Genomic DNA, 54505 nt, shown 5'->3' on the forward strand with positions numbered 1-54505 from the left:
CTTTGCAGATTGAAGTTTACACATGAGCTACAACTTAAAATCGTCCAAATTGCACAATTTGGTGCACTTTCAAATAATGTGGTGGAGTGATGCAGGGTAGAGATCTGCGTGCCTGCATTTCTTGCCATGGAGATGATTTCCGAAGTTTTCTATTACCACCTTCAATCTATATGTCTGAGTAGGTATAAAGATCTGTTGTAAGAGGGAAAAGCATCTGCCTATGTTGTAGAGTCCTTATGATAAGGGACATTGCATCAGTTGATAACTTCTCATTTCTACCCTCCCAGGGTTTTTTGGCAAGCTCGGAAATTTAGAGCATGCTTGGATGTGTAGAAAGTTTTTTCTGGGAAATATTTTCATGGAAAGTTCTTTTATGGGGTTTTTCTTAATTTTTCTATTGTTTGGTTCACATCCTTCAGTTTTCTAGAATTTTACATTCTATTGTTTGGTTGATGTTGGTAAGCATTTTCATGGAGAATCTTTTAAAGAAAGGAACAATTACCAAAGGGGGACAAAAATTAGGCAGAATTATCAACTAGACCCAGGCTTTTCAGAAATTACCAATGGGGGACAAAATCTGTGTTGTCATTAAAAGCTGGACGAAAATGCCCTTTTCTTAAGCAACACGTTTTGCTTTTCCACTTTTCCCTCTTCTCTCTTCTTTCCCTCTTTTTTTTTACTTTTCCATTTTCAACTTGTTTTTTCTGCCCTACCAGACATCTTCTTCGTTATTTTAGCCACCATTGGAGGAGGGAAAGCTCGAAAACCTGAAACGTGAGTTCATTCCCATCTCTTTCTATATCTAGGTTTTGTTTTTCATTTGTTTTAGGGTTTTGTATTTCTCCTTCTCCCTTTCAATGGAGGATGAGGAAGATGAATCGTACGGTAGAAAGAAAAAAACGTGAAAATGAACGAGTGAAAAAAAAACAGGAAGTAAAAACGTGTTCATAAGGGACTTGATAAGCCCATTCGGAATTTGGTAACCCCATTTTGATACTGGATAACCCCAACTCCAGAGATGTGAAAACCCCCTTCCAAAACTCCAGTACCCTTGGGCAATTTTAAGGGACTTGATAAGCCCATTCATAAATTGGTAACCCCATTTTGATACTAGATAACCCCAATCCCAAATACTTGAACACCCCTTTCCAAAACTCTAGTGCCCTCTGCCAATTTTTAGGGACTTGATATGCCCATTCGAAAATTGGTAACCCCATTTTGATACTTGATAACCCCAATCCTAGAGATTTGAAAACCCCATTCCAAAACTCCAGTACCCACTGCCAATTTTCAAGGACTTGATAAACCCATTCAGAAATTGGTAACCTCATTTTTTATACTAGATAACCCCAATCCCAGAGACTTGAAAACTCCCTTCCAAAACTCTAGTAACCTTGGCCAATTTTCAAGGACTTGATCACCCCATTCGGAAATTAGTAACCCCATTTTTTATACTAGATAACCCCATTCCTAGAGACTTGAAAACCCTCTTCCAAAACTCTAGAACTCTCGGCCAATTTTCAAGCACTTGATAAGCCCATTTTGATACTAGATAACCCCAATCCCAAATACTTGAAAACCCCATTCCAAAACTCTAGTACCCTCGGTCAATTTTCAGGGACTTGATAAGCCCATTCTGAAATTGGTAACCCCATTTTGATACCTGATAACCCCAATCGTAGAGACTTGAAAACCCCCTTCCAAAGTCAAAACGTGTTGTATATGCCAAAGGGTATTTTCGTCCAGCTTTTACTGACAAGACCTCTTTTGTCCCCCGTTGATAATTTTTGAAAATCATGGGTCCTGTTGATAATTTTGCCTAATGTTTGTCCCCCATTGGTAATTGGTCCTTAAAGAAATGATACAGCCAAGGATACTCTTGCAAGAACTCAATGGCAATGTCGCTCCATTACATACATCTCGCTCACCGCAATCAGGGCAACTCTCCCTCACAAAATTGACTATCTCATAGAAAATGGTCAAAATACCCTTATCTCATGAAAAAAGGAAGAAAATACTCTATTCAACGAAAAATAATCTAAAAATACTCATATCCCATGAAAATGACCAAGCTACCCCTATCTCATATATAATGACTAAAATACTTCTAATACCTATGAGGTGGGGGTATGTTATTTCATTTCCATGATGTATTCTTATCTCATAGAAAATGAACAAAATACCCCTAATCCCTATTGAGGTAGGAAATTAACGGATGAGGGTATTTTGGTCATTTTATTACTAGATAGGGTTGTCTTGGTCATTTTCTATGTAGGGGTATTTTAGTCAATTTCCATGGGATAAAGGTATTTTGGTAATTTTATAAGATAGAGGAATCTAGTTATTTTCTACTAGATAAGGGTCTTTTGGCAATTTCTTATGAAAAGGGTGTTTTGGTCTTTTTTGATGAGATATGGGTATTTTGGCCATTTTATACAAGACAGAGTTGCTCTATGATTTTTTCCTCATTTTAGGATTTTTTTTGTAAAATTTTTAAATCATTATTTTTCAATTTATCTGTGATTTATCGTGGATAGAAAATCATATTACAGATATATACATAAACTTTGTGTAAATAAGTTTTGGTCATTTTACACGAGATACGGGTATTTTGGTCATTTTTCCATGATATGAAGGTATTTTTGTCATTTTTCATCATTTTTCAATAGATAGGGGTATGTTAGTTATTTTCTATGAAAAAGGGGTGTTTTAGTCATTTTCTATGAGTTATGGGTATTTTGCTCATTTTCTATGAAATTGAATGTTCTAGGTTTTTTCTTTTTTAGGATTTTTTTCTTTTTTATCTTTTCTTATTTTTCTTATTTTTTTTCATTTTTTGTGGATACACAAATAAGGATTTTCTACAAGGTAGGGGTGTTTTCTTTTCTTGAGAAATAACTTATATGACTGGGTTTTTTGTTTTCTCTAGTTTTTGGAGTAAATTTTAACCTGAGAATAAAAAATCATTGGCAAATATGGTGCATTTTTATCATGTAATTTTAATGTTTAGGAGAAACTATTGTACTAAGTTAATGAAAAATCTTGCTTGAGTTACATCGGTCTCTACTTGAAAATGAAGTTTACATAAGATAATGGGGCCTGTCTAGTCCTCAGAGAGCATGCATTCGTTGCAATATGCAAATAATGATGCAAACATCAAATAACAAATATCAGATAACATGGATGAGAAACAACAACAGGGAGGGTGATAGCCCATTGAAGGGATGCCTATTCAAACGCATCTGGTACACAAATGGTTCTTTAGTGAACAACCACCTATCATCTAGTGATATTCCTATATTTTTTAGCAGGTCCGGGTTGGTTTACCCATTTGGACTTGATGGTGTTCAACCATAGCGGGCATTGTGAAAACAACCAATCACTCCAAAAGCTTAAGCGGTTGGAGAAGGCGTTTTTTAATCTTTCATACTTTACCCCCCCTCACGAGTGGTCCTTCTTTCTTTGGGTTGGCCTGCACATGGCACGTGTGGCCCCACTTTTGGGTTTGACCATTGCATGTGGATTATTTTGCTATCAAGGAGGTTTGAACCCAGGCATTTGCTTTGATACCATGTGTAAACAACCAATCACTCCAAAAGCTCAAGCTGTTGGAGAAGGCGTTATTTATTCTTTTGTACTTTAACAGGGAATTCCCTTGTTTTGCAGAGGTTTTGAAAAAGGAAATCAGGAAAGACAGGAGTAATGGTAATGAGTGAGGGAAAATAGAGTGAAAGGTACAAATATACATGTAGAAAGGAAATAACTACATCTAAATAGAGGCTGAGAGCCCTGGGATCATGATATGGCTGCATGACCCCATAGCTGTATCAAGTGAGTAAAGAAAGAAAGAACAAAAAAGACTATTCATGATTGAGAGGTCAAGAAATAATAAATAAACTATCCACAAGAGATCTTGGAGAGTCCTTAGTAAAGAGCAGTTTGATTGTATTCAGAATCTCCTAGATGCCATATTATATAGGTTTGCATGAATTCGGTGCCCGCATATCGGCATATGGCCATGTGAACTACATTAAATAATGGTAAAGAGATTACACATGAATACAACTCATTTGTATATCTATGTTAACAAAAGAAAACTCATTCTCTTTTGGTAAACAATAATATTTTTGCTAACAATATGAACCCAATGTTATTAATGACGAGCAGAGCAATCACTACCCGATCACCGCCCGATCTCTAACTCTATTAACACATCTTGGGCTTCCAAACTATCTTTTCCAGCACCTTGGTTGATACTGTTGAGTCCTGATGGTTCACCAAGCAAATATTCACTTTCTTCCTGATTCTGTTCAACCCAGGGGTGTACCTCCAACCTTCTCAACCCATCGAGCTCTGCAGCCACCTCTTTCATCATCGGCCTTTCTTCTCCTCTCATTCTCAAGCACCTCTTTGCAAGATTAGCAACTGCATAGATTTGCTCTGTCCCTCCCTCATCCACAATTCGTTTCTCCAAGATTTGAAAGAGACGGTTTTCTTTCATTGACGAAATGAAATACATAGACAGATTTCTCTCATTCTCAGAACGCTCGAAGGAAACTGGCTTCACTCCTGTTAAGAGCTCCGCAAGAACCACTCCAAAGCTATAGACGTCACTCTTCTCAGTCAATTGACTTGTCTGAAAGTATTCTGGATCCAAGTACCCCAAGGTCCCTTGCACTAACGTGGTTATTTGAGTATAATCCAAAGGAACCAATTTTGAAGCTCCAAAATCAGACACTTTTGCTATATAATTGTCATCTAATAGTATGTTGGTAGATTTGACATCTCTGTGAATGATTGGAAAGGAAGTTGCAGAGTGCAGATAAGCAAGAGCTCCTGCAGCTTCAGCAGCGATTCTCAAACGATTTTCCCAGGAAATGGAAGACGCATGACCCTCATCATGGACATGGTGGAAGAGGGTTCCATTGGAGACGAATTCATAAACCAATAAGGGAACTTGGGTCTCTAAGCAACACCCCAACAGCTTCACTACATTCCTATGGTTGATCTGTAAGAGAATGGAAATCTCATTTATAAACTGATCAATTTGGATTCCATCCGCTACTCTTGATTTCTTTATGGCAACTATTCTATGGTCTGATAAAATTCCTTCGTAAACTGTACCATAACCCCCCCGACCAATGATTCGACTATCATTGTAATTGTCAGTTGCCCTTCTGAGCTCCTCTTCAGTAAAGATCTTGGTTGTCTCGGTAGCTCTTTTATGGAAAGAAATTTGTTGTTGTAATAACAATCCTCCGTTTTGTTGGAAGAATTTCTCTTTTAGTTTGATGAGCTTTTTTTTCCTTAATCCCCAATATATCCAGGAACTGCAAACAAGCAGAAACAGGAAGCCTACACATACACCTGTATCAACACACATGACATGAGTAACTTGTTGAAAAAGATTGAAAAATAAAGAGGTGATAGGACCACCACGCAGTTGATTCCGAGATGAGACCCACATGACGTGATATGGGGCACTCCCACGAGTTGAAATGTTCCCATTAGTTTTCCACCAAAGTGAAATGGTGGCTCTCACAAGGGCTCCAAAGGGTGACCTGATCTCTAATTATATAAACACTTAGTATGGGTGCAGAAATAACCCACCTTATCTAAATAACATAAGAGATGCAAGGCGCCCTAGCTTGCATAAAGAGCAGGAATAGGGCTCTTAATTGGATCCACATCAAGTAAATTCGGTTGCACTTAATGACATGGATCCAACCAAGAGCCCTTTTCTGGCTCTTTATGCAAGGGCACCCTTGCATCTATCATTCCTCATAACATAATACATTATTCATGCAAAATTAAATTTATTATGACTGAAAGTTTATGAGGTAATTAAGAAAGAGCCTGTGCTTAAAAATGTAAGGTAAGAGCTATATATATATATATACACTGATAAGCTATTTAATAGCTAGGGAAAAATTTACACGTATCCATATTTGATTGCTACAAAGAATTTTACATTTGTAAAGAATTTGATAGTTAAAGAAAACTTTATATTTATAAGGTTTTAGATGACCATGGAGCCACCTAAGTTATACCATTATACTTAATATAGATCAAATGTGTTATCATCTATCATGACTTGTTTATGAAAAAAATAAAGTGATGTGAGTATAATTTACTTCAACAATGGGGAGTTGGTAGCATGTCACAATCTACGAAGGTGTCAGGGGGTTCCACGTGAAAGCAAAATAGTCCCACATCGGAAAAGTGTAACGAAGTGGATGGGCTTATAAGGGAATGGCTTCCCCCCCCTTAACAGCTAGCTATGGAGGGCGAGTTCTGCCCGGATCCCAATAGTGGTATCAAAGTCGGGCACGTGGTAACCCCGGTTTGCCTCCGAGGATGGAAATATCCCTCGGGGAAGATCTCGGTAACCCCGGTATGCCTCCGAGGACGGAAAAACCCCTCAGGGAAGATCTCGTAGTTCCCACGTTCCTGCCGCATGGAGGGGCGAGATTGTCCACAGTGCTTCCACGTGGAGGGGGAGATTGTTGGAGGGTTCCACGTAGGGGTGCGTATTCGGTTAAAACCGAACCAAAAAAACTGAAAAGTTGAAACCATTACCCAAAATTGGATCCGAAACTGAAACCAGATAGGTGAGGAACCGAACCGAACCGAAAACCAAAATCGGTTTTTCGGTTTTAACCGAAAACCGTAATCACTAAAAATCATTAGATTGGGTCATTGGGTTTTTCTTTTTACTGAAAATCAAAGTGGGTCTGATGGAGGGTGAATGGAGAAGAAGATGGTTTGGTGGAGATTAAAATTAGAAGTGGAGATGGAGGCTAGGGAATATGGCGGCTGTGGAGGATTTTGCCGGATTCCGGCAAGGGTTCCCGGAGAAGGTCACAAAAGTGGCTGAAAAATGGAGATTGTGGTCGGAAAATGTGCAGAGAAGGTGGGGTTGCGTCGGATTTGCAAGGGGTGGTGGTGGTGGCACACGGGTGGAGACGAAGGTGGCTCGGATCCCTTCTCTGCACTAATACGAAGATGGCTCCAAGCCACAGTGAAATTTTACCCAAAACCATGGAGGCGAAGGTGGCTCAGATCCCTTCTCTGCACCATAGTGAAATTTCACCCAAAATAATTTTGTTAAAAATTTGTAATGGAGCCATGGAGGAGTGTAATGGAGGTAAAGACTACAAGTCACGTGGGTTGTCATAAGTTTGTAGGAGGATGTGAAAACCAGCCCATGATTTCAATAAACCAACCCATGGTTTTCAAGAAATGGTATTAGTGCTCAAAAAGTCAAAAGCTGTCAAAAGGCAAAAGCATTTTTAAATTCACTAAAAACAAATGTGCAAAGACCAAAGAGGACAAATAAAAGAGCAAATGGAATCTTAGCAAAAGCCACTATTCGGTTAATCGGGTAGAACCGAATTTTTTTAGCAAAAACCGAAGCCGAAACCGAAAACCGAAATTGGTACAAATTATAAACCGAAACCGAACCGAATCATAAAAAACCGAACCGAAATAACATATCAAATTCGGTTCGGTCGGTTATTTCGGTTTTAACCGAATAGTGAACACCCCTAGTTCCACGTGAAAGCAAAATAGTCCCACATCGGAAAAGTGTAACGATGTGGATGGGCTTATAAGGGAATGGGTTCCCTCCCCTTAACAGCTAGCTTTTGAGGGCGAGTTCTACCCGGATCCCAACAAAAGGGGACTGCTTTGGTAATGAGCTGCATTTGAGCCAAAGAAGAAAATTCAAAATAAAAAGTAGGGGAAGCTACCAAAACAAATTGGGTGGAAATTTATATTTTTATAAAAAAAATTACTAAAATTGCCAACTTTCCGGCAATCTATCCTTACTTTTAATTTTATGGATACATTTTATCTGAAGATCAAGTAGAGCGATTAAGTCTAAAAGGAAATGAAGAAGGGATTACCTAGAACAACTTGGATGGTTGGAAACTGTTTAGCTTTGCATCTATATCCGTCGCCATGTGTGCCCTCTGGGCAGATGCATTTATAACTTCCTTCCGTATTTTCGCAAATCCCTTCGTTGCAGGGATTAGGATTATCGGTGCACTCATCAACATCTACAGAGCCATCACAAGCAACAACATCTTTTGTTAGAGAGAGAGAGAGAGAGAGAGAGAGAGAGAGAGAGAGAGAGAGAGAGTAATAGTCGTGGTAGGGTTGTAACTCGGGTCGCATGGGTTGGGTTTTTCATAAGCCTAGCTTATCCTATCAGAGAAATTATCTCGGGTCAGGTCGGATTTTTAATGTTTAGCTTACTATAGTGATTAATTTCCAAGATTGTAGAAAACGACAAATCTTCACACCAAAAAACTCTAAAATTAAATTGTCAAGTGCAGAAATTTAAGAAGGAAACTACCTTTTGCACATCACAAACCAGATCACCTAAGTGGAAACAATTATATCAATATACTTGAAAATAATTTGGCATGTTATTTAAGAGATATTTGAGAAAATCATAGTAAACTTATAAGAGTCGGGTCGCATTTTGGATTTCAGTTTTTTTTTCTTTAAACCCTACCCAAGATTGGGTTGAATTCTTCAACATGAAACCCGACCCATGTATTTTTTGTTGGGGTCAATGCGGGTTGGGTTTTACCCGACCCAAGTCGCTGCCTTGAGAGAGAGAGAGAGAGAGAGAGAGAGAGAGAGAGAGAGAGAGAGAGAGCACCTTTGCATCCGTTTTTGAGATAAGGGTTGCCATCATAGCCATGGTTGCAATAACAACGATATCCAGGACCGTTGGTTGAATTAGCACAATTGCTATTCTGTCTACACGCATAAGTGGTTGAGTTTCTTTGAGCTTCATCGCATGTTATGTTCGATATCGCCCAGTCTAATGCTATTGGTAAAATTGGGACATTATTTTCAGATAAATCTTGACGGTAGATGAGGGATGGGTCGAAGGTAGAGTAATCTTCATCGACTAGAAAGGCATAGCTGCATGGACTGGCTTGGCTGTGGTTGACCACGCTTCGGAGAGTAACACTTAAGTCTTTGATACCCCTTGGGATGGAGGTCTGGCAACATCTAATTCCAGAGCAAGACCCATCGATCAATCTTTCCCTGTTAGTACAATTCGATGTACATCTGCTAATCAACTCTGAGTGTCCAATGGAGGCGTTGGTGTCACAACCTATGGCTGTGAATTTGTTACCTGTATTCGAAAACGTGTATGGGGAACCAGTAAAATTGATGGAGAGATTGGTTCCAGTGACCACGCTGGGGGAAGACGAGTAACAGTCCGATGCCATCCAGCCAGCAATGTGTAATCTCCCTTTTAAAGATATATCTAAAACCTCAATATTGTTGTCAATGAGTAGTTTGTGAGGGTCAACAGAGTGATTGCAGGTTAATTTGAACCCATTGATGGAACAAGCGGGATCTCCAGTGCCGAATGGGTAGGGAATGGTAACGTCACCGCATTTCTCTAGGCAGTCTTGTTTTGTTGTAGAAGATGCTAATGCTGTTGTTAGCCATAAGAGCTGAACCAACACAAGAAATACCATCTCTCCTTGTTTTCTTCTGTCTTCTTCCCTCCTACCTTTAGATTATATAATAAAGAATCCCGAAATATATAATATTTTATGAGTGAGGTTCTACGCTTCGAGAAAGAAAGAAAAGGTCAAACAAGGATTCAAGAGTTATAGTGCACACCAATGTCGGCACATTTGTCTCCATCTAGGCGTAGATTTTTTGTTTAACTAAAAGTAAGTCATGCATAAAGAGCGAAAAGTAGCCATGACTGACTAACAATAACCATGACCCTTCTCTTCATATTATTGGTTTGCAGATTTTGGGAGAGTATCCTCTTTATTAATGAACAAAACTTCCCACCTAACCATTGGAAAAACAGAGAGGAAACTGCCAATTCAAAATGAAAGAGACAACATAGAAGAAAGTTATATATGCAATAAATTTCAGACCCGTACGTGAGTTTTCTTCCTTCCTCGTGAGGGTTGGTTTCTAAAATCTATACCTAAGACCTTTACATAGGGTTATATTTGTAAAAGGCGATGATTTGTTCGCCCCCATGTAGGATTATGCGCCCCTCTTTTCAGATGATTTTGACGTCAAAAAGCATTATATTCTGCCCACATTTCAAGGTCAACGGAGGCGCATAATCCCACATTAGGGGCGAAAAAATTAAATCATCTCCCATTTGTAAAACACAAGAATATAACATCATGTGAAATGAGTTTCATGCTTCGTTATTTTCTTTTTCTTTTATTTTTTGGTGTGTTTATCTTCACCATATTTTCCTAACAAATTAGTTGTGCCAATGGGCTGCCAAAAAAAAAAACACAACTTGACCGAGGGTGGGCCCATGCCTGATTAGAACTGATTTTCTAAAAGATCTCTAAGCTTTAGTTACAATGAACTTTAAAAAAAAAATCAACACAATCAGGGCTGGCTTGAGTAGGTGGTCGGTCATCTATGAGACGATGGTGGGACAAGGTGATGGGCATTCTCGAGCCCTATTAAGATTGCATACTCTAATAACAAGGTGACAATTGGGCCAGGAGGGCGGCCCGGCCCAGCATGTGGGCTGTGCACGGCCCGTGTGCTATAGTGATGGGTCGTGTGAGGCATGGCCCAATAATATAATCTAACCTGGTCTGGTCTGCGGCCCATGATGGACTGGCAAGTAGCGCTGCAACTCGAGCCGGGTTTTACCCGACCCGCATCGACCCGACCCGAAAATAGCTTGGGTTGGGTTCAGGTTTCATGGGTTTCGGGTCGAGCCGGGTTGAGCATTCAAAAGCCCGCATGAATCTCGGGTCGAGCCAGGTTTGAAGGGGCCCGACCCGACCCGACCCGAGTTACATAAGTTATAGTATGTACATTTTTTTCTATTGTTAGTTAAAAGTTAAAAGTGAAAACTCACGCACCCACTGTTATTGTATGTGAGTGTAATTTCTGCTTCTATGAGTTGAGTTGATTCAAGTGTTTAATTTAGCATTGTTTGATTGTAATTACAACATTGTTTGATTACAGCATTGTTTGATTCAAGTGTAATGTGAGTGTAATTACATCATTGTTTGATTCAAGTGTAATTTTTGCTTCTATGAGTTGAGTTGCCTTGCCAAACAAGAATTTTCCTTAAAAAATTGCGTCAATATGAAAAAACCCGACCCGACCCGAACCGACCCGAGATTTATCATGGGTAGGGCCGGGTTTGGGAATCGTGGGTTTTCCGAAAAAAAACCCGACCCGACCCGACCCAAGATATTTCTCGGGTAGGGTTGGGTTCTCCAAAACCCGACCCGCCCGACCCGAGTTGCAGCCCTAATGGCAAGGCACGACACACGATTTTTATTTTTAAATATTTTTACTGAAAATACCCTCAACAACTAGAAAACGACTAGTTTAGGGTATTTTCGTGAGCTAAATGCTTTTTACCCAATTACCCCTTCCAACATCTAGAAAACGATTAGTTTGGGGGTATTTTTGTAAAGTGAATGTTTTCTTTGGAACTTTTCTGTTACCTGATAAGTGCGTGTGCATATGCTTTATCTCAACAGGATATTTTATTTTATTTTTTACTTTTTTATTTTATAGGTTGTGGATATAATTTACTCAAAGCTTTTTTTTCTATTAATGGTGAGTGGGTTTCTTTATAACCATGGAAAAATAAACGTGGATTTTTTTTTCCGGTTCTCTAATATTGAAATTCCATTCCAAAGATTTGTGTTTCTTCTTGTATTTCTTTGATTTTTACCTCTGAAATAGATTTCCTTTTCACAACTCTACTGTCTTGAAGAAGGTGATTGCAGATGGATATTGGTTATTTTAGAAAAGGGGAATAATCCTTTATTGTGAGCTTGCTCTATTAGGGCTCTTTGGGTGCATAATCTTATCTTTCTATGCTGCTTTCGTGGTTCAGTGATGACTTTTCCACCGATTCCTTAATCTTGATTTGCTTACTGAAATGTCTCAATTATGCTGTTTCTTTCTGTATATTTACTTGTTCTTTTTTCCTTAGTTTGTTAATGAATCATCCAATTATTTGTAGATAAACAACAAATTGATGGTACAAAGAGGTCTGCATAGCCACATGTGAAACCTTTTTTTTTTTTAAGAGCAATGATCAAATCCCCCATTATATGTGAATCATTTTTAACTCTTCTCTAACTTTTGCAATTTTTGCCCTGAAACTGATCTATAGCTAATAATTGGGGGCCTCCTAGGGATATTCTTATTTGTAAACAAACAAGAAACTTATGGTCAATTGAGGTCTACGATAGCCACATGTGAAACTTTTTTTTTGTTGCCGATGATCAAATCCCCATTCTATCTGCATCATTTTAAACTCTCTAACCTTTTCAATTTTTGCTTTGAAACAGGTCTGTGGCTACTAAATGGGGGCCTCATAGGGATTTTCACTTGGCAAAGAAATGTCTAAATCTAATGTTCCATAAGAAAAATCTGGCACCTCATAGCATTTTCCGTTCTTAGATTCTTCCACTTTAACTTTACCCCTTATAACACTTACCAAATTGAGCAATGGCTTGTTTACTTCTACAGATTCCAAGGAGTTAATAAATGAAGCGTCTGGCCGTCAGAAAATCCCAATTAAGCAGATCTATGCTGCCATGAACAATCTAAATGCTTTGAACTTCGTTGGCCACGGTATAGCAGGTGAATATCTATTTCTAACTGCTGCAGTATTACCCTCTATTTCATTCTCAGAGATCAGAATTTCATCAAATTAAAACAAAAAACACACATCTTTCTTCTAAATATTTGGCACAAATCACAGAGGACAAAATACTAAGCATGGGAACCCTGAGAAAAACTAATATGATGAACTGCAAAAAATATGTTGTTTTACTTTTACAAAATCTGGCAATAAAATGCTTTAAAGATAAAATACAATAGAAGTATATGTGAATGTGTAGTCATATATTTAACACAGTGCTGCTGAAGAAGCAATGTAAATGGTCAATTGAATGTTTCTAAACATTTTTTATCAATCACCATGTGTACAAATATGTGTCGTGATCTTAGAAGCACGAAGCGGGTGTGGGGGCGGAGGCTGAGGCTAGAGCGGGGGCGGGGAAGCGTGGGGTCTAGAAGAGTCTAAGTTTGGGAGCGTCATGGGAGCTTGTATGTAATATTTTCTTTATATATCTTTCAAAATTCAAGTACATCAAAACATAATAGTTTCTAACCATTTTCATATGTATCTTTCAAAATTTAAGTAATCTAAAAGCTAATTTCTAACCGTCTTCACCGTCTTCATTTGTGTGCACTCGTTCCTCGTGCCTTCTGAAGATGCACAAGCCTTTGTGCTTGGTCTAATGAAGTACTTTGAAGAGTTTGAGGAGTTTGATGAAAGGAAGTTGGTGATGGTGGGACTTATAGAGTAATAGAAGCAAAGCCCGGCACGTGGGCTTTGCATGGCCCGTGTGCTATAGTGAGGTCATGTGAGGCACGGCCCAATAATATAATCTAAGCTGGTCTGGCAAGGCACGACACACTATTTTTATTTTATTTTTTATATTTTTACTGAAAATACCCTCAACAACTAGAAAACGACAAGTTTTAGTGGTATTTTCGGGCGTTAAATACTTTTTACCCAATTACTCCTTCCAACATCTAGAAAATGATTAGTTTTGGGGTATTTTGGTAAGTTAAATAATTTTCATGTATATCCTCCCAACAACTAAATCACTAGGTATATTGGTAAGTTAAATAAGTTTCATGTATACGCTAGTTTTGGGGTATTTCGGTAGGACCCAGTTAGATTTCATTTACGGCATCATTCCCCTTTCCCAAAGTATGGTCTGCATTTCGGATACGGGATTGGAAGCTGCTAGGCACTTATATCGGTCTCTACTTGAAAATGAAGATTTTACGTAAAATAATGGGGCTTTCCTAGGCTTTAGAGAACACGGATTCATTGGGTGACTACTCGTTGAAGGCATGCCTATGCGGATGGGTCCGAGGTACGTACGTGGTTCTATCGTGGATAGCCACCTATCATTTAGTGGTATTCTTCTGATTTTTTTAGCATGTTTGGGTTGGTTTACACTTATGGACTTCATGGGGTTCAACCGCAGCAGGGTTTTCCTTGTTTTTCGGAGGTTTCGAAAAAGGAAATGATGAAAGAAAGGAGAAGTGGTAGTAAGAGAGGGCGAAATACAGTGTGAAAGGTGCAAATATACATGTAGAAAGGAAACAACTATATGTAAGCAGAGGCCAAGAGCCCCGGGATCATGACATGGTTGCATGACCCATAGCTGTATCAAGTGAGAAAGACACGAAGAACAAAAAAGACTATTCATGATTGAGAGGTCAAGAAAAAATAACTAGATTACTCACCAGAATCTTGGAGTCATAAGAAAAGATCAGATTGGGGAATCTCGGACCGCCGGGAGCAAGAGGCCTCTCAGGAATGTGTTATAAACAATTTGGGCATTGGGTCCCATTGAGGCCACATACTCCATTGAGGCGGAGATTAGAGTGGTGCATCAAGGAATAAGGTTGTTGATCATAATCCATTGGATAAGGTGATAGTAGAAGGAGACTCCTTGAATTGGATAAGGTTGCTTGAATAGTTATCATATTGGGTGGAGGGTTCGTCATTCTCTTTCCATCATGTAAGGTGATCGACTAATAGCGAGGCCGATAGGCTAGCTAGGGAGGGGCATCGAGGGTGGAGTTGGAAGTATATGATTTCCTTACTCCTTAATGTGTTGTTGTCTTTTGTTGCCTTTTCCTTTCTTGTTGTTTGTTCTTGATTATCTTGATCGTGGGGGTTGTCCCATTCTTCCTATCTTTAATTTAATCCATTTCCATGAGAGAGAGAGAGAGAGAGAGAGAGAGAGAGAGAGAGAGAGAGAGAGAGAGAGAGAGAGAGAGAGAGAGGGGGGGGAGTAGTTTGATGGTATTTGAATCTCTTAGATGAAATATTATATAGGTTTGCATGTGAATTCGGTGCCCTCGTCGGGGCATGCGAACTACATTAAATAATGGCAAAGAGATTACACATAAATACAACTCTTTTTTATATCTATACTTATAATAGAAAACATTCTATTTTGGTCAACAATAATCTTTTTGCTAACAATAAGAACTTAATAATCTTAATAACGAGCATCGCAATCACCGTCCGATCTCTAACTCTAATAAGACGTCTTTGGCTTCCAAACTATCTTTCCCAACACCTTGGTTGCTGTTGTAGAGTCCGGATGGTTCACCAAGCAAATATTCACTCTCGTTCTGATTCAGTTCAACCCAAGGGTGTACCTCCAACCTTCTCAACCCATCGAGCTCCACAACCACCTCTTTCATCGTCGGCCTTTCTTCTCCTCTCATTCTCAAGCACCTCTTTGCAAGATCAGCAACTGCATAGATTTGCTCTGTCCCTCCCTCATCCACAACTCGTTTCTCCAAGATTTCAAAAAGACGGTTTTCTTTCATTGACGAAATGAAATACATAGAAAGATTTCTCTCTTTCTCGGATCTATCGGAAGAAACTGGTTGCTCCCCTGTTAAGAGCTCCAAAAGAACCACTCCAAAGCTATAGACATCACTCTTCTCTGTTAATTGACTTGTCTGAAAGTATTCCGGATCCAAGTATCCTAGGGTCCCTTGCACTAACGTTGTTATTTCAGTATAATCCAAAGGAACCAATTTTGAAGCTCCAAAATCAGACACTTTTGCTGTATAATTTTCATCTAATAGTATGTTGGTAGATTTGACATCTCTGTGAATGATTGGTAAGGAAGTTGCTGAATGCAGATAAGCAAGTGCTCCTGCAGCTTCAGAAGCGATTCTCAAACGGTTTTCCCATGAAATGGAAGACGCACCACCCTTGCCATGGGCATGGTGGAAGAGGGTTTCATTGGAGATAAATTCGTAAACTAGTAAGGGAACTTCAGTCTCCAAGCAACAACCCAACAACTTCACTATATTCCTATGGTTGATTTGTAAAAGAATAGAAATCTCATTTATAAATTGCTCGATTTGGATTCCATCGGCTACTCTGGACTTCTTAATGGCAACTATTCGATGATCTGCTAAAATTCCTTTGTAAACTGTACCATAACCCCCTCGACCAATGATTCGATTTTGGTCATAATTGTCAGTTGCCCTTCTAAGTACCTCTTCAGTAAAGATCTTGGCTGTATTGGTAACACTTTCATGGGAGGAAATTTGTTCTTGTAATAGCAAGCCTCCATTTTGTTGGAAGAATTTCTCTTTTAGTTTGATGAGCTTTCTTTTTCTTAGTCCCCAGTATATCCAAGAACTGCTAATAAGTAGAAACAGAAGGCCTACACATACACCTGAATCAACACACATGACATGGGCAAGATGTTAAAATTATCAAGGATTGGGAAAGAAAGACGTAATGGGACCCCATGTAAATAATTCTTGGGAGAGATGAGACCCCCTTTATGTGTGATACAAGGCATCCTCACGAGTTGAAATGGTCCCATCTAGTTTCCACAAGTGGGACTCCATTTACAGACCTCCAAAGGTAGACTCGAGAGGGACCTCGTCTTTGATAGCTATATAAACATTGAGGATGGAGAAACAATCCACATTATCTAAATAATGTAATACAAAGTATTTCATGTGTGTGGGCGCTGCCGCCTATGCATTAGAGAGAGAGAGAGAGAGAGAGAGAGAGAGAGAGAGAGAGAGAGAGAGAGGATTTAGTAAATGTGGATTTAGTAAATGTCTTAGGGGATCGATTGTTTTCCATAGGAGGACTTTCCATAGGGTTGAAATTTCGCAATCTAAAATATGGGTTCATTTGGAGAAAATAGGACAGAAGAAAAGTCCTCCACAACCTATTGTTTCCCTTTTAAATTTACTTGTAGTGTAAATCATTTTGCATTTAGAAGTTGGTATTTTCACCCTTCCCAATAAGCTCCTTTTGAGCCAAGGAAGAAAACTCTAATAAAAAGTAGGCAAAGGTACCAAAAAAATCGCGTAGAAATTTATATTTTTAATTATCATTTCGTGGCTGGCTCTCACATGCAAGAGCCAGCCACGAAATGCCTTTCTTCTTTTTTATAGAATGATTACTCTCTCTCTCTCTCTCTCTCTCATGAGATCAACCCCAGTGGGAAAAGCCCTTCACCATCGTTCTAATATATGAACGTCGGTGTATATATAAAATTAGGGACGTTTTTTCAGAACGCCGGTGATAGAATGTCGGTAATAAGCATTTTTGTTTTAGTGGCCCTTTGAGTTTTATTGCAAAATTTTGTTTGAAGAGGTAAGAGGGAATTACCTAGAACAACTTGGAGGGTTGGAAATTGGCAACCAGATCCGTCTTCCCCATAATCACCAAGTGTGCCCTTTGGGCATCTGCAAGAATAGCTTCCTTCCGTATTATGGCATTTCCCATTTTTGCAGGGCTTTGGATAACCGACGCACTCATCAATATCTACAAAGCCATCACAAGCAACAGCATCTCTCGTTAGGACTTAAATAAACATATTCCAATAGAGGAGATTCCATTTTCTTATACAAAAGGAGTTGCAAAATGATGCTAACGAGTTATACTTTTTTGTCATCTTTATAATATTGGTGAGCTGACATGAGAAAATTCCCGGTCAACCAACTCAACCAGTTTCTCTACCATGTTTTGGTTTGAGTGTTTGCATAGAGAATGAGAAAGAATACCTTGGCATGCATCAGGAAGGTAAGGGTTCCCTTCGAACCCCTTTGGGCAATAGCAACGATACCCACCACTGTCTGAATCGTTACAGGTATTTTTCGAGCCGCATGGATAAGTAGAAGTGTTTCTCCGAGCTACTTCGCACTTTTCATTCCCTATCACCCAGTCTAGTACCCTTGGGAACTTTCTCTTATTTTCATCAGAGAAATTTTGAACGGAGATGAGTGGAATGGAGAAATTGAAGTAATCCTTTTGGACTAAAAAGGCGTAGCTACATGGACTGAAATCCTTGGTGAGATTATGGTAGCTAAAGCTTCGAAGGGAGAATTTCAAGTACTTGAGATCCTGTGGGATAGAGGTCTGGCAACAGCCAATGCCGGAGCACGTGTCGTTTCTTAAGAGCTCTTTGTTAGCGCAAAATGAGAGACATCCAGTAGTGAAGTCTTTACCACTGGGGCCTCTGATCAAGGCCTCGGTGTCGCAGCCAATGGCAGTGTATGTTTTGTGTACTGGAAAACGTGTATGGGGTTCCTGTAAAATTAGTGGACGCACGGGACCGATTGCCCCCGGGGTCCGTCTCGGAGTAACAGTTCCATCCCATCCAACCATCAATGCGTATTTGCCCCTGTAACAAAATCTCTAGAACCTCAAGGTTGGTATTAGAAACAAAACGCTTTGGAGGGTTGAATGTGTGATTGCAGGTTATGTCGAAGCCTTGAATGAAACAGTTGGGATCTCCAATGCCAAAAGGATAGGGAATGGTTATGTTGCCGCATTTATCTTGGCACCCAGGTTTAGCTATTGAAGATGCTAATGCTGTTGTTAGCCATAACAGCTGAAGCAACACATAAAGTGCCATCTCTCCTTTGTTTTTGTATATCTCTTCTTACCTACTTATTACATAAAAAGAGAGAAGCCCGGATGATATATATAATATTTGATCAGAAAGGTTGTAAGCGATATCATCTGTTTCTACGCTCCGAGAAAGAAATTAAGGAAATGTGAAGCAAGGATTGAAGCTAGTGTCATACGCGTTGGATAAAAAATGACACATTTGCATGTTAATACCTTCGTGCAATGGGGACACATGAATTTAATGCTCAAATCATTTTCCTTGTAATAATGTTTGGCTTGATTGTGAGCTATTTTCATTAGCGGGACAAAGTAGGAGAAACTTTCCATGACCCAAAATATCAAGTGATCTTAACCTTTTGATTTGTTCCATTTAAATAGTTAATTAGAAAATAAGAAGGCAAATGGTCCATATTCATTTATGTGGCCCTCTAAAAGCAAAGCTCGTCTATACTAATTATCATTCAAAGTTTTGGGGTGCCATGTCAGCTCGAGGGGTGTTTGGTTGCCAACTAGCAACGGAATTACTAGGAGATTACTTAAGTAGTTAGTCCAACTGGAATTCGTTTTAAACTCTACCAAACCACTAGCAAAACACCTAAAAATGTGGCTTTTTTTATTGTGGTAAAATCCAGGGCTTCACCAAATCAACTAGTAGAAAATGCACCATCTTCTACCTTTTAACTATTCTGATATATGTTTACATTACAACCAGGCAACATTATAGGAAGTCCTACTCAAAGACTACTTAAAGACAACCTTCCGTACTACTATTTCACCAAAAGACCACTAGACTACTACTGTAACACTTGACTACTATTGTACCAAGGTAGTTAAGAATGCCAAACAGACCCGTAGTCTGTCTTGATATTTTGGTTTGTGAATACTAATCTGGTTTACCGGGTGGTCTTAACAACTTGAAGGGCAATTATCGTCCCATCTCCAATTCCAATAAGTTTTGGGGTCGCAGACTATCTTCCCCAACTCCAAGGCTGCTATTGTAGCTTCTTGATGGCTCAGCTACCAAACATTGGGTCTCTTCATGGTTTTGTTCAACCCAGGAGTGCACTGCCAACCTTCTTAACCCATCGAGCTCCGCAGCTACATCCTTCATTAACGGCCTTTCTTCTCCTTTCACTTTCAAGCACCTTCTTGCAAGTCCAGCAACTGCATAGAGTTGCTCTATCCCTCCCTCATCCACAATTCGATCGTCCAGGATTTGCAAGAGGCGGTTTTCTTTCATCGATGAAATGAAATACATTGATAGGTTTCTCTCATCCTCGGACCTCTCGAGAGAAACTGCTTTCTTCCCTGTTAAGAGCTCCACAAGAACTACTCCAAAGCTATACACATCACTCTTCTCTGTTAGTTGACTTGTTTGAAGGTATTCTGGATCCAAGTACCCCATGGTCCCTTGCACTAAAGTGGTTATTTGAGTATAATCCAAAGGAACCAGTTTTGAAGCACCAAAATCAGAAACTTTTGCCGTGTAATTTTCATCTAATAGTATGTTGGTAGATTTGATATCTCTGTGAATGATTGGCAAGGAAGTTGCTGAGTGCAGATAAGCAAGTGCTCCTGCGGCTTCAGCGGCGATTCTCAAACGATTTTCCCATGAAATGGAAGGCATATGACCCTCACCATGAAAATGGTGGAAAAGGGTTCCATTGGAGATAAATTCATAAACCAATAAGGGAACTTCAGTTTCCAAGCAACAACCCAACAACTTCACTACATTCCTATGGTTGATTTGTAAGAGAATAGAAATCTCATTTATAAACTGCTCGATTTGCATTCCATCTGCTACTTTGGACTTCTTAATAGCAACTATTCTGCGATCTGATAGAATTCCTTTGTAAACAGTACCAGAACCCCCTCGACCAACGATTCTACTATGGTCATAATTGTCAGTTGCCCTTTTGAGCTCCTCTTCAGTAAAAATCTTGGTTGTCTCGATAGCACTTTCATGGAAAGGAATTTGTTGTTGTAATAACAAACCTCCGTTTTGTTGGAAGAATTTCTCTTTTAATTTGATGAGCTTTCTGTTCCTTAGTCCCCAGTATATACAAGAACCGCTAACAAGTAGAAATACTAAGCTTATACATACACCTGCATTAACACACATGACACGAGTGAGATATTGAAATCGTAAAGGATCGAGAAATAAAGAGGTGATGGGACCTCCATGCAATCAATTTATGGGAGAGATAAGAGCCCCCATGACAGCATCCCATGAGTTGAAATGGCCTCATCTGTTTTCCACAAAGGTGATGTGGTGAAACTTCGTTTCGATACCTTCATGCAATCGATTTTTGGTAAACACAAGAGAATATCAGATCTCATATGATCGGATTGTGTGGTGGCATATCTGTAAGTGCTTATTTAAGCACCTTTTACTCGTTAATGAAAATTGTCCGAGATTAATCAAATCCAAAATCCCAATTATTAAAGCAAATTACAATCACACATGAGTTCGTCATTTTATTTTCTCATATAACAATGAAATCATAATACATAGTTGATAAGGCATTTAATCTACTAAAGTCCGTATAATGATGTGTATGGTATCATAGAATTTTTGGAGATTTTTTAAAAGAATTTTTAGCCATTTTGCAATAAATTTAACTGAGTGAAATGAAAACTCAGCGAGGATAAAAGAAACTCAATGAAGTAATTAATAACTCAATTATTTGATGAATTTTTTTGCAAGAAAAATTGGGTACAAATTTCTAGAAATTAACCTAACCTACAACTGTCATTAACAAAAGGAAAATTGAAAAAAATAAATACCATAAAAAAAAGGGTATTTTGAGAATTTATAAATAAAAAAAATGGCTATTTGGAGAAAGACAAGATGATAAGGATGTTGTACGGTCTTTGAAAATTTTTACTATTTTTAAAGAAATTATAGGCATAAAATTTCTCCTTGCCTTCAATTATACTGATTGATTTTTTTTTTTGAAGAGTTAGAACAATTATAACCTCTAAAAAGAAGATTAAGAACAGATTACCTATAAGAACTTGGGTGGCTGGAAAATGAGTAGAGTCGGGAATGCAACTTTCCCCGTCATTCGTGTAATTGCCATGAGTGCCGTTTCGGCAACTGCAACGATAACCTCCTTCAGTATTATGGCAATCCCCATTGATGCAGGGATTTGGATTAAGCGCGCATTCATTAATATCTACAGAGCTCTCACAAGCAAGAACATCTTTCGTAAGTACTTAAATAAATACTCCTATGAGGAGTGATGGATGAAAGGGCCCTCTTTATGCGAGGGCCGGAGAAGGGCCCGTGATTAGATCCACGTCCATTTTTAAGTCGGTTGAGAAACTGAATTCGGTTGCACTTGATGACGTGGATATATCCAAGGGCCGTTCTTTAGCCCTTGCATAAAGGGGCCCTTGCATCTATCATTCCTCCTATGTGGGAAACAACGATAATTTGCCAAAGAATAGTAACTGATTTTCCAAGGTGAAGGTCATGTTTGGCAACCGTGAAAATTTTGTGTGGAATATTTGTTATAGTATAAATGATTAAATAACACCAACTCTAATGGCTTAAGCTTTCGGAGTAATTGCTTGTTTCACATGCTAAGCTATAGCTTAAGAGGTCCTGTTTTTTTTGTTTTTTTTTATCCCAATGACTCATTGATTTTAAAAATCCACATGTAGGCCAAAACCCAAAAAATGGGGGCCCCACGCGAGGGGGAGTGTTGGTATAAATGATTGAATCATGTCAACTCTAACCGCTCCTTGCGGCCATATGTCCTCCTTCCACTCTTCGCCTTTAAAGATATTGCGTATAAAGAGAGCTTAAGCTTTTGGAGTAGTTTCTCAATATTAGCTTACAAGTGTTGAGAGAGGGGTATAGGGAGAGGGAGAGGGAGAGGGAGAGGGGGAGGGGGAGGGGGAGAATTGATAGGACTTGAGTTAGGAGATGGTTCGAAGTGGCTGAAAAATAAGGAAAACAGAAACTCCGTTTTGAGTTTGAGTTTTTCTTTTCCCTGTTTTCTACCCACTTCTCATCCTCACCTCACGCATACTCATAGTGAGGAAAATTCCATTTTAAACGGCCTTTTTTTTTAATAACACGTGTTTTGCAGGTTTTCCATTTAAGACTTCAGTTAAAACATTTTATGACAAAAAACTCCGTATTTATAGGGAATTTTTTAATAGGCGTTTTAAACACTCTATAAACCAATTAGAGGAGATTCCATTTTCTTATACAAAAGGAGTTGCAAAATGATGCTAACGAGTTATACTTTTTTGTCATCTTTATAATATTGGTGAGCTGACATGAGAAAATTCCCGGTCAACCAACTCAACCAGTTTCTCTACCATGTTTTGGTTTGAGTGTTTGCATAGAGAATGAGAAAGAATACCTTGGCATGCATCAGGAAGGTAAGGGTTCCCTTCGAACCCCTTTGGGCAATAGCAACGATACCCACCACTGTCTGAATCGTTACAGGTATTTTTCGAGCCGCATGGATAAGTAGAAGTGTTTCTCCGAGCTACTTCGCACTTTTCATTCCCTATCACCCAGTCTAGTACCCTTGGGAACTTTCTCATAGTTTCATCAGAGAAATTTTGAACGGAGATGAGTGGAATGGAGAAATTGAAGTAAGCCTTTTCGACTAAAAAGGCGTAGCTACATGGACTGAAATCCTTGGTGAGATTATGGTTGCTAAAGCTTCGAAGGGAGAATTCCAAGTACTTGAGATCCTGTGGGATAGAGGTCTGGCAACAGCCAATGCCGGAGCACGTGTCGTTTCTTAAGAGCTCTTTGTTAGCGCAAAATGAGAGACATCCAGTAGTGAAGTCTTTACCACTGGGGCCTCTGATCAAGGCCTCGGTGTCGCAGCCAATGGCAGTGAATATGTTTTGTGTACTGGAAAACGTGTATGGGGTTCCTGTAAAATTAGTGGACCCACCGGACTGATTTTTCCCGGAGGCCGTCTCGGAGTAACAGTCCCATCCCATCCAACCAGTAACGCGTATTTGCCCTTCTTGTAACAAAATCTCAAGAAACTCAATTTTGCGACGGTATAGGAATGGCTTCGGAGGGTTAAAGGTGGTGTTGCAGGTTACGTTGAACCAGTCGTTGATGAAACAGTTGGGATCTCCAATGCCAAAAGGATAGGGAATAGTGACGTTGCCACATGTATCTTGGCACCCAGGTTTAGCTATTGAAGATGCTAATGCTGTTGTTAGCCATAACAGCTGAAGCAACACATGAAGTGCCATCTCTCCTTGTTTATTTTAATCTCTTCTTACCTACTTATTGCATAATAAGAGAGAAGCCCGGATGATATATATAATATTTGATGAGAAAGGTTGTAAGCGATATCATCTGTTTCTACGCTCCGAGAAAGAAATTAAGGAAATGTGAAGCAAGGATTGAAGCTAGTGTCATACGCGTTGGATAAAAAATGACACATTTGCATGTTAATACCTTCGTGCAATGGGGACACATGAATTTAATGGCAAGGCCCCACCACAATCGCATCGTGAACACCAATGTTACCACATTTTTCTCCATCTATGCGAGTGGCGCTAGCATTCCCCAAACATTAGGAAGTCTCTGGGATAGATTTTTTTTTTTTTGGTCAATAGTCAGTCGTGCATCAATAGCGATCGAAAAGCAGCCATGACTGACTCGACCAAGACCTCGTGTTATTGGTTTGAAGAAAGTTATGCTGTGAATTTCAGACCCGTGAGGCATCTTCCTTCCTTGCGAGGGTTGGTTTCTAAAATCTATAACCATGACCCGTGTTCAACTTTTTTTTTTTTTTTTCTTTTTTTTTTTTTTTGGTGTGTTTATCTTCACCATATGGTCCATATCTGTCTAATGAATTAGTGCCGCCAATGGGGTGCCAACCAAATACACAACCTGGCCTCGGGTCGGGTGGGCCCATGCCTAATCTAATCTAATCTAATCTAACTACTATATATAAAGGCAAAATGATGGGTTAATTTCTTCCACCCTTTGCCTTAATTTCCCATTGTATCCCGCCTTGAATTTCATTAAACTTCCACATATATTCTTTTTCTGCTGCTTCTTTTTTGTCATTTCTGCTTCTTTTATGCCCCTGCAGATGCGTCAAAAAAAGACGCCAGCTGTCACCTTTTTTTAATATATTTTATCTACTACAATTTCTTTTCTTTTACCATTAACCCCTTTGCTGATATCTAACATCTATCTCTATTTGAAATTATTTGAGGGTAAAATCGTCAATCTACATACAAAAAGTACCGACGAAAGGTAACTGTCTATGACAATTACGGCAAAAAAACTACCAAGAAGAGGTATAGACATATGACAATGACGAAAAAACTACTTTATATTACTCATGTAGGACACTTGCAAAAAATTGGCGGATTCCGGGCACCTCAAGAGGAACAACAATTATGGAAACCTCTATCGATTGGAGGGCTAGGATCAGCCTATGGAAATGATGTTACGGGTACAACCGATTGATGTTGTGTTCCATCACATTGATGGTTTGGATCAACCTATAACCCTCTATCGATCGAAGGGTTAGGATCAACCAATGAAAATTATATTTGGGGCACAACCTATTTAGACAGTGGTCCATCTAATGGACGGGTTGGATCATCCTATGGAACGGGCCATACCTTACATTTTAATAAAGTGAGGAGTGCGATCATCAAAATACGGCGAAGGCAGTATCAAAATATGTGATTCCGTGCCATTATCAAAATATGGTAGTATAGACACCCCATTTTGACCAGACCCTAAAACCCTTCAAATCAAATAAAGTCCCGAAACCGAACAAGGTTCCGAAACCTGTCCTTGAAATTTCAAAAAAAAAAAAAAAATCATGTCCCGAGCGCCAAAAGAACCTGAAAACCCAAAAAATGCTAATTTTGCAAATCATTGTTGAAGCCTTCATGGAACCCGAGTGACCCCGGACCCCGTTGATATCCTCTGCTCGGTCGCCCTAGTTCCCTCCATTTGTGGGAAAATAGAAATATTACAAAATACCCCGGTGGGTGCCAATATCATTTCCCTAGAGATCAAATGAAAGAGAAGGTCATATGCACCTTCCCTTTTCTTACTTAGACCCCCCTATAGTATAGTAAATACACCAAAGAGGATTGTCCAAGAAGAAAAGGGGGTAATCATGCCATTTCCTTCCTTTAATTTTCATTCTTTTTCTCTCTCTGGACCACTCCATCTTGCTTGGACTACTCTTGAAGGTACAAATAAAAGGTCAAGATACATTAGGGGTGGTTGTCCAAGAAGGAAATGGGGAGCCGAATATATCATTTAACCTTGGGTATGTTTTACCTGGCCGCCCCCTCCTTGTGCAAAGAATCAGTTACATATACACTCGAATGGGCTGTCCAAGGGAGGTTTGGAGGGAGGCCGAATATAGCATTTCCCTTACATAAGAAGGGATCGGCTAGGGTTTCTGGGAGAGAGGGTTTTCTTCATTTGGTGGTCCCACCAAAGAGAGAGATGGAGGGCTAAGATCAACTTAGAAGAAAGACCTAAGTATAAAGCTTTCACTGAATTAGGGTTTGAGGGGGATTTCATTTTGACTCTCCCGAGTTATGACCGCATCAACCGTGTCAACCGCATTCTTTGCCATATCCACACTGAGTCGACAAGGATTTTTCTTGACCTTGTTCCGCGTCACATCCGTGTTTTTAAACGCCGATTCTAATTGAAAACTGCTGACAATAATCAAAACCAAGAAACTTGAAAATGAAAATAGGATATGGAGATCCTTCATTAAAGCCCAAAGGAAATGTCTTTTAAGACTAGCATGTTTTCGTTAAGGAGATGACCACGTATGGCATGGACCCACTGTCATATGTACGGCAATGAGGTCCATGGATGGCCTTGGCCATCATAAATCAGGCATATTACCCTTATCCCAAATTCCCAACCTCATGTTGAAAATAATTCAAACGTGTTATCAATTCCTAGCTTTTCTTTAAATGCACTTTGGTGACTCAAGGAGAATTCAATTTAGAGCATTGCAGATCACCAACATGTTTACAAAAGCACTTCCAAAAGAGAAGTTTTTCTATGTTACATGACGTCCTTGACATGTTTACAAAAGCACTTCCGAAGGAGAAGTTTTGGAAGTTACATGGGCCGGAGTGCTGAAAATAATTCAAATGTGTTAACCTTTATTAATTCCTAGTTTTTCTCTAATTTTATTTTAGGAGATTAGGTTAGCTTTTATCTTGGAAAGTTATTATATTCTTATGGAACTTTATTATGTTCCTATTTAGGGATTTCTCCTATCTCTCTTTATCGTTTAACATTCTCTAATTAAGGCAGGATGGTAGTGTAAAACCTACCATTTTGCTCTTATTATTATTGCTTTCTAAATAAAGAGAATTTATTTCCTTCCTTCTTTTTCTTAAAAACCTTCATTTCTTTTGTATTTTTTCTTAATTAGTTGTCGAATCATAAGGAGGGGAACCCTACATCCTCATTCGATGATTCTATATGTTGTTCAAGCATGATGAAAAAAATACGTTCCTAAAGAAGACTTAAGCTATTTTTTTAGCAATGTCCCAATTTTGCGAATGACCCATCAATTCAACGGTCCCAATTGCCAAGCACATATGCCATCTGTGTCTTGGATCATGCTTTGCTTTGGAATTTTAGAAAGCTTTATACAAGAGAGTGTACGTGCAGGGTTATTTTTGGAACAAGCTTATTTTTTGGAATAAGCAAGCAATAGCCGTTTCTAACTAAAGAAGGATGTTACCATTTCAATCAATGACATTCCATCTATGGGTCCCTTCTTTTGTTTATTAACACCCAAGAGCTTGTGCTGGGTATATTAATTTTTTCCAAAGAGTTGGGCTGAAAAGTGGGGAGAGAAAGCTCTTGCATTGCTTTGAAAAGGCTCGTCTCTTTCTCTACTTCAGCCTTTCCATTAAATATGTCATGGGCCTGGCTTTTCGTCCTTTTCGTTACTATTCTCATGGGCTTCCAAGCTGCAGGTCTCTCTCTCTCTCTCTCTCTCTCTCTCTCTCTCTCTCTCTCTCTCTCAAACAGAACTAAACATATATTTGTCATAAACCATTCATCTTTACTCTTCAAGCGGGGATGTAGGTTGAGTCAGAGATTTGTTTTTGGTTTGTTTGAATTTTTTTTTATTTGGCTTAAGAGAGTAGTAGAAACGATAGAGTTTTCTTCTGTACCCTAACAAGACATGTCTATTTAGGGGTAAATGATATGACTATGGCTAATTTTGAGGGATATTATAATAAATTGAAGGTCCCACTATTAAAAGTTGCATAGGGTTGGTTCAAGTTATCACTTTAGTGTGTCAAAAAATAAGGAAATACTAGAAATATTTATCTTTTTGAAAAAATTCCTCCAATCCAAAAAAGCCAAAAAAATATTTAATTAACCGTTAAATAAGAGGTTGAGAGTTTGATTGTTGGCTAGTCAACTTGTTTTACTATCGAGTTGAGTCCACTCACTGAGTTTTGGTATTATGGTTATGGCATTACAGCTGGGAAGAAAGAAAGTTTGGCCGAGACTTGTCATCCGAGCAACATTCAGATACGTCAAGACCGAATGGGGTTAGGGCCAGGTCATGTCCCCATTTTCTTCGTTCAAATTATCAATCATGCACCTAAATCACTCACTATTTATGGTGTTCATATCAACTGCGGGGCATTTGCTTCAGTGAAAATGATTAATCCAAAAATTTTCAGGCGACTCGGTCCGGGCAATTGTTTGTTGAAGAACGGGGATCCATTAAAACCTAATGAGGTTATTTCATTCTATTATGCAAATAGTAAACCTTATAACCTTGTTACTTCCCATGTTCGTTGTAAGCCAGGGAAGCTCACTTGATATCTCTTGCATGAGATTATTTTGTTTGGTATCGAAATTATGGTTTCCTGGTTCAATTTATGTAGAATTTTATCCGGCAATAAAGGACTTTTCAGCTATTATATATAATTTTTATAGAATAAAAGTTCCTCATTAATATATATATATATATAGCGCGTTCTTGTACCTAATGGAAATCTATCCAGATCCTACTAGCTGTTTGGATGTTAGGAATTTTTTTTGGAATTTTTTCTATGAGAAATGCCTTTACCAAATTAACATTGGAACACTCATTTTCCATGCAAGTTTTTTTTTGCAAAAATCAAACTTTTTCAAGAAAAGCTGTAAACTTACTAGACCCTTGAATTTATTTTCTATGGAATATTTTTTCATAGAAAATATTGTTATGTTAGGAATAGATTTTCCTATTTAGATGTTTGCCTTATTCATGTTATTGCTATCTTATATTAGCTTTCCTTATTTCCTGTTTTCTATTCTGCTGATTTCTATTTTCATATTTTGTTTTCCCTAATTTCTATATAATGTAGATGTCGTATGGCTTTTGAGGAAGGAATAATCAAATTAAGTGCAATTTGCATCTTGGAGGTCGAGTTTCCTCGGATTAACTCATTGGAGGCTTGAGTTTCCTCGAATTAACTCCTTATTTTCCCTTTCCCCGTCATCTTCTTCCCTAATTTCTCTTCTGATAGAACGGTGTTCTATCAACTTGGTATCAGAGCACTTCCTGGTGGATGCCTCTGACGCGCCTTCAAAAGAACAAGCTCGGTATCAGAGATTTGAAGGCTTATTCCATGGCTGCCGAGAACAAGAATGGTTCTTCATCAGACGAACAAGCCTTGGAAGCGAAGTTGAAAGCTGAAATCATAAAAGAACTCAATGCGGTTTATCAGGCACGATTCAACAACATTGAGACACAGTTACAAAAGATCACAGATCTTCTTCTCCAAATCCGTCCATCACCTGAGCCAACCATTACCCATGACAATTCGGGTGCAGGGCTTAGATCTGTCAACACACTGGATCGACGGGACGAGGATCGTGTTCGTCAGGAATGTGGCTCCGGCGTTGAACGAGAGCAATATTGTCCCCGTATGAAGATAGACTTCCCACGATGGGATGGTAGTGATCCAGAGCGATGAGTAACACGAGCGGAACGTTTTTTCTGATTCTATCAAACTCCCATCGACCAACGGGTTACCATCGCCTCCATTAATTTAGAAGGTGATGCCATCCAATGGTTCAAGTGGTTTGAGGGGATCTATCACGGATCGCCAAACTGGAGAAAGTTTGTAGATGGATTGTCAGTACGTTTTGGCCCCTCCCAGTATGAGAACGATCACGTCGAGTTAGCTGAGATACGACAAAGTACGACAGTCTTAGAGTATCAAAGCCGTTTCGAACGACTCGCCAATCTTGCACAAGATTGGTTAGAACCTCAATTAGTGGGAACATTTATTGAAGGACTTCGTCGGAAAATTCGGCGGGAAGTCAAGATGTATCGTTCTCGCACGATGACGGCAGCTATCTCTTATGCGCGATTGCAGGAGGAAAGACTACATGAAGATAGTCGACGTTCATATGATGGCTTTACTGGCCGACCCCCTGATCTTCTTCGAGAATGTCCCATAAAATTCACGGGTCGTAACATGCATGTGAAGCGATTGACGGAAGAAGAACTCAAGGACCGAATGACTAAGGGGCTATGTTGGCACTGTGATGAGAAAATGGCATAAGGGTCATCGTTGAGAACAAAAACGGTTGTTGATGATTGAGCTAGCTAGTTATTCCGACGACGATGATGAGGACGATCAACCTTGAGGACAAGGTTGAAATTAAGGGCGGGGGAATGTTAGGAATAGATTTTCCTATTTAGATGTTTTCCTCATTTATGTTATTGCTATCTTAAATTAGCTTTCCTTATTTCCTGTTTTCTATTCTGTTGATTTTTATTTCCATATTTTGCTTTCCCAAATTTTATATAATGTAGATGCCGTATGGCTTTTGAGGAAGGAATAATCAAATTAAGTGCAGTTTGCATCTTGGAGGTCGAGTTTCCTCGAATTAACTCATTTGAGGCCTGAGTTTCCTCAAATTAACTCATTATTTTCTCTTTCCCCGTCATCTTCTTCCCTAATTTCTCTTATGATAGAACGGTGTTCTATCAGAAACAATCCCTTTTGGATTAGAAGAATTTTTTAGGGAAAGTTTTGAAAGGAAAAATATTATCAAAATTTTCTAATTTATTTACATACTAAAAAAGATAGCTTGAACCGACCCTATTAATTTTTTTTACTTAGGGGGGAAAAGGAAGTTGTAAAAGACGTTTTCCAATGTTTTATCTCACACCCAAACAGAAAAATGTTCAACAACGGATTAATGACAATCTTTGGAAGCGATTATGTATCACTCCAATGAATCTCATTAATTTGTCGAAAAAGAAGGAGAAATTTGAGAGACAGGCTTCCTTATTTTTGGAAGAATCCCGGAATATAGTGACTGCCGAACATGCCAAGGGTTATTTTTGCAATAAGCAAGAACTGTGAGTTTCTAAATGAAGGATTTAGTTACTATTTCTATCAATAGCCTTCCTTATATGGGTCTCTTCCCTTATTTATTAAGACACACGAACTTGTGCTTGTTAATTTGTTTTTCGAAAGATTTGGGCTGAAAACTGTAGGAAGAAAGGCTCGGCTCCTTTTCTATCTCACCCTTAATCCATCACATATGTCTTCGGCCAGGCTTTTTGTCCTTTTCGCTGTTGTTCTCATGGGTTTCGAAGTTGTAAAAGACGTTTTCCAATGTTTTAATGACAATCTTTGGAAGCGATTATGTGTCACTCCAATGAATCTCATTAATTTGTTGAAAAAGAAGGAGAAATTTGAGAGACAGGCTTCCTTATTTTTGGAAGAATCCCGGAATATAGTGACTGCCGAACATGCCAAGGGTTATTTTTGCAATAAGCAAGAAATGTGGATTTCTAAATGAAGGATTTAGTTACTATTTCTATCAATAGCCTTCCTTATATTGGTCTCTTCCCTTATTTATTAAGACACACGAACTTGTGCTTGTTATTTTGTTTTTCGAAAGAGTTGGGCTGAAAACTGTAGGAAGAAAGGCTCGGCTCCTTTTCTATCTCACCCTTAATCCATCACATATGTCTTCGGCCAGGCTTTTTGTCCTTTTCGCTGTTGTTCTCATGGGTTTCGAAGCTGTTGATCAATCCAAATATTTTCAGGCGACTCCAACCGGGCGATTGTTTGTTGAAGAACGGGGAACCATTGAAACCTAACGAGGTTATTTCCTTCTATTATACAAATAGTAGACCTTATAAACTTGTTACTTCCCACGTTGGTTGTAAATAAGCATTCTTGTATATGATGAAAATCTATCCGGCAATAAAAGAACCTACTGGCTGTTTGGCTGTAAGGATTTTTTTTTTTCTGGAATTTTTTAATTTTTATGAAAAATAAATTTTCCAATGTTTGGTAAACGCATTTTCCATGGGAGTATTTTCCAAAATAAAAAAAAATTAAATAGAAAAGTTGTAAACCATCTTAGACCTTGGAATTTTATTTTCCATGGAATATTATTTTCATAGAAAATATTGTTTTCTATAATTTTCTATCCCCATATCCAAACAAACCCTTGGTTTGTAAGAATTTTTTGGAGAAGTTTTGAAAGGAAAAATATTTCCAAAATGCGGTACTTTAGTTGCACACGATACATAGCTTAAACCAACCCTGTTCACTTTTTTACTTAGAGAGACATTCAATATATGATGATCCATCGGAAATGTTTTTCTTGCAATCTGCAAAAAAGACCTTAGATTATTTGAAATGGAATATTTAATCTTATTTATAAATGGGATCATAAGGTCTCCTTGGAATCCATTGACCACAACATTTCTAAAACTGTCATAGCCACAAGAAAACACCACATAATATGCATCATTAAAAAAGGAGAGTGATAAATTGACCCCCAAATATCTTAAATCGACCCCCCATGTCGATTTATCACTGCCCTTAAAAAAAGGGATTTCCTAGGGCATTTTACGGAAAGCCATTTCACAGTAAGAACAAACCCTAGATGAATTAAATGAATAAGACAATATGCTAAAATGTGAGCATGTGTGTATGTTCTCTGATGCAAATGTCAGCGGCGAAATGGCTTCCCGGGACCTAGCAAACCCCCTTTAGAAAATGTGCTTGTGTAACTAAGTTTTTATGAGGCCCAATACTTCAAATTGATAAGTTTTGGAGATTTGATTAATCTCAGTTGTCCTTCATTAACAATGATAGGTGCTTATATAAAGCACTTACAGAATCATGGTAAGATAAAGATAAGAAGAAGATAATCCTAATCTAAACCAGTTTCCTTCTCTATTCTAAGTTCTAACTACCTTTCTTCGCATCTAATACTTGTGATCCAATGTTCAGATCTGATAGATTTGATCTACTCTAACATGCCCCCTCAAACGTATGTGGATTCGAAATCAACATGTCGGATGATTGAAGCTAATTGCCAAATATTATGCTGCTTGAAAGATGAGCCTCAGTACGCTTAATATATGAAACTCTAGCCTCAATGGGCGAGTTTTCATAGACCAATTTTAGATATGAATCTTCAAGGATTGATCAGTATTAAATACTTATCTTTAAGGAAATGGATCACAATGAATCAAGTCTCAATGGGCAAATCATCACGGTTTTAGTTATCGATCCTCGTGGAATATAGAATTAGATGTCATGGGTCATCTTTTGATGTCAATCCTTATGGAATTTGAAGCTACTCTCCCAAGCATGCACCTCAAGGAATCGAGATTCCTCAACTGAGTAGAACTCCTTTTCAGGTATGCTCCTCAAAGAGGTACTGCAATTGAAATAGACAAAAATAAAAATAAATAAAAAGAAATTATGATTTGGAAGGAAGATAGATGTAGAAAGCAGATGAAAAGTTGGTAGGAGAGCAACAATTGGAGAATGGTGGCAACGACAAATATCAATGACATTAGGAACGACGCGTGATGAAACTAGTGAGAACCAAAGTTTGATGTTGTTTTCTTTTACGAGTGTAATTATCAAATTCTGAGGGTGGGATTTTGCTTTTGGACAAAAGATGGGGGTGTATGGATCAAAGGAGTGGAATGCCAAATGCATGAATATAAAATTAAAAAAATGAGAATAGATGGGAGGTGCCACTATCAATATTAGGGACATGATATTTCTTTCAAGAGTTTAGGTAGAGGTAACATTGTACTATTGGTTCTAAATAGTGGATATTTTGTGTTGCCTTGTCTGTGAAGTAACCCATTGTGGTGAACCAAGTATATTCTTGTCTTCTTGGGATTGCTTGTGATTTGCTCCTTTTGTTGGTGGTTGTGGTTTGTTGGCAAATATTTTCTCCACCTTGTTGTGCAAGATCTTGGGTATTTCTGTGTGTTCGCCGGTGGCAGATTGGCGGGTGTTATTGGCGGTGGGTTTTTTGCCACAAAAATTGGATCATAGCTCAGGGTGTGGTAACCCCGGTTTGCCTCCGAGGGTGGAAATGCCCCTCGGGGAAGATCTCGGAAACCCTGATGTAGTATCTTGTGGTTCCAACGTTGCCACCGTGTGGAAGGGCGAGATTCTCCGTGTTACTTCCGCATGAAGGGGGAGATTGCCGGGGTTACCACGCCCTGAGCTCTGATATCATTTGTAGGGAATTTAATCGGGTAGACCTCACCCCCTAAAAGCTGGTCTACCCCCTAAAAGCTAGATGTTAGAGGGATGATGCTCATTTCCCTATAACCCATCCCCATCCATTTCACTTATCGATGTGGGAGTATTTGCTTTTACGTGAAAAATGGATTTACAAATCCAAATTAAAGAGAATTTGTGACTCAAGGAGAAATCAAGCTAGAGCATTTCAACATTTTGGATCAAATCGCCCACATGTTTAAAAAAGCAATTCAAAAGGAGGAGTTTTTCAAGTTACATGGCGTCCTCGACATATTTACAAAGCACTTTGAATTAAAGGGAAGTACTGAAAATAATTCAAAAGTATTAAATTTTTATCACTTCCTAGTTTTCTCCTAGGTAGGAATTTTCCTTGGTTGTAAAAAAAGTTTTGCTCCTGTCCTTTATAAATAAATTTCCTTCTTCCTCTATTTTGTTAAAAACATTTATTTCTTTTGCAATTTTCCTTGGTTGTTGAATCATAAAGGAGGAAAACCCAACACATCATTGGATGATTCTATACATTTTTAAGCATGGTGAAAAATACGTCCTAAAGATGTCTTTAAGCCATTGATTTAGCAATGTCACAATCTTGAGAGAGAGATTTGACATGGACCCATTGGGTGGCCTTGTGATGACCAATCAATTCAACGGTGCCAATTGCCGAGCACATATGCCATCTATGTATTGGAAGTGATTTTTGTTCATTACAGATGAGATCATCGACTTGCCATTTTATCTCAGTCCCAAACAGGAAAAAGATACTTAAAGTTATAGAGAGAAGAAGAGGAAGAAATAGAATTACGAAGTCCCTAATATGTTAGCCTTCGCTTTGATTTGGAATTTTATAGAGAGAGGGAGTATCCATGCAGGGTTATTTTTGGAATAAGCAAGAATAGGAGTCTCTAAATGAAGAATTGAAGTATTTAGTTACTATTTCTAATTTCTATCAATTGCCTTCCTTCTATAGGCCCCTTTATTTATTAAGACACAAAAGCTTGTAGGTTTTAGTTACTGATGGGGTGCAAAAATCCCAGCCTCTCACAGGCCGCCACCTGTCCTGGAGTAGGTGAACTCCAGCCTCTCACAGGCCGCCACCTGTCCTGGAGTAGGTGAACTCCAGCCTCTCACAGGCCGCCACCTGTCCAGGAGTAGGTGAACTCTAGCCTCTCACAGGCCGCCACCTGTCCAGGACACCTGTCCTGGACACCTCACCAGGTTATCCCCTATAAATAGGGGATCAAAGCTCAGACCAATGGGTAATGCGAAAAACCCTCTCCACCCAAACTCTTAGACTTCTCCCCTTCACCCCTGCTCATACTGACTTGAGTGTCGAAGGGCCTGTCCGGAGTAAAACCCGGGTTGGTCTTCTGACCTCACTTGCCTTGTGCAGAACTCAGCCCTCATAGCAGGACTCGCTTCTAGCCACTTCATTACTCGTTCACTCCAGTCCCCCAGGACTCAGCTCCTTTGGTTATCCAGCTCAGCTCTCGCGTCACTGTTGTACCTGTTACCGATTTTCGGTCTAACAGATTGGCGCCATCCGTGGGACCTCAGAACTAAAAGCCGTTCTCAAACATCTCATGAAAAATGGCAGGGCGCAAGAATCCGCGGGTGCCAGCTACACGGACTGACCAAGCCGTGCTGCCTCGCAGGACCCGAAGTGAACGAATCGCCTCGCTGGTAGTGGTGGCCTCTGCAACAGCTGAGCAGAGCCCTGCTAGCTCAGAGCACCTGAACCCCCTCCCCACTCCGGAGCAAGTTCAAGCTCTATTTCAACAGATGACAGCTCTCGTCGGGCAGTACCAGCAACTGCTTCAGACACCTTCACAACCTCCCCCAGAGGCTCCGCGATCTGTCCAAGGAAGGCCAGACGTCCACAGGGGAGAGTCGTCGCGCCATGGTGAAGATCGAACTCACCACTCCACCAGACAAGTCCATCACCCCACAGCGGGGTATGCCCGAGCAGAACCTTACCGCCGTCAGAGGTCACGGTCCCGCTCCGCACCAAGGCCCCGAGCTCATGAAGACCGTGCTCCACCAGTAAAGTCCCGGTCTCGTCGAAGGAGTCCTGAGAGCCAGTCCGGCTCTGCGGTAAGCTGATCAATGGGAAGAATCAGGCCCGCGGAGCACAGAGCGGATCCGCTCCTACAGAGAATGGAGGAGATGGATCACCGGATAGAAGAGCTGGCGAAGGATCAGACCCGGCCCGCCTCCAGGGCGTTCTCAAGCAGAACGCCGTTCACTGATGATGTCCTGGGTGCTCCAGCACCCAGAGGGTTTAAAATGCCCGTTGTCCCGCAGTACGACGGGACCACTGACCCCGTCGACCATTTGGAGACATTCAGAACAATGATGCTCCTCCACGGCGCCTCCGACGACTTCATTTGTAGAGCGTTTCCAACGACGCTAACTGGCGCGGCGAGAGACTAGTACTCCAGGATCAAACCAAACTCCATCAGTAATTTTGATGATTTTGGAGAGGATCTGGTACACCACTTCATGAGCAGTCGCAGGCCGAAGAAAACGACAGCATCTCTGATGGCTTTGCGACAGGACGACAATGAGCCCCTGAAAGTGTTCGTCCGCCGCTTCAACAGGGAGGCACTTCAGGTGCCCAATTTAGATCCCTCAGCAGCTATGAATGCGTTCCTTGCGGGCGCCAGGTCTAACGACTTCCGTCGGGCTGTAGCGCGACAAAATCCGCACTCACTGGCGGATCTCATGGCCGGTGCAGAGGAGTACATAACGGTGGAGGAAACACTGGCCGCCCTCAATTCAAATCGGAGGATAACCTCTGAAGAGAAGAATCTCCCTAAGCAACGCAGGGAGGATAAACCTCCCCGGAGAGAGAAGTCTCCGCTTCCGCAAAAAAGAGGAGAGAACTTCACACCCCTCAACACTTCCAGAAAACATATATTGGCTGCCATCAGCGAAGAGGAATTCGTGAAGTGGCCTGCGAGAATGATCTCCAAAGGAAACAGAAGAGATCCCTCAAAATATTGTCGCTTCCACAAGGACCACGGCCACGACACGGATGAGTGTTGGCAGCTCAAAGAGGAAATTGAGCAGCTGATTGGCCGCGGTTATTTGAAAAAGTATATTCGAACCGACGGCCGCAAGCAAGAACGAAGAGAGAAGAGCCCCCGAGGCCGCAGTCCTCGAAGATCACAGCCGCCCCCTGCTCGTAACAAAACTCCTCAGCCGCCCAGTACGCAGCAGGAGGCATCTCGATCTCAGCCAAGGGGGGTCATCGGTACAATAATGGGTGGACCAGCCGCCGGGGGCACATCCTCTGCTGCCCGCAAAGCATATGCGCGACGGGTTAACGTCGTGCACACAACCAGCAAAAAGACGAGAACGGAGAATGAGATCTCCTTCTCGGATGCAGATCTGGACAACCTTATCCTACCCCAAGACGATGCACTGGTTTTAACCATGCTCGTTGCCAACTGGGAGGTAAAGAAAATTCTCGTGGACAATGGGAGCTCAGCGGACATTTTATACTACCATACCTTCGAGAAAATGATGATAGGCGACGACCGTCTGAAGCCGGCGAACTCGGATCTATTTGGCTTCTCCGGAGAGGTCGTAAAGGTGGTGAGGCAGATTGAGCTCCCCGTTCTTGTCGGAGACCCACCTTGTCAAGCCTTCGCCATGGTCAATTTCCTGGTAGTAAAGGCCACCTCGGTCTATAATGCTATCCTGGGACGGCTTGGCCAGAACCTGATCCGTGCAGTGGCCTCGGCTTACCATCAGAAAATGAAGTTCATAACGCCCAATGGCGTGGGCGAAGTCCGAGGAGATCAGCCTCAATCCAGGGAGTGCTACGCAACGGCACTCAAAGGCAAAAATGCAGTGGAATCACTGCCAATTGAACTACTTGATGTAAGGGACGAACTCAGGGGGAACCAACCCGCTGAAGATCTCATCTCCATCCCGCTATGCCCAGAAGACAATGAGAAGGTGGCTCTGATCGGTTCCTCTCTCAGCAGTAGTATTCAGCATCAGCTTGCTGAGTTTCTCCAAGAGAATGCAGATATTTTTGCATGGGTTCCTGCTGATATGCCAGGCATTGACCCAGAGATCAGCACCCACCGACTCGGCGTCGATTCGACCTGTAGACCGGTCAAGCAGAAGAGGAGACATTTTGCTTTTGAAAGACGACAGGCAATAAAAGAAGAAGTGGAGAGGCTTTTAAAAGCTGACTTCATTCGCGAGATTCGGTATCCGGACTGGTTGGCAAATGTAGTCCTAGTCAAGAAGGCAAATGGAAAATGGAGAACCTGTGTCGACTTCACCGACCTGAATAAAGCTTGTCCTAAGGACAGCTATCCACTCCCGAAGATCGACCAGCTCATTGACGCCACGGCGGGTCACGAATTGTTGAGCTTCATGGACGCCTTCTCCGGATACAACCAGATCAGGATGTATGAATCGGATATACCAAAGACCTCCTTCGTCACAGATCAAGGGACTTACTGCTACCGCGTTATGCCCTTTGGCCTCAAAAACGCCGAAGCTACTTACCAAAGGCTAGTGAACCGACTCTTTCAGCACCAGATCGGCCGCAACATGGAAGTTTATGTGGACGATATGTTGGTCAAGAGTCGCAGTGCGCAGGATCATGTATCTGATCTCAGGGAAACGTTTCAGGTCCTGAAAAAGCATAGCATGAAACTTAATCCCACCAAGTGCACCTTTGGTGTCAGTTCAGGGAAGTTCTTAGGATTCATGGTAAGCCAGCGAGGGATAGAAGCAAACCCGGAGAAGATCAAAGCTGTGATGGAGCTCACTGTTCCAAAAACTATTAGAGAAGTCCAGCGGCTCACGGGAATGATAGCCGCACTGGGACGCTTTATCTCGAAATCAGCAGAAAGGTGCTTGCCCTTCTTTAGCGCGGTCAAAGGACTCAAGGCCGCGCCCTGGACGGAGGAATGCCAAACTGCATTCGAAGGATTGAAGAAGTACCTGTCCTCCCCACCACTACTAACAAAGCCGGAGCCGGGCGAGGAGCTATTTCTGTATCTCTCCATTAGCTCTACGGCTCTGGCAGCTGTTCTCGTCCGTGAGGAACATCGCCAGCAAAAACCTATCTATTATGTCAACAAGGTTCTTCACAATGCAGAAGCGAGGTACCAGCGGGTTGAGAAATTGCCTTACGCGCTGGTAATGGCGGCCAGAAAGTTAAGGCCTTACTTTCAAGCCCATACCATAAAAGTCTTGACTGATCAGCCACTCCGGCAGGTACTCCATCGACCAGATATCTCCGGGCGACTTGTGAAATGGGCCATGGAGCTAAGCGAGTTCGATATTCGATACGTGCCTAGGCCAGCCATCAAAGCTCAAGTACTGGCAGACTTCGTGGCTGAGTGCACCATCCCCCAACAGCTCGTTGATCCTGAAGCAGTACAGCTCCCAGTTGCAGAGAGAGCAGCTCCTGAAGAATGTATAGCAGAGGAAATTCAGACAGAAATTAGGCCACCGTCAGCCGAGCAGGACGCCATAACCAGCACACCGACTTGGGAAGTATATGTCGACGGATCTTCAAATAAAAATGGCTGTGGAGCCGGCCTCATCCTCACTGGGCCTGACGAGTTCACTGCGGATTACGCCCTGAGATTCGGATTCCGTGCATCCAACAATGAGGCAGAATATGAAGCCCTCCTTGCCGGAATGAGCCTAGCAATTCAGACCGGCGCCGAGAAATTAAAAGCATACTGCGACTCACAGCTGGTAGCAAACCAGATCCAAGGGGTCTACGAAGCTCGAGACGAGCGTATGATTAAGTACCTCGCCAAGGTTCGCCAACTTTCCAGCCGGTTTGCAAGTTTCGAGGTCATCAGAGTACCAAGAACAGAAAATGCCAAAGCCGATGTGCTGTCAAAACTGGCTGCCTCTGGATATATTACTCTCGGAAGCATACACATGGAGTTCCTACAAAGGTCCAGCATCGACAGTAAAGCCATGGAAGTCATGCAGGTGGAAGATGAGCCGTGCTGGATGGATGAGATCATGGGTTATCTGCGCGATGCTAGACTCCCGGAGGATAAGAAGGAAGCTCGTAAGGTGATACAGAGAGCTGCCCGATTCTCCCTCAGTGACGACAATCTATACAAAAGGTCATATACTCTCCCATATCTGAAGTGTCTGAGGCCGAACGATGCCGCGTATGCACTACAGGAGACTCATGAAGGAATTTGCGGAGAACATCTGGGGGGCAAAGCTCTGGCGATAAAGGTGCTGCTCAGAGGACTGTATTGGCCTACTATCAGGCAGGATGCACTGGATCTGGTTAAAAGGTGTGAGAGGTGTCAGAAGTTCTCTCCCACCATCCACCAGCCCGCCGTAGCAATGACTCCAATTATTAGTCCACTCCCCTTCGCAGTATGGGGGATGGACATCCTGGGCCCTTTCCCACCGGCCTCTAGAAAGCGCATGTTCGTGGTAGTGGCGATCGACTATTTCACTAAGTAGGTGGAGGCAGAACCTCTAGCACAGATCACAGAGCAAAATGTGCAGAACTTCTTCTGGAAATCAGTAGTTTGCCGATTTGGGATTCCCCGTGCCTTGATAACAGATAACGGCAAACAGTTTGACTGCCGGAACTTTAAGAAGTTCTGCTCCGATCTGAAAATTGAGCAGAGGTTCACTTCGGTGGCTCACCCCCAGACCAATGGGCAGACGGAAGTGACTAACAGAATCCTGCTTCAGGGGATAAAGAAGAGACTGGATGAAAAAGCTGGTCGATGGGCAGATGAGCTCTATCACGTTCTATGGGCATACCGCACTACTCCTCGTACGACAACTGGTGAATCGCCGTTCAACCTCTCCTTTGGTACTGAGGCTGTGATACCAGTCGATATAGGCGCTCCGTCTCCCAGAATCACCAGCTTCAACGAGCAGCTTAACAGCGACGGGCTCCGCGCCAATCTCGACTTGCTAGAAGAGATCCGGGAAGAATCTCGAATCCGGGTCGCTGCTTACAAGCAGAGGGTATCCAATTATCACAACTCCAAAATTCGTCCCAGAGAATTCAGGACAGGGGATTTGGTCCTGAGAAAGGCAACGGTCTCCCAACCGACGAAAGTCGGAAAACTCTCCCCAACTTGGGAAGGGCCGTATCGGGTGAAAGAAGTTATCCGCCCAGGAAGCTACAAGCTAGAGACGCTGGAGGAGTACTTATTACCCCACGCATGGAACTCCGGAAATCTCAGGAGATATTATCAATAGTCGAAATGTCCGGTGTAAAAAGGTGACTTTGTAAATTTGTAAATTTGTTATTATGAATAAATAATGTTTTTTTTGCAGACTCAGTTTCACCCTTACTCATTGGAAACCCAGTTCACAAAACTTGGGTACTCACTGGAAACCCAGTTCACAAAACTTGGGTACTCACTGGAAACCCAGTTCTTAAACTTGGGTACTCACTGGAAACCCAGTTCTTAAACTTGGGTACTCACTGGAAACCCAGTTCACAAAACTTGGGTACTCACTAGAAACCCAGTTCTTAAACTTGGGTACTCACTGGAAACCCAGTTGAGCAACAGCCTTGGTCCCAGGTTATCAAAAACTAAAGGGCAAGCCGAACAAGTCACTCAGTTAACAGTTAAAGCTTACTAGAGACAAAGAAAACAGAATAGGACAAAAATGATTTCATTAATCAGAGTGTCGGGCAAATTCTATTGTGAGGGCCCATCAAATGAATGCTTTAGATCACCTAAACAATGTGGGACCCCACTGCATTTTAAGCTAGTGTGTAGATAACTTATCTCCACTTGTGTGTAGAAATCGTTTTCTCAAAAAAAAAAATGATAAATGCATTTTCAATGGGAGTTTTTCCCCCAAAAAAATCTTTTTTTTTTTATAGAAAACGTGTAAACCTACTTATGCCCTGTTTGGTTTGTGAGAATTTTTTGGAGAAGTTTTGAAAGGAAAAATATTGCCAAAATGTCCTACTTTATTTGCACACGAAAAGAGATATATAGCTTGCACCAACTTTGTTCAATTTTTACCTAGAGAGACCTTCAATTTACTATGCTCCATCGGATATGTTTTTCTTGCAATCTGAAAACAGGTCCTTGTTCCGTTTGGATACCACAAAAATTAATCCTTATTTGAACTGGAATTATTTAATCTTATTTGTAAAAGGGATCATAAGAAGGGTTGCAACTTGGGCCGGGCTCAACTCGAACCTGACGGGTTCAATCTGATTTTGGCTCGGGTTAGGGTTGGGAAAAGACAAGCCGATTTAATTTAGGGTTGGGTTAGGGTTGAGGCCTTGGCAATCCAACCCGAACCCGAGCTCCGTCCTCTAATTTTTTTCATAATTTTCTTAGGATTATGTTTTTTCCTTATATTTTTTTTGTTTGGCCCTAGATGAACGTGAACCCAACCCGACTCAACCCAAACCCAACCAGACCCTATTTGGAGGCGACCTTGGAAGCCATTGACCAACATTTCTAAAACTGTAATAGCTACAAGAAAACACCACATATTACGCATCATTAAAAAAGGGATTTGCTAGGCCATTTTGGGCAAAGCCAGTTCGCGGCTGACTTTTGCAGGTGAGCACAGCCATGTCAGATGAATTAAATGATTAAGAGCATATTTCGCTGTTCTCTCATGCAAATTTCAGCAGGGAAATGGCTTTCCGGGACCTAGCAAATGTTGACTTATTTACCCATTTTGATGGTCTCACTGGCCACTAGACTTATTTACCAATTTTGAATTTATGTCTTTTGTCTTTTAGTTTGTCCACTTTAAGCTTTTGTAGCATTTTCAAAGAAAAACTTTAATTTCCCTCCATTCTCTTTTTGTGCTTTGTGGAGACATTTAGTCCCACATTCGAAAGTGGAGGAATGGTTCATGGGTATATATTAGTTTTCACTTCATTTGCTTTGTGAATGAGAAGAGGAAAAGGGGACCTAAGCACATGAGTGGCCGAGTGGACCCGATGGGCTGTTGGCTATACCACACATGCGTACCGCCCGGCATGGCCCGGCCAACCTCACATATGGCTCGAAGTTTTTCCTCTAAATTTTATTTTTTATTTTGTTACTGCCCATGTAAATTCTCCCTTAACTTCGAGGTTATTGGTGCATAACTTCGCCGCTCTTGGTGAATAACTACGCCATTCTTAGTGAACAACTTTGTCGTCCTTGGTGAATAACTTCACCTTTATTATTAGTGAATAATTTCGAAGTTATCGGCGATATTAACTTGCATCGTTTTGGTTTTAAAACCGCCCAATAAGTGCAGCTTTATCCTTTCTTCCTGTTGGGCAACATTCAAAATTGTTTCCTTAATGTGTCCTTTAACTAAGGGATTAAGGACGCGACTTTTGTAAGTCTTTTTATGGTGTTGTTCCGTGTTGAGAGATGCACACGAACATAAACATATTTCTCTCTATTGTCTCTATTCTTCTACCTTCTAGTTCTTATTATTTTGCAAAGTTTTGGATCGTTTTCTTCTCTCATCAAGGCTGCATAAAGCGTGATCGCTAGGCATCCAGGCAGCGTGACTGCATATCCCCTAGAGCGGAGTTGTTGAATCCATAAGAGATATTTTGGAAAACCCAATTTGCACCACGACTCTTCATATGTGGGGGCGATACTGGTCTCGAGGACAGCGAATTAAGATTCATGCCTCAATTCACTGATAAGTTTATTCTTCATTGTTTTGCTGTTATTTTGTAGATCTATTACTACAATGTTATCAAAATCAGATTCTTCAAAGGTACAATCTAAAATCCCCTAGTATTCCGTAACAACAATCTTGAGACAAGTATACTGATTTTTATAAAGAGACATTTTGGATTATCCAATCATGTCTTCGACTCATGCCGGAAGACCTGAAAAGTTTGATGGATCAGATTTTATGAGATGGCAATAGAAACTCAGGTTTTTACTTACAACTCTAAACTTGAATATGTGCTATCTGTATTTATTAATAATGTAGAGGAAAATGAACATGCTAGATCTCATGTTTCTAATAAATGGAAAAAGGATGAACACATATGCAGTGGAACACATTGTAAATGCTTTAAATAATAAATTGTATGATAAATCTGCAAAAGAACTTTGGGAACCCTAGGGAAGAAATACCTAGTATAGGCTGCAGAATCTAAGAAACATGTCATAAGTAAATATTTCAGATTTATGATCGTGGATGAGAGATCCGTAACGGATTAATTGAACGAAATTCAATTGATCATGGTTGTCGTTATATGAGAACTCATGGAATTTTATAGTGGTGATGAATTTCTCTTGCATTATATGTTTTGCGAAATGACTATGACTATCAAAGTTGTTTGCTTATGTTAAATTGCATACTTGATCCATCTGTTATAGGACGCTTGTCCACACAATGAGTATTAGCTCATTCCTTAAATGTCATTTTTTCAGATTACGGGGAATAGATATAGATACGCGGAATGGGAAATGGGATGATGAGTGAGGATTTACTTGGTTTGGACATTATTAGATTTATTTATCTTATTTCCAGCATTGATAGAGACAAAAAAATTTGTTAACGAATTTATTTATTGAGGACATGATACTTGCAAGGGGGCCCTTGCATAAGGAGGCGGAGAAGGAGAAGGGCTCTTGATTGGATCCACATCATTTTTGGTAACCTTTCAAAAAACAGATGAGAAAGTAAATTGGGTTGCACTTTAATGACGTGGATCCAATCAAGAGCCCTTTTCTGTCTCTTTACGCAAGGGCGCCCTTGTATCTATCATTCCTCTTATTTATCATTGGTTGAACCTGAAGAGAGTTCTTAATTTGGAATTTAGTGAAGGACTTACTCTTAATTAAAGGGATCCTGGATTTTAGTTGCTCCAAAAAGATTTTGAGTGGTTAAAGATAAATGAATATAAATTCCTCGACTTGCCCTTTTTTATCCATGATCTAAAGCTCCATCCTCCATGTAAGAGAGACATGGCTCTCGTCTTACCACCCCCTTATTCTTTCAAAGGAATGGCTTCAAGGGTTTTTAACTCAAGGCCTCGAACTCGCTATTTAAATCCCAAACCCCCGTATCCTGTTTGTAAAGCCTCATGGCAAGAGGTCTGCTTTCTATCTGCTTCTTCTTCCCTATTTGAAAGGGTTTTGTTCTCTCTCTCTCTCTCTCTCTCTCTCTCTCTCTCTCTCTCTCTCGATTTTGATTTCAATCTCGGACTCTTGTTGTAGCTTGCTGGGGTTCTAATATTCTCTGCGATTCCTTTCACTGCCGTGAAAGCCATTGCCAACAGTTCCATTGGAGAGGCCCTACAGAAGAGGTTACAGAGCACCAAGAAGGTTGCCATGGAGGATTCATCCAAGTTCAAGGCGTTGGCAGAAAGTGCTAGAGAAGAGAGGCAAGTTGAGGGTTTTTCAGTGTTGATTGTTTGATTTGAATTTTTTTTTCTTTTATATTTCTTGGGTCTTCTTTGTTTCTTGAATGGGGATTGGTTTAGGGGTTCTGGGTTTTGGAAAATGTGGGAATTTACATTGCCTTTTGTTTACACACCCCATAATTCAAATTTTGAAATCAATTATTGCCTTTATGATCAGGCACCCATTTAGGCGTTTGGCATAATTCATTAGATTAAAAATATATTAGGATTTGTATACAGGAAACACAAGAACTCAAGAAGAGAAGAGGGTGTCTCCCTCAACTTTTATTTAAAATTAGATTAAAAACTCAATAATCATAACAAAGCCAGCCAGCGCCCCCAACCCCCCCCCCCCAAAAAAAAAAAAAAATCCTAATTCGTGCATTCATTTATAATAGCAGCATTTAGATGCAAAAAGAACCATAATCCAACAATAACTTGTCTTGGAAAAGAAATATATTCAAAATAAAAAATGCTAGAGATAACTTTCATAGCTATTATTTCGAACATCCTTCAATTGATTTCCAGATCAGTCAATTTACTACTAAACACCACAATTGATGGATTGGAGTTTCAATCGGTGGATTGCGTCTTCAACATGGTAAAACATGCGTTTCTTCTTAAACCATTGATGGGTTTATTCTTAGCATGATTCAGAACCTCTATGTAATCATGTCCCACCTGATCTGCATCATTCTCTCTAGGTTGAGAGGAGAACTCGTCCTCAAGTTCAACTCTTATTCTTTCGTTGAATCTCCATGATAAGGAGCTAGGTGCTTGACGTTCAACACATCAAGAGTAAGATTATGGCTTGGAAGGTTCAATCGGTTGGCATTGATGTTGATCTTTTCAAGTACTTCATAAGGATCAATCTTCCACGGACTGAGTTCACTACATTAAGCACTCAGGGAACAATCTTTATTGAGGATGACCCAAGCAAAATCTCCCACATCAAACACTACTTTCTGGCGATGTTTGTCCACATGATTTTTCACGTGAGAATCAATCTTATGAGGTTTAGCATCAACATTTTTGTATTACAATATACACGCTTCATGTTTGGTACCAGAGCAAGATCAAGGCAGATTTAGAATTAAATTCGAATGCCACCTCAGATGGATTGAATTTCCATAATCTGTTTGTAGACCTAATGAATGCAAATTTGGCTTCGAATAAAGCATTATTCTTGAATTCTTAGGATTGCTCCCAAGAAGGCTACAAAGAAAATGACCAAGGCTTCAATTCACAACATCCTTTTTCCCATCGATATGTGGATGACAAGTGCTACCAAATGAGAGTCTGGTGCAAAAAAGTTTTCAAAGACTTAGCCAAAAGTTGAAGTAATGGAACTTGACACATCGTTTAGGTGAACAATCTCATGGAAGTATAAAGAAGTGATATGTGATGCATCTATTGTCTTCTGAGAAGCTATAAGATGCCTCATCGTTGAAAATCGATCAACTACTAAAAATGCCGAATCCATACCTCTTTGTGTTCTTGTATGACTCAAGACAAAATCTATACTCTTATCTGTCCATCGAGCTTCTGGCATAAATAACGACGTATAAAGTCTGGGATTATTTGTGATTCTCTTCGAGGTTGAGCACGCATGGCATCATTCAACAAATCAAAACACTTCCTTGTGAATAGATGGCCCAAATGATTCTGTGGCTATAAGTTGTATAGTCTTATCTCTCCCAAAGTGTCCTTCCCCATGCAGCTCTTGGATGATTTTGACCTGTAGAGTATTTTAACACAATTGATTTTCTTTAAATAGGAAACCATCTTGAACGCTCAATTTGTGCTTCAATATGAAAGTGAACTCTTGTAAATAATCAGCCTACTTTGCATGTCTTGAGCTATGCTTTATAGGCTATTACTAATATTCAAGGATTCATGATTGAAATAATAGACAAAGTCTCTTTCAATCAAATAGTGGCTCCAATGTCGTAGAGTTTGCACCACGGCGTTAAACTCGTCATTTGTGGAATAGTGTAATTTGGCACAACTAAACTTCTCACTTTAATAAGCAATGAGCGACCTTTTTGATAGAGTAATGCACCCAAACCAACATTAGAAGCATCAATGAGCGACCTTTGAATCATTTGGATCATGAACGTGCCACTACTTCAAAGGTCGTGAATTAGGGATCTTTTAGTGTTCTCCAGTTTTGACAAGATATAAGGTTATGTTAAACTAAAGTATAAAAGATAAATAACGCCTCTCTCCAACAGCTTAAGCTTCTGGAGAAGTTGGTAAGTTAACATGGTATCAGAGCCAAAGGTCTCGAGTTCAAACTTCCCGGGTAGCAAAAATCCACATGCGATGGTCGGCCCAAAGTGGGACCACATGTGTCACGTGTTTGCCAAGTGGGCCACACGTGCGGGGGAGTGTTAAAGTATAAAAGATAAATAACGCCTCTCTCCAACAGCTTAAGCTTCTGGAGAGGTTGGTAACTTAACTGGTTAGTCCCCTTCTGTTTAGGGCATGTTTGTCAACTGGTTTTTTGAGCTGTGTCTCGGCATTCTCAATTATCAGATGCATGATGAGCCTTGAAATCAGTAGGGTTGATTCATCATGATAATCCAAATACCAGACATTCTTTTTGTCTTTGCTTTTAGATGTGTCTCTACACAATCCTTCCTATGGTTTGCCGTGCTTTTGGTCCTACTTTGTTATAATACTTTTATTTATTCATTTCTTTGCCCAAATAAATAAATTACAAGCAAAGTTAAAGCATGAACACTTCCCCTCTCCTGCTTCCCTGCAACCGCACACCCACAATAAAAAAACTACATCTCCAAGGAGAGGAGCAGCCAAGACAGTAAAGAATTAAAAGTTTTGTATTCAACCCCATATTTGCTAATATTGGTGCTATTGTTTGCTTCCCTACACATGAGGCTTTCATGTGATTGGCTTTCAATTACCCTATTTCATAATTTTTTATCAAAATAAGAAAAAAGATTGGTGTATTGCCAAGTCAACTTCATTCCTGATAGTTATAACCAACGAACTATTTGAGAAAGCACCATAACTGTTCTGAATGTTAAACTCTGCTTTCTGCCACACCTACATGTACGAAACTGAAAGAGCAGAATGTGCATCTCTAAAGTCTTAAAAATTAAATGAATATTTGGATATTATCTGAGTAACTTATTTTTTTTGTTACATTTAATGACATAACACTTAACCATTGTTCAGTTTTTGGTATCGAAAGGAGCGCCCTCTCTGGCTTGGTCCTATCCCTTACGAGTATCCTGCGTACCTCACTGGAGAATTTCCTGGTGATTACGGCTTTGATCTCGCAGGCCTGAGCAAGGATCCTGTTGCCTTCCAGAAATATTTCAAGTACGTAAACTATGCTATTAGGGAAGTGATATTTACGCCCCTTTAGATCACTAGGGACACCCAACGCCAGTCTACAGGGGCAATCAAACCCACTGATTTTTCTGACATCAAGTACATTAGCCCCCCTTTCATCATTGATACACTGACCGTGGGTGTCCCTGGTGATCAAAAGGGGCGTAAATATCACTTCCCTATTTTTTGTTCATCTTTAATTACCCACTAACACGTTGAACATATTACATCCTTCTCATCACCATCGAAAAGGCAGTTGGCACTGAACCTTATAACTGATATGGAGATAGGAACCAATTTGACCATCTCTACTGATCAGATCAACCTGAAATAATTATGCTTGTATGAAATTCATTGACAAAACAATTTCAAGATGCCCATAGACTTGCCAAACCCAACATTGAAGTTTTCAATATTCCAAGACGAAAATTCTAAGTTCTGTTACCTCCCTGCAGCTTTGAAATACTTCATGCTCGTTGGGCTATGCTTGCATCACTTGGTGTTCTTATTCCAGAATTGTTAGACCACTTTGGCATTGTGCACTTTGTCGAACCTGTGTGGTGGCGAGTTGGCTATGCAAAGCTTAAGGCAAATATCTATGCGGCATGATAATTTATGAACCTGGGAAAATTTTCAATTAAACTTTAATATATTACTCAATAGTGGTTTCATTTACATCTATTTGTGTGATCTAATGATGCTTTAAGGACAGTGCATTCCAACTTGAAATCCTTCACTCATTATTTTCTTCCAAAAGTAAAATCACTTGGCATATTTCATCTGTTGGGGGGAGGCTATGGAAAGTAGTGGGTGGGTGGGAGACAAGTGTGAGTTCTAACTTGAAACCCTTCTTCCTCAAAGATTCCGTGGTGTGCCTTAGCCCTTCTTGATTTTTTTCGATTCTCTTCTCTAATTTCTCCAATCAAGAGGGATTTGACTGACATCCTTAAAGTTTGTTGGTTGTCAATGTATAACCTTGAATAACTGGTTGGTTTCAGGTGTACTGTTTCTGATGAAGCATCTTCTATTGTCATTATTAAACGAAAATGACCCACTGATATAGTTTGTCAATTTCCAATGCTTGAAATGACGTCTTAGTCATGCTTTTCTTAATTACTATTTTCCAGCGTATCCACAACCTTCACGGCCCATCTATAGATTAATTTATGACATCATATTTGTAAATTTAACCAATATAAATGTTTATATTAGTTGCATAGGCTCTTATAGATGGCTAGCTACAAAATTTAATATATAATATAACGGAATATGTAATTATAATTGCATATCTCTTTCCCTCCCTCACCTTAAATGTTACCGTGGTGGTAGCACCCAATATCGAGTGCTAGGATATAATGTAAGCCGTGGTATGTTGAATGTTCTGTTATGGTGGAGAGCTTTCTAAAGAACCACCGAAGTTGGAGCCACAAAAACTCCGGTTTCAATCTCATTGTGTGAAAATTGCATGGACATGTTCAAAGCGTAACATTCCCAAAAAAAAAAAACATGTTCAAAGTGCACATGAAGTGTTTTGCCCCTTCTCTGTAAGGCGGTAGGTTCAGTTAATGCCTAAGGTAGAGCACATAGCTGATAATATTCCTTTGAAGGGTTAGTGATGGAAAACTAGCCCCAACTGCCATTGCAAACTGCACTTTTCAGCATTTTGTTAGGTTAGGACTTTAATTTCACTCATGCACCAACTTCCATTTATTGTCTGCCATTGTGACAATCCAATGCATGGGTTCTGATTTCAGTGATTCAGAATAGATAATGTTCTGGATGGTTAATAGGTAATTGTTAAAAGTTCAAACTCATTGCTCGTGAAACTGTACTTTACATTGCTTGGAGATGCTTATACAATCACACAAGGCAAGATGAATTGCCATAGAAAAGGGTTTCCCCGCAGAGTCAGTACAAAAAACAGAACAAGGAAAGAGGAATCAGGAAGCCCATTCAATAATCATAGGGGAACTTCGTCCCCTAATACAAGATGCCTTTTAAACATCCACTCTCCGCCAACTCACCTACTATCTCATTAGTTGAGCTTGGTTTAATGATTGAACTAGGGGTTGATGGATCTCCACAGAACAAGAACTTCCAAGATGTAAACCGCTAGCCTCGATGAATCCAGTGATGAGGGCATGTGAAATGCCGAGTTTTGTTCTAGATTTTATTGTTACGGCTTCTCCGTAAGATTTTTTAGCAGTTGCAACCCAAGTTCCATTTCAATATAGTTCTGACTATCCTTACTGTTTACTTTCATGAATTTATCAACTTTAGCTATCAATACTCATTGATATTGTTATATAAAATTATTGTCATATTTGGTCACTTCTAATGAAGAATTGACTAAGATCTGCTGCTTGGTTAAACAGTTGCAAGTGAAGAGTATTATTACTGACTGAGCAATTTTCTTTTGTAATCAGGGTGATACTCTCGACTACCTCGGCATTCCTGGGTTTCACATCGCCAGAAGCCAAGGAGTAAAGGTCCCTGTAAAAAAGAGTTTATGAATTTTTCCTTCTAAAATTTAGGGTTGCAACAGAAGTCGATTTTTGAAAATGTCTGGTTAAAAGATTAGGGTTACAATAAAAATTTTGTGTTACAACAAAAAAAGTTCTATATAACAAAAAATACTGACAAGACAAAAAAAAAATGACAAAGAGGGGATGGACCTATTTGCAAAAAAATAAAGAAGATTACTAATGATTGAGAGGTAAAGAAATAATAACTAGATTACCCATAGGAGAGCTTGGAGAGTCCTAAGAAAAGGATAGTTCGACGGTATTCAAAATCTCTCAGATAACATGTTGAGTCTGCATGAATCCAGTGCCCTAATCCAGGCATGTGAATTGTAAAAAAACAGTGAAAAAGAGATTACACATGAATTTACAGCTCATTTGTATCTGTACTTACAATAGAAAGACCATTCTGTTTTGGTAAACATTAATCCTTTTGCTAACAAATTAACAATAAAAAGATGATGATCTTAAAAGCGAGCTGAGCAATCACCACCCGATATCTGACTCCAATAAGATGTTTTGGCCTTTCAAACTATCTTTCGCATCACCTTGACTGCTGTTGTAGCGTCCTGATGGTTCATCAAGCAAATATTTGCTCTCTTCAAGATTCAGTGCAACCCACGGGTGCACATCTGGCCTTCTTAACTGATCGAGCTCCGCAACCACCTCTCTCATTGTCGGCCTTTCTGCTCCTCTCATTCTCAGGCACCTTTCTGCAATATTAGCAACTGCATATAGTTGCTCTCTTCCTCCTTCATCCACAATTCGTTTCTCCAAGATTTGAAAGAGACGGTTTTCTTTCATTGATGAAATGAAATACATAGAAAGATTTATGCCTTCCTCGGACCGCTTGGTAGAAACGGGCTTCTCCCCTGTTAAGAGCTCCAGAAGAACCACTCCAAAGCTATAGACATCACTCTTCTCAGTTAATTGACTTGTTTGAAAGTATTCTGGATCCAAGTACCCCAGGGTCCCTTGCACTAACGTGGTTATTTGAGTATAATCCAAAGGAACCAATTTCGAAGCTCCAAAATCAGACACTTTTGCTGTGTAATTTTCATCTAGTAGTATATTGGTAGATTTCACATCTCTATGAATGATTGGAAAGGAAGCTGCAGAGTGCAGATAAGCAAGAGCACTTGCAGCTTCAGCAGCTATTCTCAAACGATTTTCCCATGAAATGGATGATATATATCCCTCATCATGGACATGGTGGGAGAGGGTTTCATTGGAGACGAATTCATAAACAAGTAACGGAACTTGAGTCTCTAAGCAACAACCCAACAACTTCACCACATTCCTATGATTGATCTGTAGAAGAATGGAAATCTCATTTATAAACTGGTTGATTTGGATTCCATCGGCTACTCTAGACTTCTTAATGGCAACTATTCTATGGTCTGATAAAATGCCTTTGTAAACTGTACCAGAACCCCCTCGACCAATGATTCTGCTTTGGTCATAATTGTCAGTTGCCCTTCTGAGCTCCTCTTCAGTAAAGATCTTGGCGGTCTCCGTAACATTTTCATTGGTAGAAATTCTTTGTTGTAATAGCATACCTCCATTTTGTTGGAAGAATTTCTCTTTCAGTTTGATGAGCCTTCTTTTCTTTATTCCCCAATATAACCAAGAACTACTAACCAGTAGAAACAAAAGGCTAACACATACACCTACATCAACACAGGAGAAGAGTAAGTTGTTGAAATATTCTCCTTATCGGAATTGAAATGGTCCCATCTGTTTCCCACCAATGTGAAGCGGTTGAGCTCCATTTCTAAATCTCCAAAAGGACACAAAGAAGGATCTCATCTATTGTAATATGTGTACTAAGTGAGTGAAAAACAATCCTCATTATCCAAATAACATGTGGGATTGTATAGGCAATTTGGCAAAGCAATTTCCCAGCCCATATTTTTCAAGAGAGAAGTGCTGCACTAAGTGAGTGTGAGAAACAATCCTCATCATCCGAATAACATGGGATTGTATAGGCAATTTGGCAAAATAATTTCCCAGCCCATCTTTTTCAAGAGAGGTGTCACCTCATGAAGTAATTTGGGAAAACAAATTTAGCTACGAGGTGGGTCTTCTCTATTGAAAAGATGAATGGCTTTAATTGGCTAAACAGTCTTGACTAACAAAATACTTTGTATTTCACGTGTAGAGTCTAATTTATATGAAATATATACATACATATGTACATACCATTTATGTGTGTATATGTTAATGATATCGGCACTGCCATGCTTTGATAATGGGGTGAAATCACCATGTTTTCCATTAGGGAAATGATTTATGCGCTCCAATGTTTTGATAAACATGCGCTCACTTGTTTGTCATGTAGAATTTAAAGAGTTTTAAGAGCTTTTTGAGAACCGTAATATCCTCAGACATCCCTTTAAATACTACACGACAAACAAGTGGAGCGCATGTTTATCAAAACACTGGAGTGCAAGAATCATTTCCCTTTCCATTATTTAGCCGATTGTCAAAGGTCAACACAATTCCCAAAAAGCTCTCAGAAGCCAATTAAGAATGGAAAGACAAGGTGATTTCACCCAGCACAGTTGTGCCAATATCAGCAGCCTATATATAAATATGCAGGGAAGTGATATCAGCACAACCATGTTTTGATAATATATGCAAACTTACCTTGTCCTAGGCTATTGATATCCGCACTAAAATGTTTTGATAAAGAGCCAAACATGCCTTGCCTTTACTATCTAAACGGCTGTAAAAGGCTATTACAATTCACAAAAAGCTCTCAGCAGCCAATTAAATATAATAACAGACAATTAAGCTCGTACCAATTTAGGGGTGCAACTCGGGTCGGATTCAACCCGAAAAAAATCACTCGTCGGGTTGTGTTTGAGTTCGGTCAAGTTTGGGTTGAGGAAGTGAAGCCTGAGTCAGGTCGTGTTCGGGTTGACCCGATCAGCATCAAAACTAGACATTTAAAAAATAACTGAACCAACCCGACTTAACCCCACCCGAATCAGGAAATCGGGTTGGGTTCGGGTTGTGAAATTAATTTTTCGGGTTGGGTCGGGTAAGCCTTCATTGGGTTGAGAGTCAGGGAGGGTTCGGATTGACGGTTAAGAGTTTCAGGTTGGCTTCAACCCGACATGATCTTGCACCCCTGTGTACCATTCGCAATATGTGTTCGTGTAACATATTTTATTT

At 40.2% G+C, this 54505-nt stretch overlaps 4 protein-coding genes across 4 annotated transcripts in view; 2 read left to right on the forward strand and 2 right to left on the reverse strand.

Annotated features, from left to right (window-relative positions):
- Positions 1 to 4183: 4183 nt before the first annotated feature.
- On the reverse strand, positions 4184 to 23959 carry LOC143865061 (uncharacterized). The gene is made up of 6 exons (XM_077375778.1): positions 22876 to 23959; positions 21505 to 21675; positions 15116 to 16295; positions 8672 to 9540; positions 7908 to 8060; positions 4184 to 5367 (listed from the first exon to the last, which is right to left on the reverse strand). The coding sequence occupies exons 1-6, from the start codon at positions 23735 to 23737 to the stop codon at positions 4184 to 4186; spliced, it is 4419 nt and encodes a 1472-aa protein (XP_077231893.1). The 5' UTR covers positions 23738 to 23959.
- A 14889-nt stretch (positions 23960 to 38848) lies between these two features.
- Positions 38849 to 41296, forward strand: LOC143865077 (uncharacterized). The gene is made up of 3 exons (XM_077375779.1): positions 38849 to 39592; positions 40211 to 40367; positions 40821 to 41296. The coding sequence occupies exons 1-3, from the start codon at positions 38849 to 38851 to the stop codon at positions 41294 to 41296; spliced, it is 1377 nt and encodes a 458-aa protein (XP_077231894.1).
- Positions 41297 to 44917: 3621 nt separating this feature from the next.
- Positions 44918 to 51702, forward strand: LOC143850689 (chlorophyll a-b binding protein 7, chloroplastic-like). The gene is made up of 5 exons (XM_077359913.1): positions 44918 to 45135; positions 45259 to 45425; positions 48645 to 48791; positions 49259 to 49391; positions 51230 to 51702. The coding sequence occupies exons 1-5, from the start codon at positions 45007 to 45009 to the stop codon at positions 51314 to 51316; spliced, it is 663 nt and encodes a 220-aa protein (XP_077216028.1). The 5' UTR covers positions 44918 to 45006; the 3' UTR covers positions 51317 to 51702.
- The window catches only part of LOC143850642 (wall-associated receptor kinase 2-like), a 5069-nt gene continuing 2184 nt past the window's right edge, over positions 51621 to 54505 (reverse strand). Inside the window, exon 3 of the mRNA XM_077359864.1 lies at positions 51621 to 52995. Coding sequence (XP_077215979.1) covers positions 51812 to 52995 — 1184 coding nt within the window. The 3' untranslated portion in view covers positions 51621 to 51811. The remainder of the gene's footprint in view (positions 52996 to 54505) is intronic.

The sequence above is a fragment of the Tasmannia lanceolata genome, unplaced genomic scaffold, assembly GCF_043159265.1.
Source record: "Tasmannia lanceolata isolate RefF3 unplaced genomic scaffold, GAP_Taslan_0.1 ptg000003l, whole genome shotgun sequence".
Classification (NCBI taxonomy): domain Eukaryota; kingdom Viridiplantae; phylum Streptophyta; class Magnoliopsida; order Canellales; family Winteraceae; genus Tasmannia; species Tasmannia lanceolata.

Bases quoted from the DNA above. Each gene is read 5' to 3' on its own strand.
- LOC143865061 (XM_077375778.1), bottom strand. From the start codon at position 23,737: ATGGCACTTCATGTGTTGCTTCAGCTGTTATGGCTAACAACAGCATTA. The intron at 8,061-8,671 runs GTGCTCTCTCTC...ATGGCTCTGTAG, and splicing joins TCTCAAAAACGGATGCAAAG to ATGTTGATGAGTGCACCGAT. The intron at 5,368-7,907 runs GTAATCCCTTCT...GTGTTGATACAG, and splicing joins AACCATCCAAGTTGTTCTAG to GTGTATGTGTAGGCTTCCTG.
- LOC143865077 (XM_077375779.1), top strand. From the start codon at position 38,849: ATGGAGCTCACTGTTCCAAAAACTATTAGAGAAGTCCAGCGGCTCACG. The intron at 39,593-40,210 runs GTATATGTCGAC...CCATATCTGAAG, and splicing joins CCAGCACACCGACTTGGGAA to TGTCTGAGGCCGAACGATGC. The intron at 40,368-40,820 runs GTGAGAGGTGTC...GTCGATGGGCAG, and splicing joins ACTGGATCTGGTTAAAAGGT to ATGAGCTCTATCACGTTCTA.
- LOC143850689 (XM_077359913.1), top strand. From the start codon at position 45,007: ATGGCTCTCGTCTTACCACCCCCTTATTCTTTCAAAGGAATGGCTTCA. The intron at 45,426-48,644 runs GCAAGTTGAGGG...ACCATTGTTCAG, and splicing joins GAAAGTGCTAGAGAAGAGAG to TTTTTGGTATCGAAAGGAGC. The intron at 48,792-49,258 runs GTACGTAAACTA...ACCTCCCTGCAG, and splicing joins GCCTTCCAGAAATATTTCAA to CTTTGAAATACTTCATGCTC.